The sequence below is a fragment of the Pelecanus crispus genome, chromosome 11 (assembly GCF_030463565.1).
Source record: "Pelecanus crispus isolate bPelCri1 chromosome 11, bPelCri1.pri, whole genome shotgun sequence".
NCBI classification, from domain to species: domain Eukaryota; kingdom Metazoa; phylum Chordata; class Aves; order Pelecaniformes; family Pelecanidae; genus Pelecanus; species Pelecanus crispus.
Window position 1 is genome coordinate 31,176,026 of NC_134653.1, and position 63,788 is coordinate 31,239,813.

General features: G+C 45.2%; 2 protein-coding genes across 4 annotated transcripts; one reads left to right on the forward strand and one right to left on the reverse strand.

Annotated features, from left to right (window-relative positions):
• Nucleotides 1-26,502: 26,502 nt before the first annotated feature.
• PTPN11 (protein tyrosine phosphatase non-receptor type 11) lies at nucleotides 26,503-55,464 on the reverse strand. 2 transcript variants are annotated; one of them, XM_075718392.1, is made up of 16 exons: nucleotides 55,427-55,464; nucleotides 50,635-50,757; nucleotides 49,257-49,451; nucleotides 47,896-48,088; nucleotides 46,524-46,640; nucleotides 45,891-46,004; nucleotides 40,330-40,426; nucleotides 39,632-39,711; nucleotides 39,347-39,505; nucleotides 35,980-36,111; nucleotides 34,928-35,082; nucleotides 34,191-34,258; nucleotides 33,369-33,520; nucleotides 29,603-29,715; nucleotides 29,275-29,376; nucleotides 26,503-28,226 (listed from the first exon to the last, which is right to left on the reverse strand). In XM_075718392.1, the coding sequence occupies exons 1-15, from the start codon at nucleotides 55,438-55,440 to the stop codon at nucleotides 29,307-29,309; spliced, it is 1,782 nt and encodes a 593-aa protein (XP_075574507.1). In that variant the 5' UTR covers nucleotides 55,441-55,464; the 3' UTR covers nucleotides 26,503-28,226; nucleotides 29,275-29,306. The 2 variants fall into 2 exon arrangements, with proteins under 2 accessions (XP_075574507.1, XP_075574505.1); XM_075718390.1 differs by lacking the exon at nucleotides 55,427-55,464 and adding an exon at nucleotides 54,739-54,898.
• Nucleotides 55,465-56,068: 604 nt separating this feature from the next.
• Nucleotides 56,069-60,294, forward strand: RPL6 (ribosomal protein L6). 2 transcript variants are annotated; one of them, XM_075718597.1, is made up of 7 exons: nucleotides 56,069-56,122; nucleotides 56,867-57,133; nucleotides 57,226-57,324; nucleotides 57,807-57,950; nucleotides 58,971-59,019; nucleotides 59,406-59,590; nucleotides 60,096-60,294. In XM_075718597.1, exons 2-7 carry the CDS (start codon nucleotides 56,867-56,869, stop codon nucleotides 60,246-60,248), a joined length of 897 nt encoding a protein of 298 aa, XP_075574712.1. In that variant the 5' UTR covers nucleotides 56,069-56,122; the 3' UTR covers nucleotides 60,249-60,294. The 2 variants fall into 2 exon arrangements, with proteins under 2 accessions (XP_075574712.1, XP_075574713.1); XM_075718598.1 differs by lacking the exon at nucleotides 56,069-56,122 and adding an exon at nucleotides 56,608-56,775.
• The last annotated feature ends 3,494 nt before the right edge of the window (nucleotides 60,295-63,788 follow it).

Sequence of the window (63,788 nt, forward strand, 5' to 3'; positions counted from 1 at the left end):
ACACGTACTTCTTAATCTGTCTTCAGCCAAAAGCTATAAATCTGTGGCCGTGCTGCAGCCCCAACGTCCCAATGACATCTCAGGGACACCTCAGCCACAGCTCCGACACGCGGCAGACATTGCATCCTGATGGGTGCCCTAAATCTCTCCCCACAACCCCCTCTGGCTCCGGCACATCCCCAGCCACAGGCGGGAGGTGACCCAGCTGGGGACACACACATCCCCCAGACCCTCAGGGCTTTGGCAAAAGCATCCCCCATGCCAGGTCCTGTGCCCGTGCCTGGCTGCCCCCAGGTCCTGGTCAGGGTAGGGAGGGCGACCGTAACCGCATGGCAGTGGTACGTGCCACCGTGCTGCCAGGCTCACAGCTCCGGCACGGCATCACGTCAGCATCCAGCCAGCATCCCTCGGGCAGAGACCACACACAGACAAAACCAGCCTGTCCCAGAGCCGCCCCCTCTTAAGACAGCAGGAAAAAAGACCTTAAAATAACCCAGGATGAGTTTATCCCCCAGACACTCCCCGCCGCAGCCTGAGTCCACAGGACTGTGTCCACAAATCCACCTGCAAAACCTGACCTGAATTTCCATACAAAACCTGACCGTGATTTGCAATTCAGAGGAACAGATCTGGGTGTTTTGGTGAATTCAACCTTAGTTTCGGCAGCGTCGCTTTTTCTCGTCCTCTCCTGTGGGCTCGCCAGGGTCACGCACCCTCACAGCACCCTGTGCTGCTTCCTGTCACCGTGTCCCAGCACCCCGGGGTGGCACCAGGGACAGGCAGGACCGAGCAGCACGGCTGCACTCGGTGGCTGCTGCCAGCACCGCCAGATCAATAACTTTTATCTGCATCATTATGTGCCTTTGCAGTGAAATAAATTAGACGTGCAGGACACTGATCAGCCAGTGTCGAGTCTTGCGCTGTGGGAGAAAACACCTCCTTATGTATCCCAACAGGTCGAGGTGTGAATCCAGAAGACAACACATGCCCAGAACTGGAAGTCAACCCCGGTCCTGCACAATCCTCTGCTTTTTTCTGGATTTCTTCAAGTCCTTTGGTTTCTCTGACTTCTGGACCCATGTATGAAATGGGCCAGGCAAGCTTTCCCCATGGGGCAGATGGAGAAATCCTGTCCTGCTGCCGGCTGGAAGGTCCTCCCCAGCACATCCTCGGACATTGACTCAGGCACGAGAAACCCATGGGGTCACCTGAGCTGCTGGAGATGGCTGGGAGGCACCGGGCAGGTACCCGCTCCAGCGAGACAGCAGCCACTCAAGGAGTGTAAAACCTAGCTGCTGGGAAAAAAAGGAAGGAAAAGGCAAAAGGGAAAAAAAAGGCAAAAGGGAAAAAAAAGGCAAAAGGGAAAAAAAAGGCAAAAGGGAAAAAAAAAGGCAAAAGGGAAAAAAAAGGCAAAAGGGAAAAAAGAAAGAAAAAAGAAAGGAAAAAAAAAAAAAGAAAAGGGAAATAGTGCATGACTGTGGGCAAAGAACCGGTGCAGCTGCAGCAATACTGTGTTTCGGTGCTTACCCAGATGTGAGCAGGGAGCTTCACACAGACAAGCAGTGATATTTCACAATGCACGGCATTAATTAAACACGAGGTCATTTTCCCGTTTCTGAAGGGGAACGAAAGGCAGGGGCTGGCGCTGACAACTCCTGCCTGTTCGCAACAACCTGCAAGGCAAGAGCTCGCCTTCCTCTTTCCCTTTATTCTTGGAAAGAGGTCTACAATTTCAGCCTCAATATTTTTGGCAAAAAAGTGACAAACAGCTGAAAACTGTGCTCCTATCAGAGGAAATACCAGGCAGCTCAAGCAGCAAGCAGCGCAACCAGCCCTGACTGCAAGAAAAATTGGGCTCTGGGTGGGCTTCAAGGGCTGCCGAAGTGGAACCGAATCAGCAGCGATGGCCAAGCGGGATGCCCACGGCCGGGCGGGCAGCGGTGATGCTCCGGCCAGGATGGGAATCACCCAGCCTCCAACCACAAACAGATTTTTACGTATTTTTGCACTCATCCGCTTTTCCAAATGTGGCTTTCTCTGAGCCTGCAGCATCACAGAGCCCCGAGAAACACCCAAATCCCTTTCCAGGAATCCCTCAGTGCTGCAGGTAGCCTGAAAACAGCTTCTCTTTCTCTCCTCCCAATACCTTCCCCCAGGAGGGAAGTCTGGGGCCAGGCCAGCCCCTGCCCAGCCCGCCCAAGCAGGCTGCTGTAGCCCTTTCTTTTCTAGGGCTGTAAATCCTGACACAGAGCTTTTTTCCTGATTTTTTTACTGTTTGGCAGCCGTTCAGGTTGTATTTGTGTTTTGGCTGCCAGCAATGCAGCATTTACAAACCTGCCCTGGATTTATCTGCTGCAGAGTCGGCCACTAAATTAACAAATACAAAAGTTCAGGATGTTTTGGAAACAGCAATTTTATAACACCCGAGATGCACGCCAGCCCTCTCCCGCCCACATCCCGCTTCTCCTGCCTCCATTCATTCCTCCTTACAGCATCAGTCAGCTTCGGTTTCCCCCAAAATGGATTAAATACACTTTTTCCTTTTCTTTCCTCCCTCCCAGCTGGTTTTGCCCCATGCAGACCCCATGCAACAGCTCCAGGAGCGCTTCCCTGCAGGTCAGGACCACCCTAGCCCTCCTAATCTTGGGGTTTCCCTGAAGACCTCGTAGCACTGCAGACTCCCCCCCCTCCATAGGCCATTTCTGTGGGGGGGGTCCTGAGTAGATTCTCTAGTGTCTAATAATGACTGAGCACCAACTCCAACATCTCTCCTGTAGATGCATTTTTCCTCTGCCTTGCTGTTTAAACACACCAACTTGTAGGAATTTAATTACCTTCGCAACCTTTAATACTTTATCAAGTGGCCCAACAGTTCACATTGTGCTGGAGGATGGGGACAAGACAGCAGAGCAGTCACACGAGCCTGTGTTTTTGGGGAAAGCAGGCTCATAAAAGATGCTCTGCAGATGCCTGGGGCTGTCTATCGAAAGGGTTAAGTATCTTGTAGGGATGCCACACCAGGGCTGCAGACACTGATGGTTCACTTAACCAACACCAGCCCTGCCAGACCACAGTGAATCCCAGACGGACACGCTTCATCCTTTTCAAGATATCCGCTCATCCCTGCCCGGTTTGGCTTGCAGGAGTGAAGCTGCAGCCAGAGACTGCACCCAGCAAGGCTGTGGCAAGCGGTGCTGGCTCGCCCCACATCCCACTGTCCAGAGAGCATCCCAGGAACCCCCAGCAATGCTTTTCACTGCCACCACGACACAGCTTTCTCCCTGGAGCCCAGCCCATTGCCAGCACGTTTTGACCATCCTTTCCCAAGAGTATTCCCAACCCATGTGCTGAGCAGCAGACAACCGCAATGCAAAGTTACCATCCACCCAACACCAATAAGCAGTGGATTTCAACCAAAAAAAAAAAGGGATTTTCTGGGCTCCACAGAGTCTCAGCACAAAGTCAAAACCCAGCCCTGCGCTTGCCAAATTGGACACCCCGGGAAAAGTCATGTACACTTTGGGAGTGAAGGAAAAAGGTTTACACGGAGAAGATAAAAGCTCCCATCTCCTCTCTGCATACAGCGTGTTCCTCTGGAACATGGACGCATGTCCTGTGTCAGCCTCAGGATTAATGCGAGTTATTTACACCTTCTCCCCTCCTCCCAGGTTTTGTCCGTGGGATTTGATCTCTCTTCTTGCTCCCACAGTGCTCTCCCCGGCCAATGCACACCATGTGTCTCAGTGGCTTCCTCGCAGCATTAGGATTTTTGGAGAAATGTCACCGCAGATGGGGTGGGATGCAGCCCACGTCCCTGCAGACTCTGGGTGCAGCAAGACCCCAGGGGGAAAGGCTTTAAGGTGCTGGCTCACACAGTCCCCGGTTCCTGCGAGTTCCCTGGAGAGGGTGGCGGGGACCACACTGGGACATCTCCCCGGAGGACAGCTCTGAAGGATGCTTGTCTCGTTCACTTAGCAAGCGGAAAGCCAAAAGCGTGATGACACCTGGGGCAGGTGCTGCTGTGAAGTGCCAGAGCTGTTCCCAAGGGCTCTTCCCGTAACAGAGATGCTCTGCTCTGTAAATCAAACCAGCAGAAAGCAGGGATGGTTTTGGAGATGTCATTCCTTCCCCCAGCCACAGGGGGTTTGCATCAGCACCACGCCCAGGCGATGACTCCTGCTTCATGCCCTGCACCCACTGAACAGATCCCAGAGGCATCCAGCACCAAAGAAGGACCGAGAAGCTCAGCTGAACCAGAGGTGATCTTGGCACCATCCTGCGACATTTGGCAGCCCCAGGCTGCCACCGGACTCACCAAGCACAGCCCTCCCCACTGCCGGCTGAACCGAGCCAAGAGGTTAAACACAAATTCATCAGCTGCCCAGATTCTCTCTCTTCCAGTGATTTAGTTCTGCACTATCGAAACTGGCTTATAAAAGAAAGAGGTTTCCTTTCAAGAACTGTCAAAAATTCATCAAAATGGTGACTGATAACGCCCAAACTAGAGGTCTGCCGCAGTGCTTGGGGTAAAGCCTGCAAATGCAGTGGCCAACAGTGCTGGGTGTAGCTTTTGGTCAACCTGCACCTACATTTGCATTTAGGGGGGTTAATTGCTACATGTAAGAAAACAGCAAGCACTAGTAAACTTAACAGAGAGAAAATAGAGCTCAAAGAAAAACAGCGTGGAGGGGATAGGCCAGGACAAATATAACATTAGTAATCTCCATCAAGTTGGCAAGAGGCAGGATTCTTCCAAGAAAAATTGGTGGCTCCTTTTTTCTAATCAGAGTTGATGGGGATGAGCCAGAGCAGATGAGGACTTTGCAGGGAAGATTGGGATTGTGGTGCACTAGCCTGCAGGATGGAGACACAGCCAGACCCACTCCTCTTAGCTAGAGGGACTGGAGCAGACTGAGGTGTCCGAAGACGAAGCAGCGAGACAAGTTAGAGAGCACAAAGGTGCCAGCAAGAATGGAGCAACTAAAGTCTGAGCGGACAACAGCTCTGCCTGCACCCCAGAGCAGGACGATGTGACATCCTTGGCTTCCCCAGCCCAGGACACCAGAGTCCTCCTGCATCTCCTGCCAGCTCCTCACTCTCTTCACCTTCAGGGTTTAACTGTTAAGGCTCCTTCTGTGCAGCCATGACCCTGCTGATCGGTAGAAGAAGAAAGCGGGTTTAATTCTGCCCCTGTCACTCAGCTGGGTCCTGATCTATTGACACCTGTGTCAACCCAAAGCCACTGCTTACTCCCCTGGAGCTACTCCTCATTTACATCAGCATAATTGATATCCTGGCTCATTAGGTTTTAATGCACAGCTTTGAGAGCTTATCTAAAATTCATTGAAGCTTCCCCTCTCAAAAGGATTTAAGACCCCCCCAAAAAAAAAAAAATGTTTGTGGAATTCTGCAAAGCCCTGAAGACAGAAGGACCGAACGTCTCCATCTGCTCCGCAGTGCAGCGGGAGCAGGGCTGTAGTAAATCAAGACGCGGTGACGCAGCGATCCCTCTTGCAGACGGCTTCGGCAGGCACCAGTGCTCCTCTCCTACCAGGGCAGATGGTGCTCCCGGGGTGGAAGAAACCCCTGCGCTTCTTCCCAGTGTCCCCCAAAGAGGGAGAGACACAGCTCCAGGCTGGCAGGGGTGGGCACTGCCCTGATTAAAGGCAAGGAGATGATGGAGAGGACAAGTGGCCACTTGTCTGCTAGAGCACCCCTCGGGCAGGCCAGCACTCCAAAATGAAGCTGTCGGAGCGGGGACGGCTCCGCTGGGTGCGATGGACCTTCCCCATCACCCAGGCGGCAGCTACAGCTGGTCAAGCCGCGGAGCATGGAGCTGAGGTCAACAGGCTGCTCCTGGGCTCCTGCACCTCCCCGGCACGGGGAGAGGGACACGGCAGCACGGACAAGCTCCTCACACCACGATGGGAACTGGCTGCCCCATACCCTCACTCTGCCACGGCTGCTCAGAGGTGGGGGAGAGAGAAATAAATCCCGATGCAGCAAAGCATCTCACTGTGCGTGCTTTCGGCACTACTGCTTTGAGCGTTTATCCCTTCGGGTACCTCATCACAACAAAGGCCTTCCCGGCCCGCTCTCCATGGGATTCATCGCAGGCAGGTGGTGAGATCAGCAAACTGCTTGTCCTTGACTCGATGATCAATAGAGAGTAGGCACCCACTGGAGCTGCACATCGTCCAGTTAAAACACATGGTGGAAGGAGAGATCCTGGGGATTTTCCTCTCTTTTTTTTTCTAATTCCCACTGAGTCCAAAAACATGTTCCAGGAGAAGCTGCTAAATATTCCAGAATTGAGAAAGACAAGACAACAAGCAAGAAGGGAAAGCATATTGGGTTCTGCTTTTTGATTTTTCTTTTTTTCCTTTCTTTTTTTCCAGCCTGTGGTACCACCCATCTTACCTCCTGGTACCCATCAATGAGCGGCTCCTGCAAAGAAGCTGAATGCAGCAGATGTGGTTATTTATTGCCTCATCAACCTGAGGACAAGGAAAAAATATTTGTCAACTTTTAATGCCAGATAGAGTCGTCTCCCTTCGAACAGGACATCACCGGGGACAGCTTCTCCTTTGCCACCGGGCTGTGTCAGTGTTATTTTGGGGACATGCGTTGGGCACTGATGCTTTGCAAACTAATGGGGCAGCCTGTCCCCAGCCCACGGGGAGCAGATATCGCATCTCCCAGAGAGCCAGGACACCTCTCATGCCATACAGCCGTCAAATGGCGGCTTACAGGTTGTAGCAGAGACGGGCGAGAGGATGGAATAAGAAATTTAAAGGATGTTAAACCCCTGAAGGACTGTCACGGACTATGCACCGTTCTCCCAGCTAAACTGCCCCACAAGGCTGAAGCATTTCTTCCTCCTCTTCTTTCTTCTTCCACCCCAAAAGAAAAGAAAAATAAGAGGAGAACAAACCAAGTGCATATTTCAGAGCAAATCACGTTAAAAGCGCACTTAAAACTCTCGCGGCGCAGTTTAAGAAATGTAACACGTCCTCTCAAAGGAGATGGGGTTTTTTTCCCCCCATAAAATGATCCACTAATGGCTTTCCAAATGCATCACATGAGAATAATCTAAAGGCATAAAAACCCTTGCCAGAGGCGGAATCTGTAGGATGTGTTTGTCAGCAGCTCCCCTGCTGTGCCCGCACACCCGGGTGCTCGCACCCCCCTGCACGCTCGCACCCTGCACCGGGGAAGTCGCCCACGGGGGGTTCAGGGATGGCAAAGTGGCTGCGGGTGCCCCCCAAAACCTCTGGATGTGAGGTTGGATTCTTCTGCTGTTCTCCCTCCCAAAATGTGCACAGTCATCAGCTTTCCAGAAAGTCCAAAGGGACCACGAGGTCCAGCCCTCGGTCCAGCACCACGAGGCCAAACTGCCTCCCCCCAGGGCTGCTCCCAGCAAACACAGCCCCTGAAAACCAAAATATATCCAAAAAAGCAGATTTAAACCAAGGAAAGAGAAACAAGGACCAGCAAAGAGGCACCATTTACATCTTAAGATCAAGTTAAGCCAACGATCACTCGGCTTTCTTGTCTCTCTCAAGGCAAATAAAGCAGCAGACAGGTACTCGAAGCCTTTCCGCAGCTGTCTGAAAGGATGCTGGTCTGTGCATTGGCTTTTCAAGTTGTACTCAGGCACAATAAAATCTGAACTGGCAAAGTCTCCCCAAACACACACACACACACACCCTGGTTTAAAAGGACTACTAACATAAAAGCTGGGGATGCTGGTGAGCCCACTCAGCTAGGAGAGAGAATTTAATGAAGAGAGAATTGGACACTGCTTACGGACGTTTACTCAATTATTTAAAAAGCCACAGAGAAAGAAATTCATAAAAGCCTCACTCAGAAGGCAAGCGTAATCAGGCTTTAAAAGTTCCTTTTAAAAAAATACAATATATAGAAGTAGAGAGTTGCTAGCAGCTAAATTAGAAAGCGAGCAAAAGCGACGAGAGCTAGCAGCGCTCGGAAGAAACCCGCGATCGTCCCCGTCGAGCCTGATCAGGTTAGGTACGGAGAAACCCAAGCAGGGGTGTCAGCCCCAAAATCAACAGATGGGGTGGAAGTGCTGAGGATAATGCAGAGGAATTGGGTTTATTTCATATGGAAGAGGAAGAATTAGATGATGTATTCATGCCATACTACAATGAGATATTTTGTATTGCAAAACAAACTAAAATAAGCCAATAAATAGAGATTATTAATGCCAAGCTTTTTAAAAATCAGCAAGGTCTGGAGCAATTGAATCAAAGAGGTTTTAAAGAGCTAGCCAAGGAATTATTTCTAGGTTTTTTTTTCTTTTTTGCTTTTTAAGTCCTTTTTAAAAGGCTACTTTAAATTACAGCGGTGTTATTTATTTCCTTGTATGTTAAAACAATCCATGTCATTTTCCAAATCATTGGTCTGACATTGAAGCCAGGCAAAACAAAGGAAGAGCTGAAACAGGACTCACTTAATGAAGAAGTGAAATTTAATTAGTGCCAATCAGCACACATTTATGAAAAGCAGATTTCATTAAACCAACCTGAGCTTTTTATGAGATTTCAAAATGAGTTTACCAACACGACAGGGCTTGATTCAGCTGCAGGTGACATTTTGATGAAGAAGCTGGAACAATATAAAAATCAACACAGAACCTGTTAAATTTCTAAACAGCCGGTTAAGACACAGCTGCCCAAATGTCAGGCGAAGGAAGGAATTGCCACTGACAGGGACGCTCGGCCGGCTGACGAGTCACTAAATAACGAGGGCTAATAATGAATGCAGGGAAAGCAGTTTTACAGCCGGGGTAATACCAAAGCCCAGGCTAAAAGGTTCCTCCTGGCCTTAAAAGCCATTAATACAGAGGGCTGGGGAAAGGGGAAACATCTGGTGAAAATAGCGTAGGGGTTTCTCTCTCCTCCCACCCTATCTGGATGCGCGCACACACACATCGCCGTGCTGCTGCGGCTTCAAACAGGGCTCCATCCTCTGCGCAGCGAATGTGCCCACTGACGGTTATTTTCCATGCTGTATTTGTGCTCCAGCTTTTATTCCTCTCCCGGGAAATCAGTAGCAAGCTCTGCAACAGGCAACAACAACAACAAAAAAATCACTTATTGGGACAATCAAAAAAGGAAAGGGCTGGAAATTGTGCTGCCCGCCTCATCCGAAAGCCAACTGCATGCGAGGCTTTGAGCCAGGGCAGCACAGACATGGGGCAGCAGAGACGCTGCCAATGCCACTCGGTGTGGGAAACGGAGGTTAAACTGCAGCAAAGCAAGAGGCCATCAACAGACCTGGGCTTTTTAGGGGTTTTTTTGGTAGTTGCTACATGCTGGTTGAACACCACATGCGTTACATATAAACCCTGCACTGGGAACGGGGCATTTCCCACCCGCAGCAGCGGGACCAAGGCAGGACGTGGCAGAGCCACGCTGCCCACATCTGGGCACTGCTGTGTTTGGCCCCAGACATTTTGGTCTCAACACATTTCCCCTCCTGGAGAGGGCATGGGGCTTGCCAAGCCCCACCGCCACATCGGAGCCACCTCGCCCTTCTTTTTTACCTAACTTGCAGGTGTTAGGAAGCCTCCTCCCTGTGTGTGGAGGTTCCCCAGGGCCACCAGGCTCCGGGCGTGGAGGCATCACTCCCTGGAGATGCACCGACCACAGTCCCAGCCCAAGCTACAGCCCCACCACAGCCTGAAGCGGTCGTTGCCCTAGGTAGGAGATGCCCTGGCTTAGATCGCTCTCCATCGTTGCTAATTACTGCACGAAGCCTTCTGCATGCGCGCACGCTGCCTTCCAACAACATTTCCAAGGGAAGGACGTGCTGAAACCCAGAGCCACCGTACTGGCTAGCTGCCACCCCCATCTCCTTGCAAAGTCCCTTTTGATGCTTTACAACCTTCACCAGGAGGGGGAAAGTCACCGCTCTGCTCGGCGCAGTCGATGCATGAAAAGCTCCGGCTGCCATCCTCAGCTGTGGAGCGGGAGGAGACCGGTGGCTGTAGGGCTGGCGTGGGGACATCTTTGGGGTGAAAAACAGCAGGATGGAGACCAAAGCATGGCCAGAGCCCCAGAGCTGGGGGTAGAAGCAGGAGGATTTTGCATCAGCCCCAGGACAAAAGCCACAGGGAGCCACGTGCAGGGGCTGCTGGAAGGACCTGGGTGGCAGGGAGTGGACAGAAAGGCCACTGTCCCGCCTGGCCTCGTGGTGGCTGAAGGTGTCGGGGAGGTTTAGGGGTGGCAGGAGGAAGGACGGGAGCGGGGAGCTGCAGGGAGCAGCCAGGCAGCAGCCAGGTATTAGCACAGTGGGGCGAGAACCTGGCTGAGCCCCGGCATCCATTCAAAATCTGGTGCTTTTATACCACCCAGGGAGAAGGTTTTCTTCCAAAGGCACCAGCATACTCGGGCAACCAGCTCCTGCTTTGTGTTTGCCCCTGCAAGCCTGTAAGTAGCATTGCAGGGAGCAAAAAAGCAGGTCTGTGCTTCTGGGCATGCGGAGGCACCTTCCTCCCCAGCCTCCGCTCCTCTGCAAAACCTTCACGTCTCTGAACAGGCGCAGGCGGAGAAGCAAACACTCCTCCCGCCGCTGATGAGCCCTTTTGTACCCAGCCCGTGCGCTCCTTTACCTTTGGGCAGGAATAATAGGACAGCCTGAGCCAGGCGGCTGCTGCAAATGTCACCTTTTTGGAGAGGAGGACAGGGGGTGGCTGCCGTGCTGCAGCTCATCAGTGCTCTTGTCTGGAAGGCGCTGTGACAGGAGGAGGAATTAATCCTGAAAGCTCAGCTGGTACCTTTGATTTGGGGGCCCTGGAGCATCCGCTGCCCCCTGCGCTGTGCGAGGTCCTGGGAGCAGCGGGGACCCATCAGCCCCCCTATGGCAATGCACCCCCATCCTCACATCGTCCCTCCCCGTGTCTGCCCAGACACCCATTCCTGTCCCAGAGACCTGTTGCAAACTGGGATTGATTTCTGCACATCAACAAGGCCATTAGTGACAACCTGAGGCCGGTACCTCCTGATGCCTCAGGAACACATCTCCTCCCCACCGTGCTCCCGAACCGCTACAGCCGCAGCCAGCCTGCTCGTGAAGCCCAAACATTCTCATCGCTCCTCCCTGGAGAGTTTTACACTCAGACATCATCCTCCAGTTAATCTCTGAAGGAGATGCTGCGGCTGTCGGTGGTCCTCCCCCACTTCCCTCTCCTCCTCCCCCAGGCAAAAACAGGAGCAGAACATGAAGGACACGTGTCATATCAGGCCCTGCTCTGATGCTTAGAGACACCGAGGCTCCAGAGTGAGGGTGCGAGAAGAACCTGGTTAGATGAGGCCTCCAGAGGTGACTCAGAGCAGAGGGAGGACACTGAAGGATGCACACTGTGGGTGTCCATCCGAGCGCTCTTGCTGCAGTGACCCATAAATATGCTGTTTGCTCCACCACTGCTGCATTTACGTGCTCTGCTTTCACCGGAGGGATGCTCCTGAGGAGAAGTTGATCTGAATGCTGCAATACAGCAGGTCCAAGCAGACGATGTGGCACTGGAGCAGAAAGCCACGTGAGACTGGCCAGAAACCGGCTCCTTGAGGGGACAAAGATGCAGCACGTGGGATGTGCCCGGTGCTGGACCACCCCGTGAAGCATAGGGTCTTGATTCCCAAAAGCAGGACCATCCTTCCCATTAGCCCTCATCCCTCTGGATTTGGACGCAGTGAGACACAAGGTAGAGACCATCCACCTATTCCTTTTGGAAACTTCCAGTGCTTAGCGACCTCTCCCACCCCCTTCTCTCCTGCTGGAAATTTATCACAGACCCTGAACAAAAAACTCCCACCAAGAGTGTCCCTCAATGTAAATTATTCCAAGTTGTCTCCTATACATAAAGCTTCCTCCAGCTCACTGTATTAATCTGTGCAATTAATTAGGTATTTGCCAATTAAATTTTAAACATAATTTTAGTTTAGCTGAAGGTGGGGGGGGGGGAGATTTCCTGTTAAAAAAAAGAAAGAAAGAAAATGGAAAAGCAAGTAAAGCCCTAATGATGGGAATGATTAAAGACAGGCTGGCAAACTGGCCCTTAGAAGACACGGATCTGCAGTCAGCTCAGATCACACCTCTCTCATCCCTAACTAAAAAATAATCATCATCACAGCATCATTGCAAAGTCAATAACTTTAAGACAGTCGAGAATTACTTCCACTTGGTTCATCATCACTTATCTCCATCGAAAGCAAGCTGAGAGTATTCTCCAGCTAGAGAAAAAGCATTTTGTCCTTGTCTTTACTTCAGGGGAGGAACCTGATGTGGCAGCAGGAGACCGTAGCTATTCAGATGGATAGCAATTGCTTTCCCAACCAGGAAAACAATTTTTCACGGGTAACCGTGACCGCTGAGAACTTTCATTTCTGGGTGAAACATGTTTTGCTCAGCCAGGTACAAACCTTCTGGCTCTTCACGGAAAAGCCCTGGCCCTGAGCCCTGTGAGAGCACAGAAATCATCCCATTTCCCCGTCACCGATGGGACCTGAGGATGCAGGGTGCCAGGATGGCGCCGTCTTCCCATTTCTGTTCCTCACAAGCTGCTAAATCCATGCAAAGCAGCAACTGTCACATATACCACACAGATACAACATGGGGATGGGCCACTGCCGTGGTGGAAAACTGAACCAGCTACAGAGGATAAAGCTGATTTGAAATCCAGATGAGTATCTAAAGACAACCCAGCAGCAGCCAGGGATCAAACCCATGTCCCTCATATTCACACTTTGTCTCTCATCAAAAGCTCTCCAGGCCCTGCTAAAGGCAATTAATTAGATTCACCTTCTCAGAGAAGATTGGCACCTTTTGTTATTTTCCAAGAGCAGGGAAGGTAAAAAAAGTTTTAAAAAATTACAAAAAAAAATCACAAAGAAGCGTTGCTTTCGCCCAAATTATTTTAAAAGGCGATTATGAAGGATAATCCTCTGAAAAATTAGGCGATGGAGTTCTATTAAACCTGTTCTCCGTTCACCTCTTCAAGGGTCCCTGTCAGTCCAACGCCATGTGGGAGGTGTGTGTCCCCGCAGCCGCCCAGGTCGGTGGGGTGCTGGCCTCCCCTTCCCACCTGCCCAACCCATGCCATCACAGCTGTTCCTTAGATTTGTCACTTTTCCTCCAATTTAAAATAGAAAATTGATAAAGCACCAATTAAAAAATAAAGCAAGCTGTGGTTTGTCTTGGGTTAAGCTGGGGTTTTCAAAGAACATTACCCCAGTCTGTTGGAAATCAAGAGTAATGAAGCTCTGCAGCAGTCTCTATTCAATGCCTTTGAAAACCCCAGCCTTTCATCCAGGTTTGAGCTGAAAGCACGAGGAACACCAAGGGATGGTTTCACCCTGCTGCTGTCAGGCTGACAGCTCAAACAGGGCCACACGCGCTGCCAGGGCAGCTTCCCAGCTTGTCCATCCCCCTGCTGTAGTTACAGCTCCCAGTTTGTGCCCAATGGGAGAAAAATTGTTAAAATTCAAACATTCGTTAACAGGATAAAAAAAAAAAAAAATCACCTGGGTAGACCTGCTGGCCAAAGAGTCTGGTCTCGGGTCGCTGAGCCTGTGCTGCTTGAAGATGTACCCCACACTTGGGAGAGGGATGGGTTTAGAGATAAGGCCTAGGGCTGATACTTTGGATGTCTCACTGCCAGCGGCAGTTCTCTGTAAAAGCCCTCCAGATGTGCTGTCGTACACGTGTTCGACTGTAGACACCAACCACAGCGCAGTGCTGACAGCATCTTTCCATCTTTCTCAATAAAGACCATTCTCAACAGGGGAGCTCATAAAGACAATACTTAAGAAGCCATCAAGTTTCTGATGAGTTTGACCCACCCTATGCACAAGAACGACCCTTGCTCTTCCCTCCAGGTCTGTTATCCTGATGATCATGCATGTGATGGAAGAGCATTGGCTTGACAGGCTGCTCAGGGCAGGTACGTACCCTGCACCTCGCCCAGGAGAGCTGTTGCCTTAAAGTAAAACCTGATCCAAGTCAGGTCGTTTCCAGGAGCAGATGATCTTCTTAGCTCTGCAATGCAACTCCAGTGGCTTCACAGAGATGGACTCTTTTTGGACTGGATGATCTTAAAGGTCTTTTCCAACCTAAACGATTCTATGACTCAAGCAGCACACAGCTCTTGACAAACACAACTGGAGAACCTGCCTCTGCTCCCAGCTAGTCCTAACTTGGCATCTGCCCTGCCTACAGGCTGCTGTTTGAGACGGATTTCAGAAGAGCCAAGCATTTTGCTGTACAGCCCATGCGCAAAGCTCAAGGCTGCTCTCAGCAGCACCTCCACACCACAAGCTGGAGGAGAGCAAGATGAGACGCTACTCAACATGGCTCCACTTATCCAGAGCTCCATGGCCGGCAGGGAGAAGTTTGCAAACTAAACCTAAAATTCAGCCCCAGCCCTACAAGAGCTCAACCAGCATCACCGGAGAACCATCACCCACCCAGAAAGGCTCTGGCAGGGTGTAGGTAAGAGCAAACCTGCCTTTACAGATCCCATCATAGCACAATAGGGCAGACAGTAAGCTGTGCTGGAACACCACGCTGACCTTTACAAACATTTTTCCCTGCCATCTCCTGCTCTTCAGTCCTCACCGCAACCAGAGCAGGACATTCATCATTGTTTACCATCAGGACTGCAGGAGAGGGCCTGGCAGGAGCGCGGGAGGGGAAATGGAAGGGCACCATGATCGGGCAGCCGCGTTTGGCACTCATGGTCCCATCTCCGCTTCCCATTTGTCATCGCAGAAATAATAAGAAAGCGAAGCCAGCTGTAACGATCCAGCCTCTTCCTAAAAATACACATCATTGGCAGCAGTTTTATTGCTGCCGGTTCAAAGGCAAGCCAGCGTGGCCTCTGTTTTCCTGAGCTTCCCAAGGATATATCAGGTAAATGCATGGAGGGGATGCATTGCAGCGAGTCTCTGCCCTAAAGCATAGAGCTCATCCTGGCACCTGCAGAGAAGAATCCCACCAGGACCCTCGCTGTGGGCTGCTGAAGAGCACAGCAATGAGTGTCTGCTCCTCCAAATGGGGGAGGTTAATTACTGTGATCAAAAATATCCAGAGGGAAAAATGTTACACCAGATATTAGCAATTAACCCAGAAATCTAAACATCACAACTGCTGCAATTAATAGGATCCTACACTTGCACTAATTACCAGTCTGCGCAAGAGGAGGCTGTGCCGGGAGGGAGGGAGGAAGGGAGGGTGCCTGCGGAGCCGTCGGAGCAGCCGATCCCAGCCCCAACTGGGGATGCTACAGGGGGGTCCCACCTAGAGCTGTGCCAAAATGGAAGTGGCAGGGGCAACTGGAGGGCTCGAGGGGGTCTCCTGCCTTCAAAGCTACACCAGGGTGCTCAGGGCCTTGCACAAAGCTCATTAAACCTCCAGCAAACCAAACCCGCTTGCGGCAGCATCGCTGCATGTCCCCAGACCAGTGGGGACGTGCTGTTCTGCAGCACTGCAACCACACAGGCTTTAAACCAGGAGAGGAGCTGATCCTGTACTCCAACTTGCCCCTGGCACAATCCTCCCCAGTTACAGCGGGCTGCAAACCACACCACGACCATGCCAAGGGTGTCACCGTGTGCCAGGAGGGTCCTGGGGAAAGCGCAGTGCATGGAGGACACCGCCTCTGCTCCACTTCTTTGGTTGCCAGCATAGGAGAAGTTACCCCGCCTCCTTGTTTTAGGAATGTTGAAAACACAGAAATACTGAGCAAGGCTGGATAAAACAAAAACCCAACACCTTTCCCTTCCTGCCCTACGAGCCCAGCTCAGACACAGCCCCATCACGTCCCCATCAGACAGCAGAGCCACCTCTCCTCCGGCCAGCAGGTTTAAGCAGGAGGGAGGATCCTCCTTCCTCACCAGCACTTTTATAATGTTTTAGCTCATTTAGAAAGGGGTTCCTCCACAGAGAGCAAATGTTCCCACTAACAGCCGCTTTGCTCTTTAAGTAACCTGTTGGTCCTCACTCCCAGCGTGCAAATTCAGCTATCGAGGGCAAGGCAATGCAATATAATGGATGTGATGTGAAGAAAAATTAAATCAAATGTCAGGATAAAATTCCAGGGGGGAACATACTTTTATGATTCATAATGCCAACCAATTATTCCCGTGACAGGCCGAATGGCAGTATTTTATCATGCCTAGCAGCCTGGAAAGCGAGTTGTGCAAATCGGCTCATAAAAAGACCCTTTAACAAACTCGGTGGACGTTGTAATGATCACTAGCACACACTTCATTTTTCAGAACTAAATGACAAAAAAAGAAATCCCAGCACTTGGTGTGTGTCAGAGTTGGTGTATTCCCAAGAAAAAACACCTCTGCTGGGAAAACGCTCTGGGTGCTTTGCTCTCCCCCTCTGCCCCATCTGCTCCAGTGCTCGAGATCTCTCCCTTCTCCCACCAGCATGGGCAGGGCTCCGCCATCCATCCTAAAAACGTGACGGACCTTTTCATTTTCAACAGCTGACATGCTTCAGCGCTACTTGCTTCGGGCATCGAGACATAAAACCGAGGTTACATTTCCATCAGAAATACGAAGTAATTTAGTATCTCAACCAGGTACAAAACATTGCCCTTGGTGATGACTGCCCCCCAAAATTACATCAGCTGATGCGATGCAGCAGGGGATCAGCCAGCCACTACGGTCAGACGCAGCAGCAGACGACGCGGCACTAATACAGTCTATCGAGGCTGGATGTATTGTGTTTATACACATTTACCCCTGGTGTCTCATCAGCCGGTGGAGCGGAGCGTGCTGGAAGGGCAGTGGCAGCAGACGTCAGCCTGATGGGAAGTCACCGCGCTGAGACCAACCCAGGAGACCACAGCAGAAAGCCCACGCAGCCTCCGGGTCAGGCTGCAACGCAGGACACGCTCAAAAAACCTCCAGATACTGAGGTTTGATATACAAAATACAGCATTCAGTGCAAAAGAGCATGCAGGGCTAATGGGAGTCAAGCTGTCAAAACTCAACAAAAACATCAGCATTATTTTTAATCTCTGGCATAACCACACCGAAAAGCAAAGGAAAATCTCAGGAAAGAAAAAGCTTTCCACACTGGAAGTATTTGTCTTGCATGGAAATGTTTGCAAGATCACGGCTCAAAGTGTAATCACATGAACTTGTTATTTTGTAGGACCTACAAAATGCTTCATACTTCAATGTCCTGAAGCGCAGAAAGGAAGGAGGCAGTTGCGTCTCTGCCAGCAAAGGCGGAGGCACTGGCAGGAGCGATCGCTACACAAACTGAGGCGGATTAACAAACACCCAGCCCTGCATCCCAGTGCTGCCTCTGTCCAACAGCAGGAAAAGTCTGGGGTGAAAAACAGCAGAATTTTTCTGGTATTTGGACCAAAAAAGGGAAGGAGAAATGCTACCTATTAAACCAAACCTGCCACTAGGACTCAGACACTCTCATCAGCTGCTTTTCCCAAAATGGCCTTTTTTTCCCTAGAAAAAAACCAAGGGTGTGCTCAGGACCTCCCTCTGCGGAGCCAGTGACCGCCCGGGGGGCTCCGGGCTCTGCCTATGCCCAGGGGCCCTGCTCGGCTGGGGGGAGATGTACTGACAGAGCCGGGTGGACCTTCACCTGGCCCTTGTTTGCATTACATGGACCTTTTCCAAGTGAGCAGGTTAAAATTTTGCATCCTGGAAATACAAAAGAAAAACCAAACCACCACCAGCCAGGTCCCCGAGGAAGAGGTTTCTGACACTTTCCATCCCTGCTAATAAAACAGAATTCCTGGCTGGTCCAGGATCATTTTGGAGAGGTGTTTAATTGCGCTTATTGCGGTAGCTTTCCAGCCCCCTGCCAGGATGGGCCAGTTAATGAAGCGGGCAGCAGCTGCTCCTGCTCCACTTGCAGTAACGGCGGGGTCGTAGGAGGCAGCACCAAGGCATCGGCTCATCGGCCATCGCTGCCTGCACACACGGACACCCACCCAGCTCCCCCACGGCTCCCACGCCGTCGCAGGGCTTACAGCGAAGGGATTTTTTCACCTGTTTGTTCCCAGCCCATGCCAAAAACACAGCGGCGCTTCCCTCGCCGAGCCCGTGGAAGATGGCAAAGCCGTGTCCCCGGGAACCCACGCTGCCTGCTCCCGGCCCGGGGCCGCTGGAGCAGCGGCAGAGCCCGGATGGTGACAGGCTGCCCTTCCCACCACTGCTCCGTGTGGCAGGGCCAGGAGCATCCCTCCCGCCTCACGCTTCGCAGGGTGGCTTCCACCCGGAGTGTTCCTCTACGAGAAGCAAAAGCAAAGCCGCTGCAGCAAGGTACGGAAAGGACAGAGAGAGTTAACACCTCTCCGACAAAAACAGGGGCAAGGTAGCTGTGCTTACCAAGCCCTGCTCCGCACCAGGACAGGCACCCCCATGGCATAAGCCAGTTTTCTCAGCAGGTGTTAGCACCGTACCCCAGCCCTTTGGCCATCCATAGACCTCCAGAGGTGCTCCCATCATCACAACCCCAGAGAGACAGACCGGGATATCCTTTGCACCCTCCCAAACATGCATCCCCCCTTCCCAGAGGCTGGCTGGCCTCGAGGGTCACCCACAGCCACCACGCAGGAGCCCCAGCATCCCACATCCGCAGCATGGCCAGGCAGCAAAGGAGCCCCCGAGGACCCTGCGCAGGCAGGTTGGAATAGGAGCGTTGACGCTGTCCCGCTGCCACATGACACAGCATCTGAATGGCCTTAAAATAAACTTCCCCTCCTTTCTTATGCGCGATTAAGCTTCCTCCCGAAAGCGCGTGTGCCTGTGCATGCACGTGTGCGTACACACACGCACGCTCCCCACCGCGCCGGCACCATAGGCAGCAGCGCACTCATTATGTTTTAAATAAAGCATTTTTAAAACCTCTCGGAATTTAGCAACAATTGCCATGGATACCAATCACTGAAATCCCTCTGTTACTATAGCAACACCTTTCCCATCCTGCCTATTTATCCTGGAACTGACACACCATTTATCGTGAGTGATAGGAAGAGAATTTGAAAGCGACCTTCCCTAAGTGCACGGAAGCATAAAAATCCTCAGCAAGGAAATAACTATTAATAGATATAAAACAGCTACAGCGTGTGTTAGCCCCAGCCCGATGGCACATGGGGTGCATTTTGTGCCTGCGCATCACTGCTAAATGCCGAGGACAGCATGAGCAGAACGCAGCCTCCAGCGAAAGGGAAGGCAGGCAGGGTCAGTAAGGCTCAATAACGGCAAACACTAACGCACACCATTTTTTTGCACGTTTAAAGCACAAATAATTAACACGAGAGCCCGTCAGAGCGAGACTTTGTGCTGCAGAGGGACTGGGGTAACCGCATGGCTGCGGTGGCACGGGGATGCTTTAGCCAACGCTGCTTGCAGCCTCCTCAAAAAGCCTGCGGGCGATGCTCGGGGCTCGCAGCAAGCCCTGGCCGGGTCTGGTAGCACCAGAGTACGAAATTACCTCCTCGCTCCAGCAAAGGGGCTTCCAGGGGAGCAGAGTTGGCAACCCAGCCAGGTGAACCATACATAAACGTCTCCCGCTAGGAACTTACGGTGCCCACCGGGCTAACATTCGAGAGGCCCGAGATCTCCGCGGTCTTTATTTTCACAATATACCTGACAAGTCAGCACAGTCTATCATTCCCCGCATCTCTGAGGGTCAAACACCGCAGAGCCAGAGCCTGCCGGTGAATTGTTTAACTCAGCCCCTTGCCCCAAAGCACAGAGGAGCTGAACACGCTAAGCACAAAGAGGCTCCTGCAGTTGAGTTACAAGCACTCACATGTAAAAGCCTCCAGGCTCTTACGCACCAGCAATCAGCCCGTTTGCAGCACAGACTGGAACAAAGCCTTTCCCCGGCGTTTCTGATCCCGTGCCAGAGTGCCGAGCATGCTGTGTGTCAGAAATGCTCAGCGACCGGCCAAAGAAAGGGGAAAAAGCCTTGCAGAAAGAAGCCCATCACCTCCACGGTCCTTCTTCCTACACAGTTCATGAAAAAGGGGAGAAAATGGCTCCAAGCCCCTGGGAGGGGGATCCTTGTACCTTCCAAACATCGGTTGTCATGTCACCCTCCTATCCTACAGCTTAAGGCACAGTGATGCTGACTGGGAGGAAGGACAGCAAACATGAGGCAAGCCCAGGTAGTGGGCAAGACAAGGGCTCCGTCCCCAATTTCATTTCCCAAGCTGCGTTACCATTAAGGCTGTAATTGTGCAATTCATCCTAAAGAGCTTCATACTGGAAGGGCAAGACACGGCTACAGGGAGTGGGACCCCAACTGTTCCTTCGGGAAGGACAGAGCACAGACTGTCACAGCTAACCACCCTGAGGACACACTTACTTGTTCTGTAGGGTGACAGCAACACGCTGGCTCCATCCTTTGGTTTTCATCAATGGCAGGCACCGACTATTTGGGAGAGCAGCTTCATATTTTTCTCATGCGTCTGAAAAAAAGCATCGTGATCCAGACTGAGTCCATCCACTGACCCGTGCCTCGGAAGAGCAATTTGAGTAAGAGTCTACTGCTTTTCCATGTTATGCAGAAATACATCTCCGCAATGGAAGTCACCACTCAAAGCCTTTTGATTGATTCAACTGAATTTCAGGAGCAGATTGTCCAGACACTGATATTACTATGCAGATCCAGGCCTGGGAAATGGACCAAAGCTAATAGAAATTCAGTACAGCCACTGATGATTTGTACAATTATGAGCTGCTATGAATCAAAAGGTTAACTTTCAGACAGATCCTTGTGGGAGAACCCTTAGAGATTGATTCCAAATTTCATACAGTATTTAGTCAAATCTCTTTATTAGGGGACAACAGCAGTTTCCGTATCACAGAAACGAGAAGGCTGAAGGCTACACAGAGGCTAGCGCAGGACGCCTGCAGGGACAGCAGCGTGAGGCGATCCAGCGTAGATGCTCTGGAAGTACTGCATTTTCCTGAGCTCATGAGCCATGAGGAATGTGAATTGACTGCAACGTGCAGAAAGGCCGTTAATTACAATAACGCAAGTCACCGCAAACATCTGTGATTAACAAGAGCACTCCAGGAGACTGAAGGAAGGGGAGCAGATTGCGCACCGACACAACACACCAACTACCGCAGTCAGGATGGGTGAACATCGAAACTCAGATCTTGACGCTGTGGGGGGAAAAGACTCGCAAAGCACGGAGCTTGCGCGGCTGAGAAGTCCTAGGGAGGTTTACTGTTTGCACAAAAGCCTACACAAAGAATACCCCAATTAAAGCAGCTTTCTGCTATGCTAAATTAGGACGGTGCTATAAGTACGATCAGCTGCTGTCAAAGGATGCCCAAAGCATCGGGAAAGCAGCGGGAGGATGCGTCTGTGTGCAGGTCTGTATGCAAAGCACAGGCTCCCAAGAGACACCGTACCCCACAGGAAGGCCAGGGTGGCCAAGTACGTACAGACCGAGCCAGGATTGCTGCAGTCGGGCAGGAGCTGAGGTCAGACTTATCTGAGACAGTGAGCGCAATCAATCTTGACTAGCCAGCCTTCGACCTGCTCTGCATACCCGCAGCCCTGCCACCAGGAAGGGCAGAGCCGTTCCCTTCCTTCAGAAGGACACTCACCCGCTCTATAAATACGAAACCTTAAACGCACAAGATAAGTGAGATCAAGCAGTTTAAAAAAGCCACCACTTACATATTATTTGTCTCTCCTGTTTCTTATACAGCACTTTATATCCCTTTAGCTATCATTCATAGTTGTAAATATACACGGGACTTTCGCAGATCTATAAAATTAAAGATCGCGGCCAGAAATAACAGTCATAAACTAAGCTCAGACATAGGACTACTAAATAAAAAGACCAGAAGGAATCACAGCATCTTCCAGCCTGATTTCCAGCACAAGAGAGACTAAGGAGTTCCTCCCCCTCCCGTTTCACATCCAATGACACAAATAAGGAAACCTGAGAAAAGCAGCAGCTTAAGAATCCAAGGATCTTTCCTCCATTAGGAGCAAACATGCACATAGTCAAGAAAAAACAGTAAGTTGTCAAGATGGTGCACACTAGAAATGTAGCAGCCCCTCCAACACTTGGAGGCATTCATTGGGAGAGCTGGGTTTTTTTCAAATCAGACATTTTGATCTACAAATTGTTATGCCGAGTCTTACTCCGTGGGGAAAACAGGAAGCAATCAGCATATTAAGAATCCTTTGAAGGTATCTTTCCCAACCATTACAAAAGAAAAAGGCGGGGAAAAATAGATAACATTTGAGCCTCAGGCCCCAGCTCAAGGCAAAGGAAGATTTCAGAGACTTGAAGCACAAGTGGCATATGATGGTGATCATATCAAGGTGATCAAGGGTGATCCCAAGTGAAGGGACTAGCATGTGAAGGCTCAAAAAGCACAACCAGGTGCAACACACAGGGACATGAAACAAAAATTGCCAGCCTGAAAATGGAACCTGATTTGCACCAGCTCTGCCAAGAGAGATGCGTTGGAAAAATGTTTTCTTTGGAAACAGCAAATAGGTTGATTGAAGGACACCTTCATTTTTCCTGACCCATTCAGCTCTTCTCGTTACAGGATCAGAAGCGATGTATATGTCTTGCCCTATAACAGGAGGCATGTTTCAGAATTCACCTAACCGAAACACTAACTGCATTGGAGTTCGTACTGAATAAAAGTCAGCCAAAGTTTCAAGGTTTTATGGAGATAACAAACTTGTCCTTGAGCACTATCCAATCATCTAGGTTTGTATAAACACCAAGAGCACTTGGAGAATAAATTCTCTTCAATATTTACCTACATGGGGCAAGCAAAAATGCAACACAGCAGCCCGACAGAAAGCAGGAGGGGCTGTAAGTGTCACCACATCAACTATCGCTTTCAATCTTTGTCAAAGTTCTCAGATTGGGCCAGTCTCCCTCACTCCCCAACCCTGAAAGAGATTATAAAACCATTGCTATACACAGAGGTGGATGCAAACTGTTAGACGCATTCATAAAAAACAACAAAAAAACCCACACACTTTCTCTGCAGGATAATCGCCTTAAAACCAAGCTGCTCTACATAACTACTGTCCTCATTTGAATTCAGCTTGTATGTGGATCTGCAGAGGCCTCAACCGCAGGGCTTTGCCTCCTTCTTGGCATTTCAGTAGATTATCTCTATGCTTTGCCATTGCCTTGAGATTAAGCTTGTTTTACTACAAATTCAGCTGATATTTGCTCTGTGTTCAACCGGCATGGCTCATGTTGTCTGTGTTACAACATAAAGCATTTATTTCCTAAAAAGTTGCAGCATGGCTTAGCTGCATTTTTACCACTGAGCCCTGAAAGCAGGATCAAGGGGTGAGTTAAAGCTTAGTGGAACCTTTCCTTGAATTAAAAACCCTTCACATGTTAGTGAAGCCACACAGGCTGTCTAATTTCTGGGAATCAGTAACAGCAATGACATGCCTAGTGGGAACATTCCCAACGGCTCTAAGAAAGAAAGAGCAGTATTAGTGGACCTAAAATTAGACTGGTACGCAATACTTAGGGGCACATACTTAGGGCTCTTCTGCTCCAGCCTAGAGGACAGGTAGGACATTACATTTTTGGAAGTGTCTAGCTCCAAGTGCTACAGAGAGTCAGGAATTTTGATAGCTTTTGAAGTACGGTAGCAGCAGCTGGCAGAAAGGAGCCTGGGGCACAATACAGCTCCTTTTCAAAGCACCAGTCCCTCTTGAGTCACTGCATGGTGCTGGCATAAAAGGATCTCAGGCAACAGCAGAGCCCCAAAGACAAATGGTGCAAGAGATGAAAGATTGGAAAGGAAGGAGCAGCAGGAGCGAGAGCAACAGCTTCTTTCTCCCTCACCCCAGAAGAGCTGGTTGCAGCTAAGTGCGCCACGGACAGAGAAAGGATGCGCCACGGACAGAGAAAGGACAGGATTATCCTTCCTTTCCCCAAAAGTGATTGATTACACACTAATAATCAGAAAAAAAAAAAAAAAAAAAAAAAGAGAGAGGCTAATCCTCATCTCTGTTTTGAGGAAGTTCCACACCAAGTTCAAAAATCAGGAAAGAAACGACGAGGGTTAATTCTCCGGAGGCGGAGCAGGAAAAGGAAAGCAGGAGGCAGCAGGGACACCTGACCATTGCAGGAGCACAAGCGCAGGACTCCCAGGACACGAGCCATCCAGGGCTCACTGGAGAGGCAGTACCTGGACAGCGCGGAGAACCTCCCACAGGGCAGCCAGCTGGCAGCGGATGGTAGGAACACAAAGATAAAAGCTCGTATACATCATATTTAATAAGATGTTTGCTCCACTGGCTCTCAGGAAGGACAGCTGCTCTCTTCAACAGCATCTCATCCCGCGGGGGGCTCGGCAGTACAGCTTGGAAACACTATGATCTAGACTTGAAGATTAGTGCCCATACAACACCATCTTTTCTGACTGCAAGCTGGAGAACAGAATAACTGACAAACCATCTTAAGAAAATGATTTTTATTTCTTTTTTTTTCCAATTTCTTTTTTTTTTTTGTTTTCCGGTTTTTGAAGTTCTGATGTTTACAGATATGCTTTTATTTCTGATAATATAGCTTCGCAGCAATAAAAATCACAATGCAGCTAGCAGAGCAGCTGAACCAAGACCCATAAATACCAGCACGGAAAACAATGGACAACCACCAATATTTCTATACATGAACTATTATTTTAATGTCACATTTTGACAATTGTAGATGGTCTACAGAATGTATGTGGGCAAAAGGCAGTAAGTGAGTCTTTTGAAACACTAGATGTATAATAAACAGCGCATTATCAACATTTACATGATTCACATCAAATTGATGACATCCTAAACGTATTCCTTTTAAAGGACAGAGATTTTTCAATAAAATATTACATTTCATTTAATACTCTGGTACAATACTTCATACATTGCAGGAAAAAAAAAAAATGCAAGGTCTACTCCACCTAATAAGAGGATCCTTTTTCATTAGTCTTTAGTACTGTAATAAAAAAAAAAAATCACAATAATGTCATAAATAAACAGGCTTGAAATTATTAATTATGTTTCACTATTTAAAAGGGAGAAATTAAAAATTAATTTGAAATAATGAAGTTATGGGTAGAAAATCAAAACCTGACAACACATCCTAGTACCAGCTGTGATTTTTCCCATCCCTACAACAAAAAAGGAAACATGTTTTATAACTTCGTTAGCCATATCCTAGTTAATCGTGTTTCAAACACATATCTTAAGAGGAAAAAGTAAAGTTTGGTCAGGATTAATAGGAGAACCAATCAGTCCTAACAACAGTTAGCTGAAATTAAAGTGTATGCTATAAAACATTCAGTAAATGAAGTCTGCAGCAAATTCATGCTGGCATAAATTATTGTGCCTTAGGAGTTGGGTTAAAGTTTCCCTTGTGGTATAAAGTCTTCTACAACAGAACACTTCAAAACTGCATCCCTTTTCCATTCCATTGATACAGCAAAAGCTTGCAAATCAATGCTTAAAATTTATTCTCTAAAAACTCACTAGAAATACATGAAACCCACATTCACTTATCTCCCCTGAACCAAAGGACATTACTCTTGCTTGCTTCATCTGTCATAAACCCCAGCCATTGTTTAAAATAATTTAAAAAAAACCCAAAAACCAACCCCCCCATGCTTTAAGAATCATCCCTCTCTTGCTGGTGCATGAAAGGCAGACAGATTCTATTTTGCAAGGTCTCCCCTTTGGTATTCAGCAGGGCCTAACACTCCAGTTAAGAGAGGAGTATTTATTCACAATCTTTCAGATTCTGTTCCCCCCTCATTGACATTCTTCCACCATATGCTCCCCAGGATTAATACACATTCTGCAGTAAAAATTCCCTGGTAAAAAAAACAAAACAAAACACAAAAACCCCACAAAAAAACCCGAAAACCTACAGCGGCAGGTTCTAAACAGCTAAAATGAGGTCATAAGAGGCAACTTCACATGGCCACGTAACTGATTGCTGCTTATACAGGTCAACCTTTTAAGACACATCACATTAACCGAGATCATAACAGAGTTCAGATTCATTCAGGATCCTTCTCTTCGTTTCTCTTGACTTTTCCCCTGACTTTTCTGTTTGGGGCAGAATAGCTCCAAACCTGAACATGCATTCCACCTTGCTCTAACGTATGAAGTGTAGAATTGCTGTCAATTGCTCTATACAAATACCAACACATATAACTGATCCCTGTTCAGCAGGATGAAGCTGTAAATAGGGACAGAAGAGGAAGCAGGCGATGTAGAATAGGTGTCTTGCTACCAAATGAACAGATTTCTCTCTCATCATGACTAGAAATATTAGATCTAGAAAGGGCACAAGTATTTATGACGAGTATAAGGCTATGACATTAAAACACATATTATGTTATGCTGGTGACAGGAGTTTAAAAAAAAAAAAAAAACCACACCACCAACCCCCCCCCCCCCCCCAAAACCCAAAGCCTCAAAAGACAAAAAGGACAACAGGCAAAGTAACACAATTCTGCTTAACATTAAAGAAGCACCTTCATTCAGTTCAAAGTGTTCAAATATTTGATTTTGCAAAGCACTCTCAGGAAAAGGTAATGTAATCTCCCACTTAACCTTTCACAAAGTTGCATTAATTACATTCCAGGCTTTAGCATAATTTCACTAGTAAGGCCAATAACGCAATTCCGTTGGCCCTGCACCCCTGCATACAGCAATTTAATGTATGCACCTGCTGTATGAAAATGGCAATAACTCCTTAACACCACTTAAGTCACAGAACTTCCCCAGAAGCATGGGGAAAGACATTGGTAAGACACCACCGGTACCCACTCCTAGGGACCGACTCTGCCATTAATGCACACATGCAGCTGCTAATGGCTTCAAGGGGAGCTTCTGGTCCAGATAACTGGACAGAGCAAACAAAGCGAAGAAACCCAATTAATTGGCAGCTTAACAGCAGTTCTTCGTTCTAGAGTCTCTAGAAGAGGACTTTGTCTCATTGACAACAATCAGAAGTGGTTTCAGATGAACGTAATTTTTTAATCTAACAAGGGACAGCAAATTCAATGCAGCTCTGAAAGGCACTTCAGGTAGAACGGTAATAAACTCCTGCCTGATGAAACGAACCAGAACAAGCCTGCTAGCCTTGCTGCCCGTGCTGCCCTTTTCAACTAAGGCAATTTTAGTGGATAGCTAGCTTCCATGCACTGCTTTCTGCACACAACTTTAATTTAGCCACTTACACTAGCATAAGGCCTTACTAAAAAAACAGAAGGCTCAACAGCTTCCACCTCCCCAGCAGAAGGGGAAGAGGGTTACCTTACACTAAGGTAACAGCCTGCACAGTGGGTTACTTGTTTCACTGTTTTTAATATGCTGTCAAGTGTCATCATGCAACTTTTTCAAATACCTTAACTCTACAAGTTCAATCTCTTGAACAGACAAAATTAACACAGACAGTGTCCTCACAAACCACTAGGCCACTGTGTCTTTTGAGATACAGTAAATTTTATTTTGGGTAGAGATCATGTAAAAGAAATTTTGTTTGATGTAAAGGCTACCTTGCATAATTATGCAAAAATAGCCCATCCAGCCACTCAGCTAAGTTGTAATCAAAGCCATCAGTTATGACAAAAAAGCACCTTCATATCAATAACTGTTCACCCCTATGAAACTCAGTCTGAGTTTGAAATGTATTAGGACTAATTTTATCATTTAGCTGATTCTATTCACGCTGGTGATCCACTGTTTTCCAACAATCAAGTATTGTTCCCATCAGTATTTTACACTAATGTAACGGATTTATGCATAACATTGCTCTCCCACCACCCCCCCAAAAAAAACCCCAACAAAACCCCACAACTGCTCAAATAAGGAAAAAACCCAACTAATAGCCATACTGTGAAACAAAAATACTATTTAAAAAACAAATGGATGACAGTCCAACAGTTTGCAGGATTCAAAACTGACTCTACAAAGTAGTTGTCTACACTGTAGAAAGGATTTCCTTTTATTTGGAAAATGAGCAATTGTAAATCAGGTATTGGAGAGAAGAGATATAAACAACTTTAGATGGTCTTAAGTTTTGCCTACTGTTGAAGGATTAAAACCGTAAATAAAAAGGTACCAAGCCCTCAGAGTTCACCACTCATGTGAAGCTTCTTCCATCTCTTTCTTGACCTTTTTAAAAACCATATTCATTTCTGGGAAAGGAAGGGAGAAGAAAAAAGAAATTATTTAGGAAAAAACCCAGCAGTTATTTCTTATTCTGACATTATACAGAAGTGCTCATTTTTGACTCAAGAAAGCCTTAAAATCAACCAGAAGTCTCAAACCTTGCTTATAAACTGCGTGGTACTTCAGCAGTAGAAGATGAGATTGTGTATAGACTTGGAGAAGATCCCTGGACTAAATGGATGAAACGCACTTACAGTTACCAAATAGAAAAGGGAAAATAGGATTTCTGAGGTCTTTAAAAACACAGGGGGAAAGATGACAAAACACTTTAGATTAGAATCCAAAAGCAGTTAATAACTAAAGACACCTTCAATTCAAAGGTACTCCCTTTGCTGTATTCACAGATAATTAACTGAACTATCAGATAATCTTATTAGCTAATAACCTATATATATATTCAGTTGTCTGATTGCAAGAACCAAGTTATTACAGATATTTAAAACATACAAATCTGTAGATACTCTTTGTTATCGCAGCAAAACCAAGGATTTAATTTTTGCTAGTATGACAACAATACTACACCAACTGCTCATACCACACAGGCACAGCAGTAAACTTGCTCATTGCATCTTTAATGAGGCTGAGGATGAGATTAAGTGTTCTTTGAATCTCTTTAGATGCACACAAATCCTTAGCATCGACCAGGAGCAAAGATCACTTATAAAAGACATGGAAAATTCAGACTGTAATTGCTACGCATCTTCTGCTAGCATGCAGAATTTCAGTCTCCTGAATAATAAAGACTTCCAACTTACGTCCTGACTCACCAGTGACATAAGAACAAAGGCCAAACTACCAAGCTAATATTCCACGTTGTTTTGCAAGGGTAGCATAGATGCAACTCAATCAAAATTAGCTTCTGGAATTTAAATGCCCTAAAAGGGACAGATTACAGCATTTCAGGCATTAGAAAGTCCTTCCTATAGTTCTTCTCATAGTTCGGTTTTGTGTATATTTTCTCCAAACCCCACAACTCCAGGCTGGATATGCACACTCACGCCTGAACATACATACCTGCCCTTGCATGGAAGTCTCTGTACATTCTCTCATCTGAAACTTTTCTGCTGTTGCATCAGCCCCACATTTTCATATACTCTAGCACTATCTTCTCTCATTCTGAAATGAAAAAAATATTTACAGTCTGAAGAATGTAGTTTGAGAAAACCACGTTTGTACACGCAATATAATTCAGTGTCAATTTATTTTGCTCAATTTATTTTAAGAGCAAAGCACAGGGCAACAGTCTAGGGCAGATTCTGTCATAACTCATTCTCATTCAAGAACCCTGAAGATTAGTTAGTAGGGTTCAAAATTCACACACTAACAACAGAAGTGAACTTACTCTGGACACGTTGGGGTTGGGGTACAGGGTGGAAGAGGGCTCTGATCCCCACTTGTCTGGTCCGATAAAGAATATTTAATGTTTGTGTATTCGTGACCTTTTCTCTTACTCTTCTGTGAAGCAAAACACAACAAAAAGCCAGGTTTTTAACTACTAACAGAAACCAACATTGAAGTAGTGCAGAAATTACATGTATAACTAATTATGTATGTTTTTAGAAGATTCATGTTTGTCCATGAACAGAAGAGAGTTCAATTCTGTAGATAACACACACAATATGGATAAGACCTAAAGGTTGGCTTTAGCTATTTGTTACAAGACCTGAAAAGCCTCACTGTTCAATATTCCTCTTTCCACCACCATCTCCAGCAGAATGTACCAACCTTACAAACCAGCACTCATACACAATCTTCATCTTACTTGGCAGAAGAAACCACGTCATTCTTTAATAGACAGTACCAGCCAGTGGGCTTCCCACTGACCCTATTTCCAGCTTGGAGATGTGGCCAAATGAGTAACAACATTGTTTGCAAGATCTCTAATAAAATAACATCTTAGCCCATTAGGTTTGATATAAAAAGAACCCAAGCTGTTATTTGTATTCTGCAGCATATGTTACAAGCTGCAGCCAATTGCGCTGGCATTCATCTAAAGATACTGAAGGCTCCAGCAAGCAAAGCTACACTAGGAAAGAAAGCGGATATGGCTTTCCTAATTTTCAAAAGACAAACATGCACAACACATGCGTACACTGAAACCTACATATAAATTAAAGCCCCATTTCAAAATTGTACAGGGTACTGGGCTTTTTGGGGTTTGGGTTTCTTTTGGTTGTTTTTGGGGGGTTGTGGGGGGTTTTTTTTGGTTTGGTTTTTTTTTTTTTTTTTAAATGCTCGAACAAGTACTAAATAACTGGCCTGAATCAATCTCACAACAGAGGTTGTCAGAGCCTCTGGGGAGATCTGGCTGCTGAGTTTCCATTAAGAACGCTCTGTATAGCAATGTAGGTTGAAGTTTTTCCAAGACAGCCTTCTGAGACTTGCTCAAAACTTGCTCAACTTGTTCTGTTATTTTACTGAACTTCTCCACTTTCAGCCTCCTACTCACTCCTGACAAATCACTTTCAAATAGACCACCAGTCCACATCAATTACCTGGAAGGTTAAAGCTAAAAAGTAAGACTTAAATAAAACGCAAAGGTTCAAACTCTGCTGCATTCCACAGTGTTATGGGTACAAACCCCTCACCTGCCAATAATATTCTAAAGCCCAAAACTAGGGCTTGATTTCTACACACATGCCCTCCCCCCCAAACTGGATGATGAATAGCAGTTCAAGTTACAGATGAACTGAACAGTAAAAGCAATTTTAAAAGAATCAGTCAGTTCTATTACTTAAGCTGACTGAAATAGCTAAAACAAGCCAAGAAAAAGTAGATAGCTGGCTTCTCTTCCTTTCACTTAATTCACTGTAATTATCCTTTCTAATTCAGAAAGGATATTTCTATTAAGAAACGTGGTAAGAACTACTTGTTTCCTAGATGTAGATATAGACACATTTCCACAGGAAAAAACAAACCCTAAAACAAATTTACTTTGCTTTTCTTCTACGCTTGTAAGAAGATGGGCAATATTTAACGCAACACTTAACGCTATGAAACCTTGAGGCTCTCAGCATTGCAATGCAAGAGAGAATGCTAGCAGAGGAGGGAAATTCTTCCTGAATATAAACAAAAATCAGACATATCTATGTGACCAGATGCAGCTATTCACATATCCACTTCTTCAGCCCAGTTGGTTAAGTCCTGCATGACAACAGGCTAGCTAATGTCACTACCTTATGTCTTATCAGAGCCGGCTTGTGTTCATCCAGATTGAAAAGCAGATGGGGAGCACAACCCCGTACTCTTTCCTATACAGGTGCCCTAACTCACCTCACCACTTTTTTTTCCAACTTTCAGGTTTTACTGTTTGTAACTGCAATCAAAGCAAGTGTAGAGAGAAGAAGGTTCCAGAAGTTAAAGTTTCTCAAAACACAGCATTTTATTCCCAACTATCTTTTTGGGGTGACACTCAAGCATTCCTTACAGTATTCTACTACTCTACTCAGCCAATCTTTTCCTGCTCTATCAAAATGCTTTGGAGCATTCTAAATTCACCATGGTTTTTTCAGGACATTAGTTCCTATAGTCACCACATAGCTCTGCTTTTGTCTGAAAAGTTCGGTATTGTTTTATGCCTATAACTGCCACTAGCCCTTGTTATAGGTCAAGACCTCCTGAGGTAAAACAATGTTCTGTTTCCAGTTTCTTAAACTTTTATACCTGTGCCTTCTGAGCTAGTAATGGAATAGAGGATGAAACATAACTAACTGAGCCTCATCACTATAGGAGAAATATGCTGCTCCCCTCAATAACAAAATACTATTCAAAACCCATTACAATGAGCAAGAGAGAGTTACAGACCCACTTTGTAAACAGCAGCAGCAGAAAGAGACCATATTCAAAAAGCTGAGGATACAAAGCTTGCATAATTACACACACAGAGATATGAGAGAGCTCTAAGGTGAAGTGAGGCAACAAAGCCAGGAAAAAAAAACAGTGCACCCAAGGGATTTCTTGTTCTTCACTTTGTGTCTAATCACCCTCAGAGCACACAGCAGGTGTCCTGGGGAAAGGAATAAAGTCTCTATCCTCTCTGCTGAACAGTGCATCTACATCATGTAGGCAAATATAAAATAAGCTCTGTCAAACTCCAAAGCAGCAAGAAGCCACACAAGAGTGCCAAGCCCGAGCTGGCACACTCCATCTCTAAACAGGGATTACATCTCACACCTGGCACTGCGCTAATCACGCAGCTCCCCACATCTGCCTGATCAGTTGTGTGGGTTTATCTCCTTCTGAGCAGCAAGCCAGCTGCAGAAGGAAAGATACTGAAATTCTGAAGCAAAAAGATAAAAATCCCAGATGACCAAAGGTTAGGGCAGAGAATGAAAGCAACAGTGAGTAGAACGTCAGTTCTTTATTACAAGACAAGGTAACTTCTGTAAATGACTGCAAAACTTGAGTGCAATGAAGTACTTAAACAGGAAGAGAGAGGTGAAGGTCCTGTGGTTGTCACCACATATTCCAAAACTTTTCTCGTCTTATCACACCAAATCACTCCTCTAACTGCTTTTTGTTGGACACTACTGCAAGATCACCACACTCATTCTTCAATCTTTCAGTCCAATATACTTACCTCTTACTAACAAACATGTAATTTAAGACTCCAAAATACATTTAGAGCTACTAGCATTTGAATATCATACTTTAGAAATACAGTTAACAGATTGGAAATCTCTTTAAAGTTCAATAGAGCACAAGGTTCTGTATTATTTGACAGAGCCTTATCTTTTTTCCTTCCTGCACAGAAAACTAGATAATATTAAGGGAATTTGAGAACTGGGGTGCAGGGACTGGGGGACAGGATCCCATACATGCAAGCATTTTCATGGAAGGTAAAGCAGCACCAGCTGCAGTCATTTGGAGAAGCCCATCAGACTGATGATTTTCTTCCTCTGCAAGTGGCCAAACACACTGTTTCTATTTTACAGTTTTCTAATTCCACCTAATAGTTCAAGTAATTCTTAAGCATAATGAATTGACATATAGGCTAACTTCTCTGAACAGGGTTTCCAAAAGTAACAGGCAGCAAACGAGCAACTCTGCTCCCTGTTCCAATGACAACATGTTCCTGTGTAACATTTTATACTCTAGGACAAATATACCTGCTCCTCTTCAATTCTGCGCTGTAGCGTTTCAATGTAGTGCTGTACTGCCATGTAAATAAATCTGTACTGTGCTTCTGTCTGAACCATTCCTGACCGTTGCGATCTCACCATCTGAATGGTCTTTGGAACATCAATATCACAGTCCACACCTAGGAAGAATCATCATCATCATGTTAAGAACAGTGAAATAAACTTCATCTTTGGAGGAGAGACTGGCCTCATCTTCCGGCAGAACACAGCGTAGTTGAATGACCTCGCAATAAGCAAGACTGCTAACATTTAACACAGAGGATTCGTCCTTGACTACTCATACACAGACCTGTGGAACTGTAGCATAATGTGGAAAGTTGTCCTGGGGGAGAAAACTGCCATCACTTCACACTGTTCCAAGATGACTTTAAATGCAACCTAGCTCAACATACATGCTGAGGTAGTGTTTTTGGCAGTTTATACATAAATACAACACTGTTCTCTGAAAACAAGTTACTCAAATTCAGCGGGCACGAGTACATTGACAGTACATGACACACTCATGAATGATTTTAAAAGAAAAATAAATAATAAAAATAATAAGAAGGAAAACATAATCAGACTCCTGGCTAATCCTCAGTTGAAAGTTTTCATTATGCTGAACTGGAGTGGGATTTCAGCACTTTGGTTCCAGCTAAGTCAAGAGGAGTGAGCAAGTCCCTTCTATTGCAAACACATACACCTACTTTGTAGCATCACTAGAATCCTCTATTCTATCAACACTCCTATTGTTTTACTGTGAGGTATCTGTCAATGTCCCACAGGAAAATAAAAGTGGGGGGAACCTACCTTTTTCTCTGATTATGTCAATAAGAATATCAATCACAATGAAAGTTCCTGTTCGCCCAATCCCAGCACTGTAAAAAGAGAAGGAAAAAAAAAGTTAATTGTTTTGCTCTTTCTGAACAGACACCAAAACACTAATACAAGTAATAGTCCAATAATAAGAGACATTAGACCTCCAAATCATAGCCAGTCAAACCAAGCCACACAGCCAAAAGTAACTAGAGACCTAATCAACTTAACATGGAAGAGACAGAAGTCGTAACAGCACTTCTATACCTCAGTGTTTATTAACATCCTTCAATCAGAAAAAAACAAGGTCAGATCTAATGTTTCCTTGCCCTATAAAAAGTATCTCATTTATAAGCCAAGACTGAGGAAAGAGCACTCACAAGAGGTGGGATGGGAGACTAGAACTCCCGTGATCCTGCAACCTGAAACACATCTAGCCAAGACTAGCACCACCTTCTCACACACCACCAGAAGTTTATTCGTACAGAGATGCACACTCTCAAAGACACCCTGCTTAGAAGGTAACCATTTGACACCTATCTAGAACATAACATTTCACAAAACAAAGCACAAACACCTTGACAGATAAAAGTCTGAGTAGCTCTCAGGGGGAAATTATAATCTTTTAAATTTTTCAGTCCCGCCCTCCCCCCACAAAAAAAATCCAACATCCAACAGAAGTCCAAAGACCTAGAGAGTAGTAGCAGGAGAGGCATAGTGCACCACCATACCTGCAGTGGACCACAACTGGTCCTGCATCAGAAATGCTCTCCTGCTTATGGTGCACCTCCTCTAGAAAGTCTAGTACACCACCAGGGTCACTTGGGACTCCATGATCAGGCCAAGTTCTGAAGTGATATTGCCAGACTGTTCTCTCTGTGTTCCCCTGGAAGGAAGATGCCAACATGTGAAAACAAAATCTTTCAGATCAAAACCCAGCTAAAAGCACTTATGTGGCAAAGTTGAGTCAGATCGGAAAGTGGCATATCCAACCTGCTGCTCAGTATCCACAGCACCACAACTCTCTTAAAGGATGCAATGAGCCAGAGTTCTTCCTGGCCTGACGAGTCAATTGAACCACTTGCTTCCTCAGCTCCCTCTTTCTCATGCAGTTGTTTCCAAGAACATTTCCACCTTCCCCTTTAGAAGCCATGGCAAAGTTCTGTCTGAGGGTGACCAACAGCGAAGGACCTTCATCTGTCATACTCATCATTCATACCTAGTGGCACTTACCTTAGGCACTTCTTCCCACTCAGTTCCATCCCATGGACATACCAATCTAATACATCCTGCTTATTTGCTTCTTACACAATTTGTTTTGCACCCTGATCCAAATTGTTCCCTAACAAGGAAGTGCTATTTCCACAGTAGTTAACTGTTTCCTTCCTCATCTTTTGTATTCCTTCCCTTAAATGTTCTTTCTACATACTAGATTCACATACAACGATCTCTTTCTAGCACAACCATCTCCATGAAAGGGAGCAAATGCCAGCTAGACTTCAGTGTGATTACTTCAAAGCATTGTCCCTCTTTCCAGATTTCCTCAAAGCCCTGCAGCCGTGCATCTTCTGCCAAAAAATGCTTAGGTATAAGAATCTTCAATTATCTCAAGGACAAAGAGAAAGATGTATGGAACTAAACCTGGAGCTTCAAAGAAAGAGACAGGGCTCAATTTATTAATCTCTTAGTGCTTTCATTGATTCCAAAGAAACAGTCTATTTCTGCAAATTTTTTTTGTGATCTGCAACCCAAATTAAAAGGACAGAGTTACTAAAATACTTACTTGCCCAACTTTAGAAAGCTTAAGTTCTCTTAGTGTGTAATCGTGTGCTGCACTCTCCTTAACATTCCTAACACGCATAACACCGTACTCCTTCAGGGAATATTCATCAGGCCAGTACTTGACGCACTTACTCTGCAAAATTTAAAAAAAAAGAAAAAGGAGTGATCAGTAAGAAGAAAGGCTGGTTCGTAAACTGGTTAACAAACACATTTCTGAAGCTTTCATTTCTGAATATGTAGAGGACAATTACAAGCGCCAATTGGACAGCTAGCTGACAAGGTAAAGTACATTTTAGGGGGAAGTTTCTCTCCCCTGTAACAACCACTGGATGATTTCAAACAGGTACAGGCAATCTCTCCTTTTAGCAGCTTTCACGATCATCTTAGTACCTGCTTTGCCTTGATAGTTTCAAAACCCGGAGAATAAAATACTGTTACTTGTATCTCCACCCAGCTATGGGTTTCAAAATATGGAGAATTTCCAGTGGAATGCTGTAGCCTTACAGGCTATTCTACAATCAAAACCCAACAGCCTGCAAAATAAATACAAGTCAAAGGTATAAGCAGTTTTTAGCAGAAATGTAACTTGGATGCTTGCTTTTTCATTACTTAGAGCAGAAAGGGCTAACATAACTCCCTAATTCAATCACCAAAGCAACAAAGAATTGCTTCCAGTGGCAGGGGACTGAAACCTCCTGTGTCTGTAGGTTTTGAAATTTAGAGCTTTTGGTATGCTGCTTCTCTCTCAAGTTTATCTTTGGCCGGGGATATATTCCATCCACTGAAGAAAGGGTTCACCTATTACTACTTTCATTTGGTTCCTGTAAAAGCTCAGGAAAGAGTGACTCCTGTTAGCCTGTGAATGTAATACAAGTCCACACAGTATTCAATGAGATGTTATAGTGGGTATATAGATGCAGCTTCCAGCAATAGCAAGTGCAGACCAAACACCAAGTACTACAGAGAAACATTTCCTATTTGCAGTTACTACTGCATATTTATGAGAAAACACGGCAACAAGAAAGTTCCTTCTGCCAACACAAGATACAGCAAGAGATGATAGAACACATGCTTTGCAGCCTACTTAGGCAACAAGATGTTTTTCTGTTACTTTTGCCCTCTTTCCCTGCCATCTCCAAAAAGGTACAAGCTAAAGAAAAGATGTTCATCTTAGCGTATGCCAACACAACTTGCAGTTTCAATACAGAACTCTGAACACAAGAGCAGTTGGTATAGCAAGTCTGAACAGTAACACACAATGCTAAAACAAGCTTTAGTCTGATAGAGTGGATGCATGTATTATCAACTCAATGGACTGCCTCCAGAACACCACTATTTTAATTTGTAAGTATTTGCTGCTGCTACAGTGCATTCTAAAGCATATTCAGAACTCTGTGCAGATCTGAGATGTTCCATAGTGCCTCACTTCCTTAGGCAACATGCTCTTGAAGTCATCTCTGATGTAGAGACTTCTCTCCTTCCTGCAGATCTGAAAGCATCTTGGCCTGAGATAAAAAGCTTTTATTTTATATCAGGACTGTTATTTGCAATTCTTGAAGAAGTGAAATAGGCATCAAGAAAAAGGAAAAAAAAAATATAAAAAAAAAAATCAATGCATGCAGCACTGATTAAGTAACCAGATATTAAAACGTTTTATAGAGCCAGAGCACAGAAAACAGGCTTAGCAGAATTTGGAAAGAATCATGGAGAAACTTCAGAGGAGCACAGACCATTCTGTAGGTTATCCAAAAAAGTGTACTAAGTGTATTCAAGTCAACTCCTCCAAAACAACCCCATAATTTATTTCTCTTCTTCAAGAGAAAGATCTAAGAGGAAGGTCACTGGAAAGGGGTAGCTTCTCCCTCCTTCAGTTCATTCTCAGGAAGGAAACACAAATCATGCCCCTTTATAAGGGTGACGAATGGGCAGAAGTTTACAAAGCCTAAAAAAAAATCCCCAAGACAGAGTCTAATGGTTTCTATAAACACCACTAATGGCAGCTTTCATACCTAGATTAGGAAGAGAAGCCCATGAAGTCCACTGCTATTTGCTTTCAGTACATATATACAAAGCCTCTTTTTTTGCAGCAGTGGTAAGGAACACCCGCAATTATCAGTCACCCATAGAAAAACATTAGCTATGCTTTCAATTCCTTTTTTTTTTTTTCCCAAAAGTGACGTTCATCTAACAAGACAACAGCTTTCCATTCAGAAGCAGATCATCAGATTATTGAAAAAGGTGGACAATGGTATGTGGAAAAAGCAGAGAAACTTAAGGGGCAACCCCCCCCCCCAAAAAAAAACCCCAAAAAAGAGAACAGAAACTGTTTACCAAACAGAAAAAAGATCAGAAGCAGCACATTCCAAAGATAAAACTATACTATATACAGGAAGCAGTATGTGACCATTGCCAGAATATCAGTATTCAACTATTTCCTATGCTTTCCTGCCATGTGTCATTAGAACCCAGAAACAAAGTAATAGCCTCAGATTTGCCAGAAGACGGTGAATAAGACAAAACTCTACACTTTAAAGGTAAAATGCAGGTTCTTGGGATACACCGTTGCAGGAAAATTTCCTCTTTCATAGTATTAAATACTGCCAGATTTGTTCACAAGGGGCTTACAGATTCCTGACACTGAAGAGGCAGCTGTCTTCATGCAGACCAGGGCAGTCAAAGGCAAAGGACCTGACTTTAGGAATAAAAGTGCTAAATCTGTTTGAGGGATTCCTAACCAGGTACAGTTTCAGTTGTAATCACTAGCTCAGCATGTAATAAGAATGTTATCAAATTCAAGCATAGAAAGTAAAGCCAGAAGACAGACCAGCATTCTAGTAGAGTCTAGTAAACGTGACTTGAATGAGGTGAATCCGGGGCAATAACTTTCACATTATATTGTAGTTTTTAGGTAAGAAACAATATCATCTAAATTCAGTCTTATGGTAATAAAGTCCCACAATTCTGCTTTTCTAGTAAAGTCTATACAAGCTTGGCAAGCTAAAATAAATGGCAATACTTTTGTTACAGGAACAGGGAGTTTACCCCTTCAAGTACACAGAATGCCTTTTTAGCTACACCTTGAGTTCCAGTGCCTCGTTCCCCGAATAATTTTAAAATACATAGATTCACCTTCAGTAGCTAAAATTTAATCAGTCAACCCTTAAAAAAGGGAGGCCTGATGATAGGGTAAGATATCTATTCCCACAGGCACCAATAAAAAAGGACACTCAGCAGCTTCCAGGTCTCCAAAGACAGTGGTGGCACACCAGATTTCAGCATGTAAATCAATACAACCAAGTGAGTTTAGTCCTTACTTGCATTCAAATGTCATGACCTTTCCTAAGGCCAGTTTGAGAGTCTGTTTTTACCTTTCCTCTTTCAACTTCTTTTGTTGTCATAACAATAACTCGAGAATTCTCCTGGAACACCATCCTCCAAAAATCATTCACTGTATTCTGCAGGCAACCTTGAGTAGCAATGTAGCTTTTTTTTGGCTTTGAGTTGTTGCACTTGGTTTCAAACTCAGGCTAGAGAAAAAACAATTTAACAAATGGTGACAGATGGTTACAAGACTAACTTGGATTTAGGTGAGTGCATTAAAGAGTAGATATGTGCTGTGCTAACAAGATTCCTGTAGGTAGGAATATACTTACCATAATAATATTAGCATTGATATAGTCTGAAACAGGTTCATTTGGATCACCATCATGTAGAACAACTCTGGTATGATCAACTAGAAGAATATATATGCACGTTAAGCACTTGCATTCTACAGTTGTGAACACACAGCTATTTTTAAATATCCCACAGACAGGTACATTTCTTATTGCTACCAGAAGCTATTAAGTTATCAAACTCAGTAAATTAGCAGCTAGAATAGTCAACCTTTCCTCCTTTGCCATTTCTTAAAACAAGTGGCCAATTCATAACAAGCTAGATCAAAATAAGTATTCAAGACCCCTAGTAACTCATGAGTACATGGACAGTCAAGCACTAAGTCAAGGCAAATAGCCACTGGATTTGCGCCATGCAGTTTTGTACTACAAATTAATCCTCTTAAATTTAAGCATTCCAGTTTGCTGAATAACAGTTTAGGGATGTGACGCTTTTAAATAAAAGCTGAAGATAAAAACAGTATTTGGGAATAGAAATGCTGGTATCTACAAAGTGCAAGTGTTTGAACACAAATTGGAAATTGCATGGGCTAATACTGACAACATAAGAGGGGAAATTATCACTAAAGAGAAGAAAAAGCACAGTGGTGATTAATTAACCCTGTATTTATGAGCTAAGAAAATAAAGCATAGAAAAGTAGCAGGCTTACATTATAATGAAAGAAATCAATACTTACAGGGTAAAATGTTTTTGTATCTATTTTTGTTTTTGTTTTCTTGACGCTGACCTTCTTTACGACTATAGAGAAGCTTGCATTCTTGCTGCTGTAAAGTCTAAATGAAAAAAGCACAAAAAACTGGTTTTAATAAAAGCAGTATGGACTGTTTCACCATCATTATAGCGATCCTTTCTCACAAAAATGATAATACTTGGTTCTAATGCAAGACAGTCAGAGAAAGAGGGAAGTATACTGGATTTCTCCATTCAGACTTAGTACAGCATTGCTTCCAAAGTATATAAGAAATACAGGAGCACAAGTGACAAGGCAGGCTATTTTCCACCTGATAATTATAAACAGCTATGAATTCAAAGCTTCTTTAAATAACAAACTATAACTAGCAAGTCTTCATGATAGTGTTCTGACCAAGCATACACAAGTTAGTCCCTTAAAGCTTTTAGCTGTTAAACACTTTGCAAGGAAAACTTAACTGGTTACAAAGGACCACAACAAAATTTTGTCTGTGGAAATCTGGCACCTTAAAAGGCACATGAAATAAACCAAGTAACACAAGCAGCATTCTACAGAGCAGGTCCAAATAAACGTATTTATCACTAGGTTTTGCTCACCAAGCATAAAAGGTAGGGGTACTATTGCATTTCTCCTTTTTGATGAATCAGGCAGATAAGGAGTTAAAAAATTTCCACTGAACCGGCACTAGCTTTAGTACAGATAAAGATTAGTAACTAATGCATTCAAAACATTGCCAACCCACAAAGGAATAACGCACTTTGTGATCCAGTGCTTCTCCACCTAAGCTGTACTAGGCCTTACCAGCCTTCTTCCGCTCCTTCAGCTACAGCGAGTCTGTAGTAACACTGCTGGAAAGCCCCCAAAATAAGTCCCTGAGATTACGAAGGCTGTGTTACAGCAATGCCACAAGAGCAGATCCTTGCAAGCTGCAGCCAGACCAACTCTAGACAGCCACAGAGGAGGAAGAAGCATACAGAAAACCCAGCAAAGCACATCAACACAAGCAACTGTATTTAAGTATCAAGCACAGTGAAAAGTCCTTGTCGTGGTTTAGCCCCAGCCAGCAACTCAGCACCACACAGCCGCTTGCTCACTCCCCCTACCCCGATGGGATGGGGCAGAGAATCAGAGGAGTAAGAGTGAGAAACACTCCTGGGTTGAAATAAGAACAGTTTAATAATTGAAATAAAGTAAAATAGTAATGATAATAATAACAATATAATAACAATAGTAATAATATACAAAGCAAGTGATGCACAATGCAATTGCTCACCACCCGCCGACCGATACCCAGACAGTTCCCGAGCAGCAATCGCTGCTCCCCGGCCAACCCCCCCCCCCAGTTTCTATACTGAGCATGACACCATATGGTATGGAATAGCCCTTTGGTCAGTTTGGATCAACTATTCTGGCTGTGCCCCCTCCCAGTTTCTTGTGTAGCTGGTAGAGCATGGGAAGCTGAAAAGTCCTTGACTAGCATAAGCAATACTTAGCAACAACTAAAAACATCAGCGTGTTATCAACATTCTTCTAAATCCAAAACACAGCACTATGCCTGCTACTAGGAAGAAAATTAACTCTAGCCCAGCCGAAACCAGGACAGTCCTTCAGCAGTTAGAAGCAGAATATTAGAAAGATATTCTTGTCTATTCCCCCAGAACAGAAGTCCACATGGGAATGCTTACAGTATTTTCAAAGGTATGGATGGGACAGGTAAAGTGCCAATTCACAACCCACCACCACAGCCACATACTTAAGTGCTCTAATTATTCTCTTCTACCAACTCAAGGCCATTTCACTAAACCAGTACAAATTTTTGCCCAGACTTTCTCATATTACCCTGTTGGGGGACGAGGGGGGTGCATTAGATAACTACAAACAGGGTTATCCATAAATCATCCTAGTGCAGAAACAATACATCTGCATGGGGATTTCTCCTGTTGGCAAGGAGCTAATATCCTCAGTGCCTGGTTCACAATTAATATGACAGGGACAACAGCAATTCCATACTTCACAGCCATGTTGCTTAGTAGCAAATCCCCCCACTTGCAGTGAAGCTGGAGGCACCAGAATCTCAATGTCTTTGTTCCAAGTTTTAATCCCCAAAGCCGTACTGGCCTGACTAAAAGGAACACTCAGGCTTTGGAAGCCGCTCCCCTCGTTATTACCACTCTTAATACTCTTGCAGAGATTGCTTTTATTTTAAAGCTTGCGCATGTCAGGCACATTTCCTCACTTCTCTTTCAACCTCTGTTACTACCTCACTTAAGTGACCTTGGACAATTAGGCTCATCCTAAAGACAGGGAAACCAAAGAACAAAAGCAATTATCGGAGAGCTGCAAGGTTTCATGCTCCTGAAGTCAAAGACAGAAAACGTATCTCCATAAAGCACTGCTTGCTAATACTAGGGATGGGCGAAACAGCACTTCGCAGTAAGCTCACCTCTTGCCACACTGCAAGTGCCATTATCACAGAGCATCTTTATATAATATTAACACTTCTGCGTCTCAGCCAAGTGAAATGCCACACAAAAGAACCAAAAGCTAAATTTGCTAGCAGGTTAAAAAATGGAAACAATTAAGAGTGTGGAAACCATAGCTTCAAACACATCTTCACTTCATACAGTTAATTATTATTGCTTTGAGCATCCCTGAGGAGAGATCCATGAGCAGCAACAGCTTCTAACAAGCCCATTAAGAGATGTACACAATGCAACAATAAATCTGAAACAGAGTCCTCAATTCCACTGCAAGATCTAAGCATTAAGCTCACCAAACAGCCATTTTTCAGAAGTAAAAACATTACAAGGGCTGTCAACATTTCTGTCTAGTGGTTCACAGGACAAGAGGTACATTCTTAAATATGCCTGAAGACAAGTAATTTATAACTACCATCTGGACTGCCAAATCATAAACAGCACAGGCACAGATCCATGGACAACCTGGAGTGTGCCCCCCGGCCTCCTGCCACCAAGGCTGACAGCTAGAGCTTAACTGAGGTGAATGAAAAAGCATGACACTAAAACTGCTATGAGATTGCTTCATTTCCAAAAACACAGTGGAAAAAAATAAGGTTTAGTGCTGACCTCACTAACAGCAGTGAAAGAGAAAGAGAAGTGAAATGTCTCTCAGGTAAAATCTTTCATTTCTTACATTTACTTTTTCTGTAGCACTTCTGGCTTGCTAGCAAATACTCTTCTCCAGGAAAGCCAAAAGACAGGAAAAGACTTTCCTTCTAAGGACCAACTGATAAATCCATTACAAGACAAATTTATTCAACAAAGACCAGAGGTCAGAAAAAAAGTCATAAGTGTCAAGTAATAGTTCAGTCATATTTTGACAAATCAACAATCCATTCCTAAACACACTGCACAAGAGTGCTTCTCTCCAGAAAAAAAAAAAAGAAAAACCCAAAACATTAATTCACATAGCTTCTAGTAAGCCAGCACTAATTACAAGAAGGGCAAGCCAACAGGGCACACTTTTCCCTTTTTATGCCCTCCGAATAAGAGTAAGGTATGCTTAGAGTCTCCAGGGAAGCCAAGAGACACCATTTGCTTGGCTAACTTGCAAACGTATGTTCAGGCTAAACCACAGCGTGATCCCAGGCACAATCTACATGACTGTATCATAATATGATAAAGCACACCACTAATCAGTCTTCACAAAAAGGATTGAATTCCCATATGCAAGTTATAGTCATTAGAGCAGGTGTGGCTAATCTTCCTGACCCTTCAGGCCCCATATCAAAGTTTACATGTTGAACTCGGCAAGAGAGGCAATTCAAAGGTTGAGGCCAGTTTACCTCCAGGCAAGGGTCATGAGCAATAGATGAAAACTGCTCCCCAGGGTACCCACCACTCTACTGCTAGGGTAAAACGGAGTCACAAGTCCTCAGCAACGGCCAGAGTAGTCTCTGCTGGCTTGCTTCCCCCTCCAGGTGGGATTCTGACCATTCAGCAGTCCTGGGTCACGGACTGCCCCCCTGCACGGGGCACAGGGGAAAGGAAAGGAGAAAGCTTATTCCTCATTTTATGATTTCCCCACTGCCATGACCTCACCTTCTTATATCCCATCCACATTCATAGTGAAATGTGTTACCTCTTTTAAGAGTAAGAGACTTTTGCTTTTCACGGATTTATTTTTCTCCTCCTGACAATAATCTCAGAGCAGATTGGACAGTACATACAGCTAATGAATATGACTGATCAAAAAGGAGTTTCTTCAAGAATGGTTGCTTTGCAAATCTGTCACTATTCAAGAAGTTTCTCAAAATAGTATTACACAGCCAAAACCAGCCTTTCTGTCAAAGATCAGGACTTTCCAGTTTCCTGTTGCCATCTGCTGGTGGAGTTCCAGACTCCACTGTGGTTTTCTAATGTGCATGTAGTATAAACCAGTCCATTATATTTAAGACACTTCTAAAGCTTTTGGCTATGGCCATCACGTGCATACATCTGTTAAGTGACTCCAGTTGTCGGAGATGGGTTAGGACCCAGGCTAGACTCAAGTAGTTTGGAATGTATTGGTTAATGCTCATACTTAATTTGCTCTGCTTAAAAAAGTAACAGTTTCAGCTGTATTTTCTTTTGAAGTAGCTCCCTGAAATCATTAGGGTTTCAAAGAAGGGGAGAGCTGGGCCGGCACAGCTATGTTACACGCACACGAGGTGCACAGATAAGACAGGAGGAAAGGCAATGCTACTTTCTGGGAGGGAAACAGAATTTTGGCTGCAGGCAGAAATGAAACACCCAAAAAAACCAAAAATAAGTCTCCAGGAGTCCAAGGAATACATATAATCAGTGTTGCTTCATCTCAGAGCTTGCTACCACTACTGCTTCACAACAGTTTTAAGATCCCAAAAAACAGTTATCAAAAAGCCACAAACTCAAGGGCAAGAACATATATTGACTGAGAAATCCCACTGAGGTTTCCTTAAAGCAATGGTACCCAACTTCCCAAACACAGCAGAGTGCAAACGGAAACACCCTCTGCACCGAGACGTGCAACAGAAAGCATGGTGCAATCCCCTCCATACGCACGACACATCTGACACATTCCAACTGCATCAGATAATGCCACTGTACCAGTACTCGGGTCACCAAGAGTAACGTAGGTTAAGAATTAGTCCTTTGCCTCCAGAAATGTTAATCCAGCCTACAGACCTCTTCCTGTCCACATGAAGAAAAGGGACACAGGAATGAACCTGACTAACTGGCCAGATACAGTTGTACATAAGGCTCCCTCATGATGGGGAGGATATTCAGGAGGGATTGTGCTAGGTACTGAATCAATAGCATAGAAGAACAGAATTAGCTCTCAGAATCAGGAAAAAAGGCAAATATTTCAATCATTTTACTAGCAGACACAAGAGTGGAACTGGTAAAATTTTAACCCATGCTGTATCCAACACAGGGGATGGGAGCAAGAACAGGGATCTGAAGTGACAGAGATGGAGATGAGAAAACGTCAGGAAGGCAGTAACACGCCTAGCTTTCAGAAGTGTAGAGATTTAATACTTTAACTCTTGGAATATAATGAAGTACCTCAAATTCTTCCCAGAAGCCTTGCTTGACTTTATCTGTAGTCTCTGCTAGCTTGCTTAGCTCTCGCACTCTGCTTTCAATCTCTGCAGCATTAATACGGGTAGTATTCAGAGGCTAAGAAAGACACAAATATTAAACAAAGGTATAACAAATGACAACTGTGAGAAGACAGTTAAAACACAAATCCCCTACACTAAGTGTATTTTATATAGGCAATTCTAGGATCCAGACATCTATTTGGACTTCAAAACTTTACAATTCATACAATAAAAGACAGTGAGAGTCGAGAGGAAGGGGGCAGGGAACAATTGCTTTTAGATAAAGTCTCACGGTTGTTCTTCAATACATTAAGCTGTCTCATTTCTGGATTAGTCCTGCAATCCCTATGGACCATGACTAAACCAAGAGAAGTTCTGCATGCATCAGAGACACAAGAGTCTATCCTTCACAGGCATATAAAAAATTGTTCCCATTTAAATGACTGACTTTGTCATTAGTTTCAAAGTTGAATTCTTCATTTTTGCGTTAGGAACGAAAAAATATGGTGTCTCACAGAACACATGGAAAAGCCTGCACTTCAACAATATATGCTGAAGGTAACAAAGCTTAGTGGTGTCTTCTCCATTCACTCACCTGCTTGAGTTGCAATACTGTGCCCAAAGTTTCTACCATAGGGTTCTTCTTGTAATGTTCCACTAGATCTGTCAGAGAGTCAAATTTCTCCCCTCCACCAACATCGTATTTTAGTTCCTTGAAAGACAGATGTTCGTCAAAATAAATGCACTTGATATGATGAAGTCTACTCTAGTATCATCTTTAGGCTATGCAACATATGAGAAATTCTCTTTAAAACCATATGTAGCAGAATCTAGTAAAATCCTTCTGCTAAGGGATGGTAGAACCTCAATAAAAAGAAACACAAACACACCTACACTCTATGGAGGACATTATCCTTTTTGTCATCTAATTGAAAATCATTTTATCTGCCTTTTTAGGAGAGCCAATTCCTTCTGAACTGAGGTTCAGTCAGGTCAAGCAGGCTACCTGAGCTACATGATCGGAATCCACGAGATAGCATTGGAAATCAATTCAAATTCCTGGAAGAGTATCATTGGGTCCTGAAAGGCTGGTATTGACTGCCACCATTAAGGAAGCAATGCTAAGTTATTTTCCTCAGTGTCATAAATGCTACTAGTAATTAACTGCAAATTAAAGAGGTTTTCTCAAAAAAAGAAAATTCTGGTAGTTTAGCTTTTACAGTCTTGGTAGACAATTGCTATCTCCAAACTATCTCTGTTACTGCATTTTAGTTGTTTTTAAACAATTAAGATGCTCTACTGTCTTTTAGGATAACAGAAGAAGAAGAAAATGACAAAATCTGTGATTTTTTTTTTTTTTTTAAAGCAGAAACTCATGGGCATATATGAAAACACCAAAAGACTATAATTTAATAATATTTCAGTGAAGAACTACCCTATATTAAATTCAAGCTTTAGATTTAAAACTGTTCCTTAGATTCAATACTCAAAATTTTCACAGAATGTTGATCATCTATCAGGTGCAACTTTATAAACTGACAGGAGAAACAGATGTACTCAGATGGATCTCTATTTGTCCAATTACTCGTATTTTTTATATAATTTATCCAGGAGACTGCAACTCGCGTAAGAAGATTCATGAGCACGAAAGGCTCCCTCAGCAGAGGATTTGAGACAGACTTCTGATGCAATCAAAAGCAAATCTATTAGAAGGTACTTGACAGCATAGTATAGTATGACATGATTCAGTCAGGCAAGCAGTCAAAAAAAATAAAACACTAATAGAATTTTGATGCTATCAAATTAGTCAATTTGATCAAACAGATGATATATAGCACACAGAGTACCACAGGGAAAGGGGAAATGTATTCAGCTCTCTGCAGTAAAGTGCAAGATGGTCCTCCTGTTAGAATAAACCCACTGCCCATGGACGTAGCCTTGTTAAAGAAGCTCGTGCTTCATCATACCTGGCAGTGAATCATGACATGTGTCACTTTAGATTTCCCATCATTACTCTCTCCTTTATCATCTCCTGTCCGGACAGAAAGAACAAAGTCCCCAGGGTGGCTTTGACTCTCACGCACAAGAAAGCTTCCATGTTTTCCTTTTTCTGTTAATAGTTTTTCAGCTTCTCTTCCAGAGAGATGCCCATGAAACCACCTTTAAATAAAGTAAGATATAGACAGGTACCCTACTTGTCATTCCGGCCAGGTTGAATCTGCTTGTTCTAAATATTTATAACAAAGTAAAACGCTTATGTACACTGGACAACAATGTCCAGGTCTACAGAACACCTCAGTTTTATATAAAAATAAAAAACAAAATAAGCCTTGGAAGCGTACATGTACATACACACGAGTGATTACAGAAACGCTTCAAAGGGAGCACTTCCATAAGCACTGAAATTTGCATTTCACACAAGCTTCAAATGAAGCTTTGATTTGGATCCTTCACAACAGTCCAAATGGATTCCCTGGTGTCCAATAAACACAAGCTTACACTGCAACCTTTTCCGCTGTCAAGGCATTTATTCTTCTTTTATTTCCTTCATGAGGATGCACTTTCCTGATAAACCTGTGGGAACTTAGCATCTTTGAGACCTTACCCTTTCATCACATTAGGAACTGGATAGGATAAAAGCATCAATCTCATTTCTTTGAGAAATACGCCCAAAAAGGCAATAATCTTCCCCACTACTGTTACATACAAGCCATTCCAAGGAGTGGGAGAAATTGTTTTAATATTTTTCCTTGTTTTTTCACTTCTGAGAATAAACTGTTATCTACTGGCCATAGAGGTTTATTTCTGACATACACATACTTCTTCAGTATATGTCAAGTCTAAAGTCCCAGATTCTCCTTATTAGCCATGCTCCTAAAAACATGAGTTTGAGCAATTTAAGGATTTGCATGTCATTCACTTTCTTACACATAGGCCCACTGCTGGAAAAATTGTGTAAAGTTATGCCCAGAAATATACCTGGGAATTCCTTGCAGTAGTAACAGCTTCAGGAAGCTTTAGGAGAACTTCTATAATAAACTATTCCTCCAGCATAAATAAAGGGAACTATGCCCTCTTTTTTAGTATTGTATCACACCAGGAAGAATGCTGAAGAAAATAGGTTCTGGGGCTTAGATTGTTTTACCTTTAATCATGATTTTTAGTCTACTTTGCAAGTAACCTCACTGAAATCAGTGGGACCACTTCTATTACAAGGTAGTGGCCACCCTTTCATCAAATGGAAGCCGACTGTAGTGTTAATAGGGATAAAACATGCATTTATTAAGAAGTGCATGGACACTGAGGTTTTCACCACTATTTCTCTGACCTTTCAGATGTAGGATCAGCACAGTTCAGTGGATATTTCAACTCTATAACATCTCCATTCTTTTCCTTGAGCTGTCCATGATGTTCCATATAATACTGGACTAACTCAGCCAACGTAGCAAACTTCTCTCCTCCATAGAGGTCATAGTAGTCTCCTGTGTTCTGGATCTTGATGTGGGTGACAGCTCCAGTTCGTCTAATATTTGAAAGAAAGGGAAAAAAAAACCCAACACCCACACACAAGTCAGCTGACTTCAATCAATCACTTTCATATTTCGTGTTCTGTTGCGTGAGTTGGAGAAATCCATACTTACGTTTGCATCACTTTCCAAGCAAAATATTGCAGAACAGCTAAGCTAGTGCACCTCTGAAGTGTGCTTCAGCCACATTTCAGTGGCTTGCAAGAAGGGGAAGTGGCTGTCCAACACTCAGGAGGAATAGGAAAAAAACCTTAATTCCATAACAAAGGAATCCTTGAAGCCCACATAAGCTCTGTGGCCTCACAATCTCCAGCAAAAATCCCTCAGACCCCCTAGAATTGCACACACGTGCACAAGGGGTGGAAGGGTGAGAAGAATTTAGCATTCTCAAGACACTCGTTAGAGCTTGTTTGCTCCTTTCCCTAGAATTTCACACTAACTGCTAAGATCTTTCCTTCAGTGTAAACAGTTGCTTTTGCCTGATGCAAGTCATTTGCTCCCACAGTCTCCAGTATTAATGAAGAACAGCTCTCTGAAAGAGCCCCCTTCTGTTCAACAAGGCCCATTATCTCAAAGGTATCCAAGCAGCATTATTCTTATCACCAATCCCACTTTTCCCTTTTCCTTTATCTACTTCCTCTTGCCCTCCTTTCCCCATCCCTGCCACTATACACACAGTGTCAGGGGACAAGTGTTACAAAAGGCCTGTTTTGGAAGCTGAAATAGCACTGCAGTTGCCCTTAAAAACTTGCTGACTTTTCCTGTAAGAGGAGAATCTGGATAGCATTTTCTTGCATGTCCTTGATCAGTAATTCATATCATCTCTGCTACTTTCAGATGGTTGTCATATAGATTTTTAAAGGGCTAAAAGTAATGCTATTATGAATCTAATTCTGCTTAACTTTTTCTGTCTCTCTGCAGAATCGGAATGCACCACCCTCCAATCTATAGTTTCCCCAAGCTGGGTAAGAGTATTTGAGAACCTCTTCAGGGAAAATGGGAGTGGAGGCCTGGGGGGGAGAAGGGGGGAAAAAAAAGTGAACAACAGGCTAAAAAGTGATCCATCCATTGTTTCATTTCTTACAAGCAGTTCATTTACAACTCTTGCCCCATAGAACAGCACCAAATGCAGACTCTTACCAATTTGGGGAGAAAGACAAAAAAAAAATCTCAACTTACCTAACGGAGAGTGTAAAGTCTCCTGGGTTACTTTTGCTGGGCCGTGCCAAAAAACTGCCATCAACTCCTCTTGTTAACAGTAGGTTTTCTGCCTCCACCCCAGTGATATTTGGATGAAACCATCTATAAATGGTTAAAAATAAAGAGCGTTAAGAAATAAATAGAAGATCTTCTGGTTTTCAGAGTTAACTTACATGATAACACTAAACAGAACAATCCAACAGCTTCAAAACCAGGAAGTACTGAATTTTGTTCCTAAATTAATAAGAATATCTATCTTAGCAGAAAGTATAAATTGTTCCTTTCATATTACATTGCAATTTTACATATTGGTAAGAGATGTTTTGTAAGCGAAAGAGATATACCTATACATGACTGCTTGGATTAAAATGGTATCAAAGAAAGGTCTACAATATAAAGAGAGACCACAAGTCATGCATTTTCTTTACTCCTGGAAGACAGGACACACAAAGAAACTGAAATACAATCAGGAAAAGTACTTAAAAATAAAACAAAACATCCAAAGTGACACTTGACAACAGTTTAAAGGTTAAAAATTTAACAAAACCTCATGCTTTAGGGCACAGGCTGACCACCAGCTGATAGGGGTCAGGAAGGAACTTCACTTGTGGACAACCTATTCGGTTGCCCAGTCTTCTTCCACCTTCCTCAAGAGAACGTGGTGCTGACTGCTGCCAGACACAAGAGCACCGCTCTGTCTTCTACCTACCATAGCAATTTCTCTGGTCCGAATGTATCCCACTTAAATACAAGCACCGAGGAATCTCATATTGATATTCACCACCCACAAACAGCTTTCTGAATGACTAATATAGTGCCCTGCCAAAGGAGAGCTGTATATGGTCTATATCTAAGAAGCTCAGTGTCCCCACCTATGGCATTAGCTTTTGAGAGACTTATTCTTAGCCTTTCAGTTAACACATCTGCGTTTTCTCTTATCTATAATTCAGGCTTTTTATTGCACTCTTGCAGTACTAAACTACATCTGTGTGTTCTGGATAAAGGAGTTTTTGATGAGGCATGGTTTTAGAAGACAAACTTAAAAAAAAAAAAAACAAACCAAACCACCACACAGCCCAGGGACAGAGATGTGAACACAGCAACTAAGAACTGTTTTAGTGGCTTTGTCAGACCTGTATTTGGCAATAAGATCGCCTTTATTTTTCAGAGTTGCCATAAATCAGACACTACGCAGGGCACAAGTGAAAAAGCACATCCATATCTGCAGAAAGAACACAGACTACTCCTCTTCGTACATGAGGTTCTTAAGTTTCTCCAACGTAAAGCAAAACATTGAGGCAATAGACTCTGCAACCAATCTCACTACAGATACAAGAGTGCTAAATCTAAAAAAAATTGCCTAGCATTTCTGATCGTTCCTCATACAGTCAGCATTTCATGCTAAATTGCTAAAACAGCAAAACACGTGAGTGCATGTCTAAATTTAGGGTTATTACTTGAATTGTTTCAGCAATTCCTTCTATACTGAAAAATTGACAATATTTCTACCAAGGCCTTATCCAGCCTATTCTCTTCAGGCACAGATTCTCATGGAAACATTCTGGAGAGTTTCAGAGATTCTAGAATATCCAAACCTTTAGCAAGTCATTCAACCAGGAATCAGGATTACTTATGTACCAATTCAAGTTCAGAAGTAAATTATTCTTCTTGGTAATTTTGCTTTTTTTGTAGTTAAGGATATTCTGCTTGCACCAAGGAAGTCTAGTGACTAGTACCATAATTTTAACTAAAGAACAACAACAACAAAAAAATCAAGCCTATGCAGCACGGGTCATGAAAAAAATATATTAAAAAATACTTCCAAGTTATTACAGCAAATAGGAATGAATTAATAAGTAATGCTACATTTATCTAATGACCACTCAAAAGTCAAGAAAAGTTCTGTTTTGACACAGTCTCACAAAAGAAACTGCACAAGCATCGGCACTTGGGATGAACTGAACATCAAATAATATATTTCAGAATACGACAGGTTGGTCTGCAGAAGCTGATAATATATTTACCACACTTCCACTTACAAAATTTTACTTCCATTAGGAGAAAACAAAAAACAAACAAACAAAAAGGGCAGCAACATTTTGAACAGTTTATAAGCTTTTTCAATACGCACCAGATTCAAGAGACATCTTTGCAAGTTTTTGAGTTTATATCCAAAAATGTATAAACATACAAAGGAGAAATTACTGGAATCAGCCCTACAGATTTATTATATGGTGACATTCCATAAACTCTAATTAATATATCTTCTGTATCTTACCCTAACCCCTAATGCATCTGGAAGTAGCTGTACACGAGTTGTTAAGAAGATGTAAAATAACAGAAAAATAGTAATTTAATGAACAGACGGGCCTACAAATAACTTGTTCTTAAAGGAGAGGTTGCAAAGATGATAGATTTTTTAAAAACAAAAATCTCACCCCCACATATACATACACTTCTATTGAAGATGGCAAAAAGTAAGTGTGGCAAAAGAAAAAGCTACATCTGGGAGATTGATGGAGTGTATTGCACTTTATGTAACTTTTGTTCTAATGGTAACTTGTACTCCTGCTCTCTCATCTTTGTATTTTTGGCTTTGAGTAGGAAGATGCATTTGTCAGCCACCTCAAATAGAAAAATGGGGGTGTTGGTGATCTCTGTTAAATGGTTCCGGACCGGTGATCAAGATCACTTCATTTGAAGTACTGCCATCACATGTGTGCTTTTGAACCTTGGTGGCTACATCCCTTCCAAAACTGGAGGAGAGGCCAAAGGAGACTGCAGACACAGATACCAGTAACATAAGCCCTATAGAGGACTTTCTCTAACACTTCCTTTTATAGGAATGGAATGCATTTTAGACTTTTTTCTACTTTCCTTCTTCAACCTCTATTATGAGCAGGTGCAGAGGCTATCCCAAGCAAAGGGCATCACAACCAATAAATACAATCAAGAAAGTAACACACACACATGTAAACCCACACTCTAATTAAACTAGCTGTCCTCACTATGCATGGAATACTCCTTACAGCAATTCTGATTTGGGGGGGGGTTCAGCAGCATACCATTCCAAGTCCCTTATTAGTTTACAGCAAGATGAAAACATTGGCAGAAAAGTAACCAGTGAAATAGCAGGGGTCTCATTTACAAAACTAAGGGGATATCAGCTAAGCAAGAAGCTTTTTGATGAAAACTAATACATGGTAGGAAATACAGCCTTGTTACAATTTTTTTTTTTTTTTATTAGCATAGTCCAGAAAAGATCAGCAGGATTTGTGTTTTACAAGTCATATGTTGCCAGCGCATTTCCCTCTTACCAAACTGAAGAGAGAAAATTAAAAAAAAAAAAAAATCAATACATTTTTCCATGCTGTGATTGAGCTTTTCTAATCACCTTTTCAAGAGCACGAGAGATTAAATCAGTTCTGAGTCTCAGCTGTCACAACCAGAGCACTAAGGGAGGCGGTGACTGGTAGTTTAATTACTCCTATTTATAGGCTCATCAGTTTACATTTCTCATCTTCTTTCAGTCTCTCTCACAAATTACAATTTAAACTTCTCAGCAGAATAAGTGGATTAATCCTGACAATGAGGAAGTTCACAAGTGTTTCTAAAAGGTAACTTGTGTACTTGCCCTGATGTGTGAGTAGGGACATTCAGAAAACCCAACAACACACTAGAGATTCCTCCACACACCTCAGAAGGCCCCAAATCCAAATTCAACTATAAATGGCCACGGTCTGAAAACCAACCCATCTAGTTTCAACTGTCTTAAGGAGAACAAGAAAGAGGACAACTCAGTGTTGAAGAAGTCATACCTGAATAGATATTACTATCAAATTTCAGAATAGGTGCGTTAGTAATTCCTCTTAAGTCTAGCATTTACCTTAACCTCTCAGCCCAAAAAGGACTGCTAAAATAAGACAAACATCAAAACATGTTAAGGACAGTGAGAAGCTACAACAAAGGAAACAGATTGAACTGTTTATCACCCTGATTTTGCAACACCACAGAGTTTTGTAATTAGACCGAATGATGCTAATAAACTGAGAGCCCAGATCAGGTCAGCTTATGAACACTCACTTTGAAGTTGGCTCACGTTTCGGTTTCAGTAACGTCCCTAGTGCTGGACTACTGACAGCAGCACGACCCTCTCTGGCCTCGGATTCTGGACCGAGAACCGAAAGGGTCGCCACACGAATAAAATTCATCTCTCAGCTCCGGTTCAAACGCACATGCGGGCGCGGGGGACTCGCTTGAACCCCCCCCGCGAAGCCAACGTGACTGTGGCAGCTCTGGCTCCTGCACGGAGGCCGGCGGAGCCCGCAGCCAGCCGGCCCCCTCGCCCCCCGGGCCTCCAGCCGCGCCGCGGACGGAGGGCACCCCCGCACGGTGCCGCGCCGGCCGGGCGAGGGTCCGCTCGCCGGGGAAAGCGAGGCGAGGCGCGGGGAGCACAGCGAGCCAGGCCCCGACTCGAGCCGCGGCCGCAGCCCCACGACGACGGGAGCGGGGCCATCCCGCCCCGGGAGCGGGCGGGGAGAGGGGCTGGGACGCGGCTGCAGGCAGCGGGCTGGGGGCTGCCCCCGCGCCGCAGCCACGGGGCGCGGGAGGCCCCGCCCGGCCAGGGCGGCCGCGGGGAGGCGGCGCGGCCCGGCAGCCCCCCCCAGGAGCGGGCGCTGAGGGGCCTGGGCCCTGCGCGCCCCCGGGGCAGGCGGCCCCCCGCCCGCCCCCCCTCCCCCGCCGGGCTCGGCGCCGCTCGCTCCCGCCTCACCTCCGCGATGTCATTTTCTCCCGTGGCACCGGCGGGTCGCGGTGCGCCCGGCCGCCCCCCTCGACGGCCGCCTCTCACATGGGGGCCCCCCCCGGCGCGGGCCGCGGCCTACGGGCGCCCTGAGGGGAGCGTGAACAACGGCCGCCTCAGGCCCCGGAGGCGCACGGAGCGCGGCGCGGCCCGCCCTGCGTCACCCGCCCTCTGCGTCATCGGGCTGCGACGCTGCCCCGCCCCCGCCTCAAATGGGAGCGCGCGGGCGGCGCGGCCCCGGCGGCGGGTTCGGTGCGCTCGGGCGGGCCCCGCGGGCACCCGCCGCGGGGGTAGCGGAGCCTCGTCCCGCGAAGCCGGGCGGGACGGGGCGGGGGCCGGAGCGGAGCCTCACCTCGGCCGTGCCCCGAGCTGCAGGGAGGGTCAGGCAGCGGCAGGACGGCGAGCCCGGCTCCCGGAGCCGCTAGTCACCACGCAGCTCCCTCCGAGGCGGAACGCGGGTGTCCGGTGCTCGCCCCCGCCGCCCGGCCGGGACCATCCCGCTGTCCCCGTCTCCTTCCTTGGGTGACCCGGGCCGGCCCCGGGCCGCCCCGGACCCGCCCGCACTACAAGTCCCAGCGTGCTCTGCGGCCGGCGCGGTGACGTCAGACGCCGCTCTCTCTTTAGGCCACTTGTACCCGGATGTAGGTCTCTTTCCCTCCCCGGAAGGTAAGGATGGCGGAGCGGCGGCGGGCAGGGCCGGGACCTGGCGGGTGTCATCCGCCGCCATCTGCCCTCGGGTGGCTGCGCTGAGCTCACGGGCCCGGCCCGGTGCTCTCGGGGAGACGGCGATGGGGCCCGGGGGCCCATGTGGGGGTGGGGCTGGGGCGGGAGGTTGAGCCGCCTCCGGCCGGGCCAGGCCGCGGAGGCCGGGCTGGGCCGTGACCAGCCGGGCCGGAGCCTCTGGGGGCGCGGCGGGGCCCAGCCGAGAAGCGGGAACCGGGCTCGGTTGGGGCCGGAGCTGGAGGCCTCCGCAGGGCTGAGCGGTGGCCCGGGGAAGGCCGGCGTAGCCTCGCGGTGTGGCAGGGCCCGGCGGCTCCAGCGGGAGCGGCGGGAGCCCCGAGCCCGGGGTGGCTGTGACCGCCCCCGGGGACAGAAGGGCGGCTGCGGCCTCGGCGTGCGTTTGCGTTTTCTTGGGCTTCCTGCCGAGGAGGGCTTGGATGCACTCGGTGGACTTGCAGCTGTTCTGAGTAGCGTGGAGGAGCGTTTTGCGTGACAGATGGGTGTGCAGCAAGCAGAACGGCTTTGGGCTCTGCAGCGTCTTGATTTGCCACGGCTGTAAGAGGTGGCTGACAGCTATTAGAATGGTGTAAAGGATCAAGGTCCCGTTCTTTTATTTTATTTTCTGCAGCTTAGACACTCTTCTGCACACCTTGTAATAAGTCATAATTTCTGTTCTATTTGGATCCACAGATGGCGGGTGAGAAGGCAGCAGGTGAGAAGGCAGCGGGTGAGAAAAAGCCAGGCGAGAAGGCGGCTGGTAAGAAAAAGACGGGTGAGAAGAAGCCAGCTGAGCAGAAGGCAGGCCAGAGGGAAGTAGGTGAGAAGAAGAAGAAGGTTAAGAAGCATCATGCCAGCCGTAACCCTGTCCTGGCCCGGGGTATTGGGAGATATTCCCGGTCAGCCATGTATGCTAGAAAAGCACTGTACAAGCGCAAGTACACCGCTCCAGAAACAAAGGTAGGACAATAAATACTGTTTTTAAATAATCAGGTGTGTCATGGTGACTTTGCTTTGGAATTTCATACATTTTCCGTTTTCTTTGCCTACAGATAGAAAAGAAAAAGAAAGAAAAGCCACGCGCAACCATCACTAAGCCGGTCGGTGGAGATAAGAATGGAGGCACCCGTGTGGTTAAAATCCGCAAAATGGTAAGAAAAAGAACTCGGATCCTGGCAGTTTAAGGCTGTTACCTGTAACTTTTGACTGGACGATTGTGCCTCTCGGCTGGGGCAACGTAGCAGTCCCAGCCCGTGCCATGCTGCACTGAACTGTTGATAGTTAGCTCCTCGAGATGCGGACTCAGTAGTTGTCGTTCTCGGGGGAGATGCCAGTAATTTAGAGAATGGTTAGTAGGCAAGAGTGGGTTCTCCTCTGCTGTCTGTATTGCTGTGCTGAACTGGAAGCATGCTCAGAAATACAGAGCTGGTCTCAGCTTTCGCTATTGCATAATTGTACAGATAATACTTGGTATGTTCCTGAAGTGCTGGTTGCAGCGGGGAAAAAAAGTCTTTCAGAATGATTGTCTTTAGTGAAATGGTATCCCTTACAAAAGGAAGAATCTGAACTGTAGTGAAAGCTTTCTGTCTGGTGGAATACAGGGTGGTACAATATTTTGCTCCTCTTTTTCTAGCCCAGATATTACCCCACTGAAGATGTTCCTCGCAAGCTTTTGAGTCATGGCAAAAAGCCCTTTTGCCAGCACAAGAGGCGGCTGCGGGCCTCTATTACTCCAGGAACTGTTCTGATCCTTCTGACCGGTCGTCACAGAGGCAAGGTAATCGGGGACTTCTCCCTGCTGACTCTCACAGCGGCTTTGCAGCATTTCTGTGCTGAAACCGTTTTGACTGAGCGGAGGTATCCCGAATTTACCAGCTGATGTCATGGGACACACTGCTCGGCCACAAGATGCGAATCTGCAAATCTGCTTTTTTCGTTAATTCCGTCTAGATGCTTTCTCTTGTCCTGCCTTTAGGGGAAACAGTCTTTAAACGAATGTTCTTCTACACAGAGCTGGAAGTAAAACGGGCTAGTCCAGTTGCTTAGACAAAATTAAGGGGGTTTTGCAGTGCAGAAAAGCATGTGGATTCCTGTCATGTTAACTTTGCACTGCAGAATGGCAGACCCAATGCCTGTTTCTGTTACTGTCACAAAGAGGCCAAAACTTAGACTACCTATTGCAAAGGAAGAATTACATTTTCATTCTTAATCTCATTATCAATTGATGTCACATTGAGCTGCGTTCTTTGCCCTAATGATGTTTACTAACAGGTCTTAACTGACGTCCCTTATTTTCTTGAATTCTTTGGCTTCGATGTCACATTACTTAAAAGAACACTGTTCAGGGAAGGAAAACTTGACCAGAAAGAATAAAACGTAACTGGGGGATGGCTCTGACAGTGTGATACGTTGTGGTACCCTTCTGGGTTTATCTAGTTCTTGCCTTTAACTTGTACAAAGAATTTGGGTGACAGGATGGCTGTCTCGCTGTCCTCTAGAGTAGGCAAAGATTAAAAAAAATACACTAATTGGTTCTGCTCAGCTTTGAACAATAAAGCACGCAGAGAGTTGCAGTCTGTCTTAGAGGTGACTCTGGCAAAGCTGTGCTCTGAGAAGCATTGGTAGCTTGGTTCCTGTGGTGGTCACTTCTCAGGTCGCACAGTTGCACCCATGCCTGGGTGCTTTGTCGACGCATGTACCGGTAACACAGGCCGAGCGGGGGCATGGTCCTGGTTTGGTTGCAGTATTTCAGGGTGCTGGGACCTGAGGACTAACGTCGCATCTCATCTCTTTTTAGCGCGTTGTCTTCTTGAAGCAGCTTGCTACTGGCCTTTTGCTTGTTACAGGTAAAAAACTTTTACTTAAGTGTTATGATTTTTTTTTGTGTGGTTTTGGGGGGGTTCAAGTTTGTCGCTGGGGTCAGTAGCGTTACAGATCTGCATGCAGACGGTTTGGCGCATAGTGTGTTCATGTAACTAAGTGGAGTCGTGTTTTGTGGCTTTCCAGGGAGGTGGAGGGGAGGTAATTAAGCTTCAGTCCCTGGAAGAGATCAGGAAGCATTTTTTGGCTTTTCTAGAGGCTGTGGGGAAGGGCTTTGTTGATTGCTCAGATTTTAGCTGAAGGCATCTCTGAAGAAGCTAGTCATCTGCACTACAAAAATGCAACTTAAAAGCAGTGGTTGTTGCCAGGAAAGCTAACTCTGTTCTCTCTTCTGTCTTCCCTCTGCCTTTAGGACCCTTGGTTATCAATCGTGTCCCTCTGCGTAGGGCCCATCAGAAATTTGTTATTGCTACATCTACAAAGGTTGATATCTCTGGAGTGAAAATTCCCAAGCATCTCACTGATGCGTACTTTAAGAAGAAGAGGCTGCGTAAGCCCAAGCACCAGGAAGGCGAGATCTTTGACACTGAAAAAGAGGTAAGGAACATGATTGTTCCTTCTTTATGAATGTCCTTGTTACTTAAAGCCAGGCTGGAAAGGGGGAAATACCATGAAACAAATGGACAATTGACTTTTAAGTGGTCCTCTATAAAGTGAGGTAGTGCCATTAAAATGAATTAATACAGCAGCATTGAGATAAGCCCCTTTTAAATTTGGGGATTCTTTCCTGCTTGTACCTTAGCACAACAGCAGTAGTGATTATTCCAGTTAAATGTCTTTTTTGAGCAAGAAACACCTTTACTGTTTTGATACTACCAACAGCATGCTGCTGGCTCTGGTATCTGCAACGTAAGCCAAAATGAGTGGCTTCAGTTCTCTCTGCCACCTCCGGTCTCCTACCACCTTGCCCATATTTAGAACAAACAGAGAAAAGATTTCTTGAAAATGCCAGAACTTGGGGTTTGCCCTGAATTTTCTCTTCTCCATAGAAGAGTCCGAAGTAACTCTGCAGGATTTTAACATTACTCTTTATAATTCCTAGAAATACGAGATAACGGAGCAACGCAAGTCGGACCAGAAGGCAGTGGATTCACAGATCCTTGCACGAATCAAGAAGGTGCCTCAGCTCCGTGGGTACCTGCGTTCTACATTCTGTCTTTCAAATGGAGTCTATCCTCACAAATTGGTGTTCTAACTGTTCTGAAAGCACCACATTAAATTTGAAGGCAGAAAAGAAAGGATTTCTGGTGTCTTCATTGCAATCTGTAATAGAACACGTTGCACAAATCTTGCAATGCGTGTTATTTAAAGGATAGGGAAACTGCCTGTGGCATGGAATTCTGTGGGACTGTATGTAGATTACCAGAAGTAAGCGTATAAAGGTTTGGGTGTGGGGGTTTTGTTTGCTTGGGGTTAGTTGGGGGTTTGGGGGTTTGTTTTGTTTCAGGGTTTGGGGTTTTTTTTTTTCCCCCTATTTAGTATAACCAGAAAGGAGTTAGCACTTGAATTTCAGCTTTCTTAACTATGAATGAGTTGGGGAGGAAAAAAAAAAAACAAACAGATTTTCTTTTGGGAAAGGTATATATACTGGATTGACTACCCATCAGGACACATTACAGAATAAAATCCAGCGCGGTGTCTGCATTTGCATATTTCTCTGCACCCTTACTGCTGAAACCAATGCTTCAGGTATCCTTTGTGCAGAACCAGGTCTTGGCAAGAAACCACTGCTAGGTAACTACTCATTGGCATTTTAAAGCTTGTGTACAGCTTTGTTGAGGTGGTATTTCTGACAAACAGCTTTGATCCATTGATCACCACATAAACCTTAGCAAATATAGCAACCTTTTAGAGGCGTTTCAGGAGCTATGCCTTGCATTTTGAAGTGGAAACACTGGGAATACTCTAGAGTTTGGCAGGGTAACTCACCATCCCTGGAACCATAACAAAATTTGGAATGTACCTCCCTTCCCAAATCCTGTATTTTTTTTCTTACTTTTTTTTTTTTTTTTTTTTTTTTAAATCCATGTGGGACATAAATAACATTTTTAGTCGGGAAGAATACCTACTTAGATCAAGAAGGAAAAGTGTGATTCTTAATTCTGTAGGCTCAGAAATGAGTTAAAAAGCAGAAGCTGTTTCTGTATTTTTCTATCCTGGGAGAATTCCAGAGTCTCAACAATTTTTCCTATCAAAAACTGGCAGAAAGCAAGTTGAGAAAGTCAGTCCTGTCTGTTTTCCTTGTTGAGGTCAGTTACCAGAGATCTGGAAGAGGATGCTTGGGTGGTAATAGCTCTGCTCTTACAAAAGCCGAGGATGTACATACTAACAAATCTGGCACGCTTGAGCTCTTTCTTAGCCAGACTTGGGCAGGAAATGAGGCTTATATAACTGCACCATCTGTCTTCCTATTAATTCTTAGCTGAAAGTAGCCAATGGGGTCAATCTTAATAGGGAGTAGAGATTTCATCAAATTTATACAAGCTTCGTGAAAAGGGGATAGAAAAAGGAGTAATAAAACCCTCACTGAGGTGGAAGCTGACGTGTCCCATACTAGCCACATTCATTGGGGAGGAGGAATCAGGCTTCAAGTGCTCCAGAGCCAATGAAAAAACTCAGAATACCTGCAGAATACCTGGCTCAGTGGATTTGTGCACCAAGGGGCTGTGGGCACCTTTATAGCTGATGCTGGCTGGTGTATGTATATAGAGTATGGAAGTCTATAGGGCTGATTACTTCACCATCTTCCTCTTGATAGTTAACATATTAAATATTAGTGTGGTTCAGCAGAGGGAGCCAGTGAGCAAGCTTTGTCCAAATGCAGGGCTCCTGGCCTGCTGGCTGGGCGCGGGTCTTGCGTTGCTCTCTGCTAGGTTCTGCCCTGTGGTGCTCCGGGAAGACGTTTTATTTTTTCCTGTCATCATAACTACGTCTGTGATTAATTACATCTTATGTTGCATGTGGTTTGGTAGATAATGGGTACAGTCAGAGCTTCCTAAGTCGATGTGAGATTTTACTGCAGTGGTGGGATTGGCCTGTTTACATAAATCAACTCTAAAAAGATACAAAAGTGTGGCACGCATCTCACTGCTAGTACTAAGATAAGTTTACTGATACTACCAAAGAAAGATCTTAACCCAATAGGTTTAGAAAGCTCAGTTAAAGTAAAAATTGTATGTGGGAACACTTACATGGGAAAAGTCCAAAAACAGCAAGGAGACCTCTTGATCAAAATAGTTTGTAGCAGCATGTGGTATCACAAAGTCTGCAAACAGATTCGGTCACGCAGTTGTGGTCTAAGAGAACATTTAAGCGGTACTAGTGCTTCGGTCATTCCCTTCCCCTCTGGGAATGGGGAAGTTGTGGTAACAAAATAGGGCTAGCCTAAGAATAACTAGGCATTTAGATACAATGGTATTTTCTATAATTATTGCTTACTCTGACACATTCCTCATTTATGTATCAGAAGACATGAAATGATACTTGCAACCATTAACCTTGTTGACTGAAAGGGGAGGCTTTGTCTTCCAGTGTGCTGTCAGGAAGTGATTTGGTAATAGAGCTCAGTTGTCTTAATAGGTCCTGGTACAGAGAAATGGTCTCCTGTGCCTGCCATCGCCTTCCTCGCCCCAGTCCTGTCACTTGTCTGACTGGCCGGTGACTGATAACACAGCCTGGCAAGGTGGGGAGAGAGAGGGAAGGATGAGTATTTTTGTGCTGGTTTAGTTCCCTGAACTGAGTCACTGTGGGACCAGATGAATGCTGGTGTTGGCACAAAGGGGCGTGGGAGCAGGCCTGCTTCTGGGGGCGCTAGCTGTTAAGTCAAATTTTAACAAATCATGCCTTCGCAGTGCTGAGCAGCTCCTCAGGCTTTGCTGCAGAAAATGGAGACGGCACAACATTCATCTTTCATAGGGAAAGGCGGCCGGTGGACAGCTGTGATTTGTCTCTCTCTTAACCTCTAAAATATTTTCCTTGAGTTCTGTGAAATCTGGCTTTTTTCTGAAATGCTCTGGGGTGGGGGATGGAAAAGAGGAAAAACAAGGATTGTACAGATGACCAACACAGAAACAAAGTGAATATTCAGAAGGATTTTTCAATCTAGATAATACTGTCCACTACCTGAAAAATACTTCCACCACATAAAGAGCTTTTGTGTGTGTTCTCGCTGTCCCGCAGCTTTTCTCATTCTGAGCATGTAAACAGTTCTGCAGTCCTAGCTAGCTGAGTCATTGCTTTTCACTGAGCATCCCCCACAGAAGAAGCTAGAGACATCCAAAGCCTCAGTCACCCAATCAAAAGTGCTGGAGACGTGCAAGTCCAAAAATAGTGACAGACTCAACCACAACAGCACTTCATTAGCATCAAATGTGCTCTTCGCTTCAGCTGCCTAATAAAGTGATATGTAATTATAATAAAGCATCCTTTTGAGAGGAAAGAGAGAGGGATGTTGGCTTTCTCAGGGAATTGGTGATAAGATACATTGCCTTATGATCTACAGGCACCTATTTTTACCCATTAGCTGCCTCTGTGAAATGACCTGATGGATTCAGTCCAGCCCAGAGAGGCTATGTCCCAGCTGCCGTGTTGGCCGGCAGTCTCGGGGAGGCAGACACTAGCTTTCCTTCTGGGACTAGGAGCTGCAGGAGAAACTGAGGCTTATTTGCAAGACAAGGTACTTTCCAGTGCCATTAATTAACCTTAATTAAGAGAAGACGCTATGGCTGGAGTGTGA

Bases quoted from the DNA above. Each gene is read 5' to 3' on its own strand.
- PTPN11 (XM_075718390.1), bottom strand. From the start codon at position 54,866: ATGAATTTTATTCGTGTGGCGACCCTTTCGGTTCTCGGTCCAGAATCC. The intron at 49,452-50,634 runs GTAAGTTGAGAT...TTCAAATATTAG, and splicing joins GACTTTACACTCTCCGTTAG to ACGAACTGGAGCTGTCACCC. The intron at 33,521-34,190 runs GTAGGTTCCCCC...GATTCTTCCTAG, and splicing joins TGACATAATCAGAGAAAAAG to GTGTGGACTGTGATATTGAT.
- RPL6 (XM_075718597.1), top strand. From the start codon at position 56,867: ATGGCGGGTGAGAAGGCAGCAGGTGAGAAGGCAGCGGGTGAGAAAAAG. The intron at 57,951-58,970 runs GTAATCGGGGAC...ATCTCTTTTTAG, and splicing joins CCGGTCGTCACAGAGGCAAG to CGCGTTGTCTTCTTGAAGCA. The intron at 59,020-59,405 runs GTAAAAAACTTT...CTCTGCCTTTAG, and splicing joins TGGCCTTTTGCTTGTTACAG to GACCCTTGGTTATCAATCGT.